General features: G+C 39.7%; 3 protein-coding genes across 4 annotated transcripts; 2 read left to right on the top strand and 1 right to left on the bottom strand.

The window, feature by feature from the left end:
- Positions 1 to 19,562: 19,562 nt before the first annotated feature.
- On the bottom strand, positions 19,563 to 31,058 carry LOC134333336 (isocitrate dehydrogenase [NAD] subunit gamma, mitochondrial-like). The gene is made up of 13 exons (XM_063015288.1): positions 30,904 to 31,058; positions 28,640 to 28,687; positions 26,292 to 26,389; positions 26,100 to 26,215; positions 25,944 to 26,004; positions 25,683 to 25,815; positions 23,804 to 23,937; positions 22,762 to 22,864; positions 22,319 to 22,465; positions 21,441 to 21,535; positions 21,198 to 21,258; positions 20,482 to 20,612; positions 19,563 to 19,733 (listed from the first exon to the last, which is right to left on the bottom strand). Exons 1-12 carry the CDS (start codon positions 30,979 to 30,981, stop codon positions 20,508 to 20,510), a joined length of 1,179 nt encoding a protein of 392 aa, XP_062871358.1. The 5' UTR covers positions 30,982 to 31,058; the 3' UTR covers positions 19,563 to 19,733; positions 20,482 to 20,507.
- A 2,523-nt stretch (positions 31,059 to 33,581) lies between these two features.
- fam120c (family with sequence similarity 120 member C) lies at positions 33,582 to 45,720 on the top strand. 2 transcript variants are annotated; one of them, XM_063014914.1, is made up of 16 exons: positions 33,582 to 34,957; positions 37,329 to 37,575; positions 37,685 to 37,767; positions 37,855 to 37,983; positions 38,604 to 38,706; positions 39,290 to 39,363; positions 39,450 to 39,721; positions 39,936 to 40,182; positions 42,426 to 42,597; positions 42,794 to 43,043; positions 43,145 to 43,259; positions 43,902 to 44,111; positions 44,229 to 44,445; positions 44,554 to 44,689; positions 44,793 to 44,850; positions 45,342 to 45,720. In XM_063014914.1, exons 1-16 carry the CDS (start codon positions 34,403 to 34,405, stop codon positions 45,621 to 45,623), a joined length of 3,150 nt encoding a protein of 1,049 aa, XP_062870984.1. In that variant the 5' UTR covers positions 33,582 to 34,402; the 3' UTR covers positions 45,624 to 45,720. The 2 variants fall into 2 exon arrangements, with proteins under 2 accessions (XP_062870984.1, XP_062870983.1); XM_063014913.1 differs by having other exon boundaries at positions 33,583 to 34,957; positions 44,790 to 44,850.
- A 15,389-nt stretch (positions 45,721 to 61,109) lies between these two features.
- On the top strand, positions 61,110 to 68,436 carry hsd17b10 (hydroxysteroid (17-beta) dehydrogenase 10). The gene is made up of 6 exons (XM_063015511.1): positions 61,110 to 61,145; positions 62,750 to 62,914; positions 63,073 to 63,237; positions 64,505 to 64,633; positions 64,737 to 64,845; positions 67,817 to 68,436. Exons 1-6 carry the CDS (start codon positions 61,122 to 61,124, stop codon positions 68,005 to 68,007), a joined length of 783 nt encoding a protein of 260 aa, XP_062871581.1. The 5' UTR covers positions 61,110 to 61,121; the 3' UTR covers positions 68,008 to 68,436.
- Positions 68,437 to 72,089: the final 3,653 nt, after the last annotated feature.

The raw sequence follows: 72,089 nt of genomic DNA, 5'->3' as shown, positions 1-72,089 counted from the left end.
CACAGCAGCGCAAAAGCTATTGTGCCACTTATCATGTGAATGCTCCTTACTGAACGGAATACAGTATTCCAAGCTCAAGCATCTCCATGATTAAGAAGCATAAGGAAACAATAAAGAAGTAAGAGTAAAGACCTGGTTTTATTGTTTTTTTATTGATTTTTAACTGTTTTTAATTGTATTTTAGTGTTTTTTATATATTATATTTGTGTTATTTTACATTAGCCTAAAATATATGCAGTTCCTTGCCGCTCAGGTGGCGCAGTGGTAAAATACGCTAGCACACCAGAGCTGGGTTTTCGAATACATCGTATCGAATCTCAGCTCTGCCATTACGATCTCTGCACAGGGCTGAGGAATAGTGCTGATTGGGGTGCGGCTCTCCGTGCACAATGCTGATCGGTATATATGAACTTGACTCATGCGGGTGAAAAATGCAGTCTGTAGTGAGCATGTGTCGGAGGGGGCGTGTGTCAGTTGAGAAGCGTCCTTAGTCAGCGGTGGAGGGTTGAATCAGTGGATGATGCCATCAGGGTAATTGGACACGACTAGATTAGGGGAGAAAATTGGGGGGAAAGGTTGGAAAAAAATATATATGCAGTTCCACGGGACCATGGAACGCATTAACAGGTTTCCCATACATCCTTATGAGAAAAAATAGAACAGATCCCTGATCACAACCCTATTAAATAGCTTTGAGATGCATGGAAATGTTGAATAAGATCCAGGCCCTTTTCTCCTGACCTCACAGACACACTACAAGTTATTTGGAAAGCCACTTTACCTTGTTGGAAGGGGCAATTTGGAGTAGGATAATCTCTACCCTGTGTGTTGGGCAGCAGGCGTGGACACCAAGTGGACACAAGGGGAACATGCAAGACCCTACTGGAGACCCCTGTTCTTCAGAACCCATGTTGCTGCACCGCTGTGCCATCAGCTGTGCCACATGTTCTAAAGGATTCTTCAAAAACTTTCTGCACTTTTTAAACTCTATTTGTTAAGAATTTCAAAAACAAATGACATACCTTTTCTACATAGTCACGTTCCAATGCATTTTTCCCAGCATCGAACCAACTTTTTAATACCATCAGCAAAAATGTGTTTGGTTGAGCGTGTAGCCACTGCTTTCACATCATCATCACATGAAAATCGTCTTCCCCTTAAAGCTTCTTTGGGCGTCCAAAAAGGTGGAAATCAGATGGTGCTAAATCTGGACTATAAGCTCTCTCTCAGTCTCTCAGACACGACCAATTACTGCTCCTCCCGCCCTCACTGTTTCCAACCAAAATACTGTATAAAAGTGCAGAAACTTTTTGTTTTTGTTGAGTGTTGTGTGTGCTAGTATGTCAGGTTCCTGGTGAGTCTGCCAAACTGGACAGGTTGCCAATTAACTGACCAGATCGGCATGCCAGAAATATTTGGAGTAAAGTTGAAGCAGATGATTCACGGTTTTACCTCGACTTTAATGATGCGGTAATGTGCTGACAGGTCCACCAAGAGCCTCTTGAAGTATTCTATCCAATGTATAGGGAGCACTTTGGGCAAGAGGTGGGTGCAAGGTAGGGGGCAAGGGGATTGGGTTAGTGTCATCGGCTTTAAATCAACATGCCCGGAGGACACTTTTGCATGACCTCGTGTTGCATCATGTCTGAGCAGAACTCTGACTTCAAAGTTGCAGGATGGCAACCTTAGGATGCTGAATATGTGAGGGACTGGATGGCACAATGGGACACAGTGACTGGACAGAAACTATCCCATATTAAACATATTTTTTGGAATCGTCACTGGAGATTCATTTATTCAGTCACAGATTTCTTCAGATTAGGGAAGCACCAATCCATTACAATGATTGACTGTATGAGGAATCTTCAAAAAGTTTCAGCACTTTTATATTTCAATTGAATACAGTAAGGGCGGGAGGAGTTCTAATTGGTTATGTCTGAGAGACTGAGAGCGAGCCTATAGTCTGAATTTAGCGCCATCGGATTTCCACCTTTTTGGACCACTCAAAGAAGCTTTAAGGGGAAGAAGATTTTCATGCGATGAGGATGTAAAAGCAGCGCTGCATCAGTGGCTATGCGCTCAACCAAAAACACTTTTTGCTGATGGCATTAAAAAGTTGGTACGACGCTGAGACAAATGCATGGGAACGTGACTATATAGAAAAGTGATAAGATTTGTTTTTGAAATTTTTAATAAATAGAGTTTAAAAAGTGCGGAAACTTTTTGAAGAACCCTCATACATTGCAACCATGGCAAACTCATCATTGTAGTGCAAAAACAAACTAAAGGTAGTTTAGATATAATCACTCATCACTCATACCTAAAGACAATCTAAACACTGGACACACAGACACTAAACACCCCCCCCCCACACACACACACACACAGACATTAACCAGATGTAAGATGTAAACCAAGTCCTCAGGACCATTGTTGCACCCAGTCTACCAGTTTTACCACCATACCACACTATTTATTTATTTCTTTTTTTTTCTTCTTTTTTTTTACCCCTTTTTCTCCCCTTTTAGCGCATCCAATTGTTTAATTAGCATCGTGCTTCCTCTCTGTCTATGCCGAACCCTGCCCTGACGGAGGTGATTGAAGCTAACCCGTATCCCCTCCGAAACACGAGCAGCAGCCAGATGCATCTTTGCCACCCACACATTGACGAGTTTGGCGCCACCTAGCGTTGCATGCGGAGAGACACACCCTAAGGGCACCCTCTCCCATCTCTGTGTAAGCGCTTCCAATCAGCCGGCAGAGAACGCAATCGCATTCTGACAGAGAGAGACCCACATCCGGTTCTTTGTCCCACCCCCCACATGAGCAACCGGCCAATCGTTGCTCATATAGCCACTCAGCTTCGAACCGGTAAAGCAAGGCTGGATTCGATACCACGCTCTTAGAATCCAGCCCTGGTTGCAGCGCGTTTCTTTTTACCGCTGCGCCACCTGAGCGGCTTTCACTATTTATTTCTTAATGTGTTTTACAGTGCCTTGCAAAAGTATTCAGCCCCCTTGAACTTTTCAACCTTTTGCCACATTTCAGGCTTCAAACATAACGATATGAAATTGTAATTTTTTGTGAAGAATCAACAACAAGTGGGACACAATCGTGAAGTGGAACGAAATTTATTGGATATTTTAAACTTTTTTTAGAAATAAAAAACTAAAAAGTGGGGCGTGCAATATTATTCAGCCCCTTTACTTTCAGTGCAGCAAACTCACTCCAGAAGTTCAGTGAGGATCTCTGAATGATCCAATGTTGACCTAAATGACTGATGGTGATAAATAGAATCCACCTGTGTGTAATCAAGTCTCCGTATAAATGCACCTGCTCTGTGATAGTCTCAGAGTTCTGTTTAAAGCGCAGAGAGCATCATGAAGACCAAGGAACACACCAGGCAGGTCCGAGATACTGTTGTGGAGAAGTTTAAAGCCGGATTTGGATACAAAAAGATTTCCCAAGCTTTAAACATCTCAAGGAGCACTGTGCAAGCGATCATATTGAAATGGAAGGAGTATCAGACCACTGCAAATCTACCAAGACCCGGCCGTCCCTCTAAACTTTCAGCTCAAACAAGGAGAAGACTGATCAGAGATGCAGCCAAGAGGCCCATGATCACTCTGAATGAACTGCAGAGATCTACAGCTGAGGTGGGAGACTCTGTCCATAGGACACAATCAGTCGTACACTGCACAAATCTGGCCTTTATGGAAGAGTGGCAAGAAGAAAGCCATTTCTCAAAGATATCTATAAAAAGTCACCTGGGAGACACACCAAACATGTGGAAGAAGGTGCTCTGGTCAGATGAAACCAAAATCGAACTTTTTGGCCACAATGCAAAACGTTATGTTTGGCGTAAAAGCAACACAGCTCATCACCCTGAACACACCATCCCCACTGTCAAACATGGTGGTGGCAGCATCATGGTTTGGGCCTGCTTTTCTTCAGCAGGGACAGGGAAGATGGTTAAAATTGATGGGAAGATGGATGGAGCCAAATACAGGACCATTCTGGAAGAAAACCTGTTGCAGTCTGCAAAAGACCTGAGACTGGGACGGAGATTTATCTTCCAACAAGACAATGATCCAAAACATAAAGCAAAATCTTTAATGGAATGGTTCACAAATAAACATATCCAGGTGTTAGAATGGCCAAGTCAAAGTCCAGACCTGAATCCCATCGAGAATCTGTGGAAAGAGCTGAAAACTGCTGTTCACAAACGCTCTCCATCCAACCTCACTGAGCTCGAGCTGTTTTGCAAGGAAGAATGGACAAAAATTTCTGTCTCTCGATGTGCAAAACTGATAGAGACATACCCCAAGCGACTTGCAGCTGTAATCGCAGCAAAAGGTGGCGCTACAAAGTATTAACGCAAGGGGGCTGAATAATATTGCACGCCCCACTTTTCAGTTTTTTATTTCTAAAAAAAGTTTAAAATATCCAATAAATTTCGTTCCACTTCACGATTGTGTCGCACTTGTTGTTGATTCTTCACAAAAAATTACAATTTCATATCGTTATGTTTGAAGCCTGAAATGTGGCAAAAGGTTGAAAAGTTCAAGGGGGCTGAATACTTTTGCAAGGCACTGTAATTACCTCTTTGTTCTGGTCTGGTGAGGCAGTAATGCATCCTAAACATGGCTGCAATTTACTGCAAGGCAACAAGCAATCAGTCATTCACTCACTCACGTACACAGTGGGACAAAAGCCAGTCCACCTTCTGTATGTTTCTGGAGGTACTATTTGGAATGTTCACTGGGGGTATATTTATTTAGTTACAGATTCCTTCAGATTAGGGAAGCACCAATCCATTATAATGATTGACTGTACGAGGGATCTTCAAAAAGTTTCCTCACTTTTATACTTTGGTTGGAAACGGTGAGGGCGGGAGTAGTAGTAATTGGTCGTGTCTAAGAGACTGAGAGAGAGCCTATAGTCTGGATTTAGCGCCATCTGATTTCCACCTTTTTGGACCACTCAAAGGAGCTTTAAGGGGAAGAAGATTTTTATGTGATGATGATGATGTGAAAGCAGTGGTGCATCAAAGGCTACGTGCTCAACCAACCCCCCCCAAACAAACACAGAAATTAACCAGATATAAGGATCAAAACCAAGTCCTCAGGACCCTTGTTGCACCCAGTTTACCTGTTGTACCGCCATGCCACACTATTTTTTTTAATGTGTTTTAATTACCTCTTTGTTCTGGTCTGGTGAGGCGGTAATGGATCCTAAACATGCCTGCAATCTATTGCAGGGCAACAAGCAATCAGTCATTCACTCACTCACGTACACAGTGAGACAGGGGAGTAACTACCGGGGGGGATGGGGGGGGATGCATATGCGTTTGGACGTTCTGCAGTTAGTTAGTTTTGTATATGAGACTCGCCAATTTATATTTTTGGAATGGGGCCCATGAGCTCCTAGTTATGCCACTTCGCCAGTTCACCTTCTGTGTGTTTCTGGAGGTTGGAAGAAAACTCAATTAGCCAAGAAAGCCAAGGCATAAGGAGAATTTCTAAACGTCTTAAAATTGAAGACAAGATTTGAAACCAGGACTTCAGGACCCATGTTGCTGCTGTATTGTAGCACCAGGACTAAAAAACCTGGAGTATTTTCCTCACTTTTTTGTTCTTTTTGTTGGTATGTACAAGCATTAAGTAAATGTGTGGCAAGAAGAGAAAAAATGAAATAATAACCTCCTCTTTATGGGCCTCTTTTAGCATGTAGAAAGTGCTGAACGACAAGCTGCAAGTGTTCCTGCTCATGAATCACTCAGACTTTCTTTTAAACATTTCTTTTACTCTCCAAAGGCAGCTGGTGTAGTACTGCTGAAAAAACTGTCCATTTAGATCAGATCCAGTACAGATCTTCAATCAAAGAACAAGAATGTTCATCAACTCCAGCAGACACGGTGGGTGAGAGAAAGCTGGAAAAGACGCCAACGGCTGCAGCGGCTCATCTGGGAGCTCCGGACTCTGATTACATTCGGCTTTTGGAATGTCCGTGAACTAAATGCCTTCATCACCATATTGCACTTGGCACCCAGTACACACACCAAAAACCTTATGTTCAAACGCCTACTGTTCTGGAGAGTCCGTCCGTGATGCTAATACCAGATGTTTAAGGATGAGATTATTACAGACAGCAAAATAGCTTCTGGCATCTGTTGTAATTTACTGTATTTGGGATTGAATTCTGATTCTTTTGCTTTCTGCTCATGTCATTTTTAAGTGGCCTTCCAATGTGTAACTTTGACAGAACAGCCCACCCACCATTATAGGCCCCACAAAAGGGTGGTATTATTTAACTAAAATAAATATTAAATAAAGATTATTTTCCATACAAACGTTTTTAATGCAGAAATTTTTTTTTATTTAAAACAATTAAATTATGGGCGCTCAGGTGGTGCAGCGGTAAAACATGCCAGCACACCAGAGCTGACATTTTGAACTCTTCAGTTCAAAACTCAGCTCCGCCATCCAGGGCTGGGTACCTACATGAACAACGATTGGCTGTTGTTCATACAGGGTGGGAGTCGGATAGGGACCTCATAACTGATGCAATTACGACCTCTGCTGGCTGAGTCGAGGATTAATGCGTTGATCAGGGTGTGGCTCTTCATACACAAAGCTGATCCGCATATGAACTCGCCTCGTGCAGGTGAAAAGATGCAGTCAGCGGGCGTGTGTCAGTCTTGCTCTCCTCAATCAGGGCGGGGATCAGCATCAGTAAAGAGGAAGCGTAATGCAGTTGGGTCAAGAGAAAAAGGGGTGAAAATGCATAAACAAAAATATATTTAAAAAAAACAATTAAATTATTATAATGACTGCTTTGATTTACAGACCTGCCATTATCTTAAATAGTCGCATCTCATCATATAGCTGGTAAAAGGTTGGTAAGAGTTTTACAGCCATATCAAAACCAAACCAAAATGTAATTAAGTAGAAGAAATACCAACAAGTGTAGTAATCATTTCTTGGATTTTACATTTACTGGATTGTACGTTATTGGATAAAAACGTCTAAATACTTGTAAAATACTATATATTAATACAAGTGTGCTGTATTTATGTAATTATTACAATTACTAAGCATGGTATAGCTAATAAAACATGCATACTGCTGTTTGGGATGGATTACTTGCCTTGAAATATTAAAATAAAAAAATAACAACCTGAGGGTCGCAACCTTTTTAGAATAACTATTTTAACATCCACCACTCCTGGTGACAAAAGCAAGTTAATATATACATTAATAAATGTATAAAGATATAACAGTAGGGTGGCACAGTGGCTCACAGCAAGAACGTCCTGGGTTTGATCTCCATGTGGAGCAGTCCGGGTCTTTTCTGTGTGGTTTGCATGTTTTCTAAGTGTTTTTCTTTGGGAGCTCTGGTTTCCTCCCACAGTGCAAAGACATGCAGGAATGTGTGGGTGTGTGTGCCCTGTGATGGACTGGCGACCTGTCTGGGGTGTTTCTGACCTTTCGCCCTGTGAATTGTACCCACTGCTACCCTGCGAGTGAATGAATAAATGAATGAATGAAGATAACAGTAAAATTTGTATCCAAAAAGAATGGTGTGCATGTACAAGGGTTGGAAAAATATTTACCCTTAAATCATTTATTGTATCTGTTGTAATAGGACGTTTTGAGACATTTTGCATTAAAGTAAAAGTACTAATATTTTAATGGGGCAGTTGTAGCCTAACAGGTAAGGTACTGGACAACATTTAAATTTTCGGCATTTAGCAGACGCTTTTATCCAAAGCAAGGTACTGGACTACATTTACATTTTCGGGATTTAGCAGACGCTTTTATCCAAAGCGACTTACAATTATGACTGAACAAAATTTTTGAGCAATGGAGGGTTAAGGGCCTTGCTCAGGGGCCCAACAGTGGCAACTTGGTGGTGGTGAGCCTTGAACCGGCAACCTTTTGATTACTAGTCCAGTACCTTAACCACTGAGCTATCACTGCCCTAGTAATAGTAGGACTAGGAATAATAGGACTAGTAATCGAAAGGTCGCTGGTTCAAGCCCCACCACTGCCAGGTTGCCATTGTTGGGCCCGTAAGCAAGGCCCTTAACCCTCAATTGCTTAGACAATATACTCTCACAGTACTGTAAGTCACTTTGGATAAAAGCGTCTGCTAAATGCCAAAATTTTAATATCTGTAATCTACTATTACTATAGCTAAAGTGCTGTGAAAAAGTATATGGCCCCTTTCTAATTACTTATATTTTTAAATATAATTTTAAATAAATAAGGGACGTTGTAGCCTAGTGGTTAAGGTACTGGACTACCACCACTGCCGGATTGCTGCTGTTGGGCCCTTGAGCAAGGCCCTTAACCCTCAATTGCTCAGACAGTATACTGTCACATTACTGTAAGTCGCTTTGGATAAAAGTGTCTGCTAAAGGCCCAAAAATTTAAAAAATGTGTCTAACTTTTTGTGTTACAGATGTTATGCTTTTTTTCGGTGCCCCTACATACCAAACAAGAATCCTTGAATTTATATCAGACTTAAGTACTAGTGTCGTCATGTGCATCTCTTTATGGTCACAATTTACTCTGCATCATCCAGCATTATAAAGCGCCATGTCACAAAATGTAAATCATCACAATCTGGCAACATAAACATGACAACGGTTCCCTCTGTCACTCGATCTGATTTTAAAAAACGAACGTTTGAAATGTGGCCCAAATAATTCATGCCACAAAGTACTGTGACTGTAAATAAAGTGTCGGCTAAGTGTAGCCAACCGAGTGTAACAGAGAAGGTTTTTCTATTTGCAGACATGCAGACATAAATATTTATTTAATGCAGCCATATTCATTTAACCACATTCCACAATCACAGATTGTTAGCATAGCAATAATTAATTATGTAATTATTTATACAACTGTCTAGTGTTAAAACATGACCGTTTTATGACAGAGTAAATAACTGCCTCGTTTTAGTTCTTCATAATCTTTAATTGCTTTATGAATTTATTTTGTTTTTAAACCAATTAGCCATAACATTAAAACCACCTCCTTGTTTCTACACTCACTGTCCATTTTATCAGCTCCACTTACCATATAGAAGCACTTTGTAGTTCTACAATTACTGACTGTAGTCCGTCTGTTTCTCTACATACTTTTTAAGCCTGCTTTCACCCTGTTCTTCAATGATCAGGACCCCCACAGGACCACCACAGAGCAGGTATTATTTAGGTGCTGGATCATTCTCAGCACTGCCGTGACACTGACATGGTGGTGGTGTGTTAGTGTGTGTTGTGCTGGTATGAGTGACCATGTCCACTCACTGTCCAATCTGTTAGACACTCCGATCTAGTTGGTCCACCTTGTAGATGTAAAGTCAGAGACGATCGCTCATCTATTGCTGCTGTTTGAGTTGGTCATCTTCTAGACCTTCATCAGTGGTCACAGGACGCTGCCCATGGGGAGCTGTTGGCTGGATATTTTTGGTTGGTGGACTATTCTGTTTAAAAACTCCATCAGCGCTGCTGTGTCTGATCCACTCATACCAGCACAACACACACTAACACACCACCACCATGTCAGTGTCACTGCAGTGCTGAGAATGATCCACCACCTAAATAATACCTACTCTGTAGTGGTCCTGGGAGAGTCCTGACCATTGAAGAACAGCATGAAAGGGGACTAACAAATCATGCAGAGAAACAGATGGACTACAGTCAGTAATTGTAGAACTACAAAGTGCTCCTATATGGTAAGTGGAGCTGATAAAATGGACAGTGAGTGTAGAAACAAGGAGGTGGTTTTAATGTTATGGCTGATCGGTGTATTATCTTTAATATTTAAAATTACCAAGGTTTTCAGGATTAATTAACACTTCATTTACATATTTCTTTTACCTCTTTTTTTCTCAGTACTCTTTAATTAAGAACTATTAGACTATGTTAAAGTGAGCACATTAAGGTCTAAGTGTTAATACAAGAGAAAGCTAAAGAATACTTAAAATAACAGAACATTCTACTGGTATTTTCACCTCAGGTACACTTGCCTTTATCGTGTTCACTATTTTTTCTTTGGCGTTCCATCACTTCTTCATGTCTTCTTTCCCCGCTTAATTGCTTTCTTATTAGAAGAAAGCATTTAAATTAGCCTGTTAAACACAGAACATTTTGTTCGTTGGAACACACGTTCTCAGCCTTGTATTGCTTTTTTAGTTAAATATTTAACAACTTTAACACCAGGACTGTCAAAAATCAAGAGATTGAATTGATTCTGTGTTATATTTTTTTTTTCTTAATATTAATTATTGTAATTATATCCAGATAAGTGATTAAAGGTCCTGGGTTTGATTCCCAGGTGGAGCAGTCCTTTCTGTATGGAGTTTGCATGTTCTTCCCGTGTCCGGCAGGAGGTCCGGTTTCCACCCACAGTCCAAAGACATGCAGTCAGGTTAACTGGAGATACTATAAAAATTGCCCTTAGATGTATGTGTGTGTGTGTGTGTGTGTTTGGGTGTGTTATAAGCTCATTGGTGGGTAGCACTGTTGCACCACAGCAAGAAGGTCCTGGGTTTGATTCCCAGGTGGAGCAGTCCGGGTCCTTTCTGTGTTGGAGCTTGCATGTTCTCCCCGTGTCCGGCAGGAGGTCCGGTTTCCACCCACAGTCCAAAGACATGCAGTCAGGTTAACTGGAGATACTATTAAAATTGCCCTTAGATGTATGTGTGTGTGTGTGTGTGTGTGTGTGTGTGTGTGTGTGTGTTTAGGTGTGTTATGAGCTCATTGGAGGGTAGCACTGTCGCATCACAGCAAAAAAGGTCCTGGGTTTGATTCCCAGTTGGAGAAGGTGGGTTCTTTTAGTGTGGAGTTTGCATGTTCTCCCCATGTCCGCGTGGGTTTACTCCGGGAGCTCCAGTTTCCTTCCACAGTCCAAAGACATGCAGTCAGGTTAATACTGAGATACTAACAAATTGCCCTTAGATGTTGTTAGGTGCAACCCAAAGTCACTACACAGACGCACCTTCTAGACTCTGTGAATCCCATACGGGAAAGGTCAGAGTTTGAGATGCCTTCATTCATTCTGAGTTCTACAAGAGCGTATAATTTCGTATAAATTCAATTTAATAAACAAATTCATAATTTCGTATTAATTGCCTATAAATTCAATAATTTCAGAATAAATAAAATATCTATCTATCTATCTATCTATCTATCTATCTATCTATCTATCTATCTATCTATCTATCTATCTATCTATCTATCTATCTATCTATCTATCTATCTGCATAGACACAGATATCTCTGGAATAGGCTTAACGTTTAGTTAGAGGAAGTGAGAAAAGGGCATTAAAAACAGGAACAGAACCAGATCATTACGGCTTTGTGGAGAGCGTTATCTGCAGGAACAGATTGTAAAATGGTACGCTCAGCTTAACAGTCAAAAAGTCCAGCACCATAAGTATATGTACACTTAAAATAGCTAATAGATGTGTGAATGTGTTTGTGTGTATGTCTTCTCTGCAATGGATTGCCACCCTGTCCAGGGTCTATTGAGAGCTGGGATAGGCTCCAGTACCTCTGCGACCCTGATTAGGATAAGCAGTTCAGAAAGTGAGTGAGTTATGAGCCCATATTTTGGCTTTGCATATCTGCAAGTGTCATCTCACCGCTTTGCTAAAAGCATTATAGATGTGCCTGGAAAGCAAATCAAGAGAGATAGACGATTGACATAACAGATGTCAGAGGACTGTCTTTAACCAAAGTACAGTGTTTGTTTGTTTTTTCTTTAGGTGTCAATTTTCACACTATATGACCCCTTGTTTTATTCAAAATGTAAAGAGACCTTGCAACTGAGCACCAGCTGTCTACATTTTCAGAGAATTCGGTCAGTGTGCTGCTGGGAAAACAGCTACACAGGTGGATGATGATCAATAAATCCATGGACAAGTCAAAGCCCAAGCTGCAGTGGGGCCTTACTAGGCTGTACTTCAAAGAAACATGTGAATAAATAATTAGTGTGACGAATAGAAATGGTCAGGGATAGTGATTTATTCATAAGCATTTATTTATGCTTTAAGTCTGGATGTAATTAAGAAAAAAAAAACAAGTGGCGGCCCGAACAAAACAACTTACAGCAAGATCTGTTGGAAAAGCAAAACAAAAATAAATAAATAATAAATAAAGATAACTTTCCCAAATAGGGAGTAGGCTTAAATCCTTGTTTAATGATCTAAAATCATTGAGTGTGACAAATATGCAAAAACCAAGGCAATCAGAAAAGTGGGTAATTACTTTTATTTTTACAGTAGTAGTATGTAGCCTAGTGGGTAGAGCATTGGACGCTTAGACAAGGCCCTCAACCCTCTCGGCTCCAGGGGTCCAAACAAAGGCTGCCCCTGTGCCCTGACCCTAGCTTCGAACGAAGCTGGCATATGCGAAAAAAGACTTTCATTCTACTGTACAGTGGACCATTGAGTTACGAATGGTTTACCATCCAAACATTTCGGATTCCGAACGATCTTTTTCAACTTAACGAACAAACAAATTTCGGATTACGAACCGAAATTGCGAAACACGTGACGTCACGAACAAGTCAGACCGTCTCTCTCTCTCTCTCTCTCTCTCTCTCTCTCTCTCTCTCTCTCTATATATATATATATATATATATATATATATATATATATATACAGTGTATCACAAAAGTGAGTACACCCCTCACATTTCTGCAAATATTTCATTATATCTTTTCATGGGACAACACTATAGAAATAAAACTTGGATATAACTTAGAGTAGTCAGTGTACAGCTTGTATAGCAGTGTAGATTTACTGTCTTCTGAAAATAACTCAACACACAGCCATTAATGTCTAAATGGCTGGCAACATAAGTGAGTACACCCCACAGTGAACATGTCCAAATTGTGCCCAAAGTGTCAATATTTTGTGTGACCACCATTATTATCCAGCACTGCCTTAACCCTCCTGGGCATGGAATTCACCAGAGCTGCACAGGTTGCTACTGGAATCCTCTTCCACTCCTCCATGATGACATCACGGAGCTGGTGGATGTTAGACACCTTGAACTCCTCTACCTTCCACTTGAGGATGCGCCACAGGTGCTCAATTGGGTTTAGTCCATCACCTTTACCTTCAGCTTCCTCAGCAAGGCAGTTGTCATCTTGGAGGTTGTGTTTGGGGTCGTTATCCTGTTGGAAAACTGCCATGAGGCCCAGTTTTCGAAGGGAGGGGATCATGCTCTGTTTCAGAATGTCACAGTACATGTTGGAATTCATGTTTCCCTCAATGAACTGCAGCTCCCCAGTGCCAGCAACACTCATGCAGCCCAAGACCATGATGCTACCACCACCATGCTTGACTGTAGACAAGATACAGTTGTCTTGGTACTTCTCACCAGGGCGCCGCCACACATGCTGGACACCATCTGAGCCAAACAAGTTTATCTTGGTCTCGTCAGACCACAGGGCATTCCAGTAATCCATGTTCTTGGACTGCTTGTCTTCAGCAAACTGTTTGCTGGCTTTCTTGTGCGTCAGCTTCCTTCTGGGATGACGACCATGCAGACCGAGTTGATGCAGTGTGCGGCGTATGGTCTGAGCACTGACAGGCTGACCTCCCACGTCTTCAACCTCTGCAGCAATGCTGGCAGCACTCATGTGTCTATTTTTTAAAGCCAACCTCTGGATATGACGCCGAACACGTGGACTCAACTTCTTTGGTCGACCCTGGCGAAGCCTGTTCCGAGTGGAACCTGTCCTGGAAAACCGCTGTATGACCTTGGCCACCATGCTGTAGCTCAGTTTCAGGGTCTTAGCAATCTTCTTATAGCCCAGGCCATCTTTGTGGAGAGCAACAATTCTATTTCTCACATCCTCAGAGAGTTCTTTGCCATGAGGTGCCATGTTAAATATCCAGTGGCCAGTATGAGAGAATTGTACCCAAAACACCAAATTTAACAGCCCTGCTCCCCATTTACACCTGGGACCTTGACACATGACACCAGGGAGGGACAACGACACATTTGGGCACAATTTGGACATGTTCACTGTGGGGTGTACTCACTTATGTTGCCAGCTATTTAGACATTAATGGCTGTGTGTTGAGTTATTTTCAGAAGACAGTAAATCTACACTGCTATACAAGCTGTACACTGACTACTCTAAGTTATATTCAAGTTTCATGTCTATAGTGTTGTCCCATGAAAAGATATAATGAAATATTTGCAGAAATGTGAGGGGTGTACTCACTTTTGTGATACACTGTATATACAGTGTATCACAAAAGTGAGTACACCCCTCACATTTCTGCAGATATTTAAGTATATCTTTTCATGGGACAACACTGACAAAATGACACTTTGACACAATGAAAAGTAGTCTGTGTGCAGCTTATATAACAGTGTAAATTTATTCTTCCCTCAAAATAACTCAATATACAGCCATTAATGTCTAAACCACCGGCAACAAAAGTGAGCACACCCCTAAGAGACTACACCCCTAAATGTCCAAATTGAGCACTGCTTGTAATTTTCCCTCCAAAATGTCATGTGACTCGTTAGTGTTACTAGGTCTCAGGTGTGCATAGGGAGCAGGTGTGTTCAATTTAGTAGTACAGCTCTCACACTCTCTCATACTGGTCACTGAAAGTTCCAACATGGCACCTCATGGCAAAGAACTCTCTGAGGATCTTAAAAGACGAATTGTTGCGCTACATGAAGATGGCCAAGGCTACAAGAAGATTGCCAACACCCTGAAACTGAGCTGCAGCACAGTGGCCAAGATCATCCAGCGTTTTAAAAGAGCAGGGTCCACTCAGAACAGACCTCGCGTTGGTCGTCCAAAGAAGCTGAGTGCACGTGCTCAGCATCACATCCAACTGCTGTCTTTGAAAGATAGCCGCAGGAGTGCTGTCAGCATTGCTGCAGAGATTGAAAAGGTGGGGGGTCAGCCTGTCAGTGCTCAGACCATACGCCGCACACTACATCAAATTGGTCTGCATGGCTGTCACCCCAGAAGGAAGCCTCTTCTGAAGTCTCTACACAAGAAAGCCCGCAAACAGTTTGCTGAAGACATGTCAACAAAGGACATGGATTACTGGAACCATGTGAGACCAAGATTCATTTGTTTGGTTCAGATGGTCTCAAGCATGTGTGGCGGCAATCAGGTGAGGAGTACAAAGATAAGTGTGTCATGCCTACAGTCAAGCATGGTGGTGGGAATGCCATGGTCTGGGGCTGCATGAGTGCAGCAGGTGTTGGGGAGTTACATTTCATTGAGGGACACATGAACTCCAATATGTACTGTGAAATACTGAAGCAGAGCATGATCCCCTCCCTCCGGAAACTGGGTCGCAGGGCAGTGTTCCAGCATGATAATGACCCCAAACACACCTCTAACACGACCACTGCTTTATTGAAGAGGCTGAGGGTAAAGGTGATGGACTGGCCAAGCATGTCTCCAGACCTAAACCCAATAGAACATCTTTGGGGCATCCTCAAGCGGAAGGTGGAGGAGCGCAAAGTCTCGAATATCCGCCAGCTCCGTGATGTCGTCATGGAGGAGTGGAAAAGCATTCCAGTGGCAACCTGTGAAGCTCTGGTAAACTCCATGCCCAGGAGAGTTAAGGCAGTTCTGGGAAATAATGGTGGCCACACAAAATATTGACACTTCAGGAACTTTCACTAAGGGGTGTACTCACTTTTGTTGCCGGTGGTTTAGACATTAATGGCTGTATATTGAGTTATTTTGAGGGAAGAATAAATTTACACTGTTATATAAGCTGCACACAGACTACTTTTCATTGTGTCAAAGTGTCATTTTGTCAGTGTTGTCCCATGAAAAGATATACTTAAATATCTGCAGAAATGTGAGGGGTGTACTCACTTTTGTGATACACTGTACACAGTGAGCGAACATTCGGACAGCGGATGGTGTTTTTTTCGGTGTTTCCTATATATTTTGTAAAATTCTATATTAGAATGTCCCCAAAGAATGTGCAGAAAAAGCGTAGTGGTGAGAAAATGAACAAATCTATTACTGTTTGTTGTTGTATAATTACTCCTGCCAGTATCTGTCACTGTGTATCAGACAGAGGGGACAGTGAGTGATAGAGAAGAAGGAAATCGTAACCAGTGGCGGCTGCTGGTCTTTCAAAGAGGGGAAGCTCATTGTCGGCTTACATCATAAAATTTGTCAATTTATTCGCACATAAATTCTGCCCTCTGTTCCTTTTACAAGAAAATGGCCTGAAATGGGTTGCAGTTTGTCTTTCGACTTCACTCGCAAAATCCGCGATGGGACTGAAGCTCCCAGTGATTAAGTGACTAATGAAGTGTATTGCTTTGGCAATACGAATGTCCCTATTTGTCATGCCAATAAAGCTTCTTTTGAGTTTGAGTTTGAGAAGTGACGGTGTAGCGCTCAAAATAGCTGTCAATCAAAATGAGATTCAGCCTTTCCACTGATCCTCCAATCATCTTGCAGAAGCTCAGCGTCCACACCCGCCCACAGCTCCATTCACCCCCAGAGACGCTCAGCGTCCGGGGGCGGGACAAAATCGAGGCATTTATCCAATGACCGGCGAGTTTCGGAGCATAAAAAAAAAAACCTCAACGCAGTCCCATAGAAGTGAAGAGACGCTCAGCTTCTGCGGGCAAATGCATTGACGCTACGGGAATGTATGAGTTAAGTTAAGAAAATCGAGTCGATCTGTGATAATTAGCTGATTCTGAACGAACTCGTCTTCGAGATATACGTGTTCTAACGCATTTGTAGTCAATGAAATGTTAACACAACTGTACATATTTGACCATTTAATTTTGGACATTTTAGGGGAAGCTGAGCTTCCCTTGCAGTCTTAGAGAAATCGCCACTGATCGTAACGTATTTCTTTCATGCAGTTACACCCACAAAATACCACACTATTGAAATAAAGAAGGAAATAATAGAGAAATATGAGAGTTATTGTTGTTTCTGTTAGATACATTTTATCTAAAAAGAAGGAAATGTATTATGGTGTATGGTACAGCACACGTACTGTACTGAAATGTGATGTGTTTTTTTTTATGTACAGTACAGTACTACTGTGTATTGTTGTTTATTATTGTTTATTACAGGAATGTCTATTCTATAATTTAAGATTTAAGGGAAAATATACTTGTATTTATAACAAAAAAGAGCATTTAAGACATTAGAAAGTTTAGGTGGGGGGGGTTTGGGAGGTCTGGCACAGATTAATTGTATTTACATTATTTCTTATGGAAAAAATAGGTTTAACTAACGAACATTTTGACTTAAGAACAGCCCTTAGGAACCAATTAAATTCGTAAGTCAAGGGTCTACTGTACATGTGTAGATGTATACAGTATAATAATAAATGGAAGCTACAAGACAGCACAGCCTACCTTAACAGTGGAATGTAAACCTAGAACATGAAGCAATGGTGTGAGGCTCTGTCTGTCTCAAACACGAAAATACTCATCCGTGTTTTGACACCCCCTTTCTATGGCACAGAATTGGTTGGGAGTTTTCCAAACTCAATTACCCGAGTAGTGTTTTTAGCTGCTTTAGACTTCGCCATCCTGGACATTTTGACTAAACGATTGTTGACTTAATTGTCATACGATTGCTAGTGTAACAGACTTTTCTGTGGTGTAGTGTGCTGACAATTAAGTGCATCTTGTCCCTCTGGGGATTCCATAGTCAATGGAAATGTGTGTTTCTCTACACACGTGATCATCTCTCTGTAGTTTATGCTGCACCACTAAAGAACAAGCCAGTCAAGTATTATGCTTCCGATAGTTTGTCTATGTACAGTTTATTTCTTTATTTATAAACTCAGCAAACTCAAAAAATGCTTGCTTACACTAGGACGCCTCATAGTTCAAATTAACCTGTAAGCGTGAGGCACTTGAACGCTACGCAAATAAAAACGTAAAATCGCTAAACACAAATCTTCAATTTAGAATTTCACAGCAAAGTGCATATCACACAGGAAAAGCATCATTTCTCGGCTGTGAATTAGGTAGGGCCTTAATAGTTATATTGTAGTTTGAGACTTTTATTCAAACCCAGGATAAGACTGACAAAATGGGTTCAGGAATAAAATGTGACAAAGATCAGGGTACACTGGTCTTGAGACCAAAACCTGTTTCAAGAACTACAACTGCTAATAAGTCATTTTTTTGCTCATTTGGTCTAAATACTGCATATAAATCATGTTCATAGATGCATGTTTACTCATGTGACTAACATACTAAAGTTCTAACGTTCTTAAAGACTCATCTGTTGTTCTGCTATTCCCTATGGACTCTTCTGCAAACACAATCCGCTAAAATGTGGACTACAGGTGAACGATATGTTTTTATCTCTTACACCATATGCATTAGTAATGTCTGACTTAAGCCCAGGATCTGCACAGACACCTGGTTGACATGCATTACTGAACCACACTTACATAAATCCTGTTTTAAATGGCCTGATCTTCTTTGGAAGACAAATATTGGTTTCATTCACAATTATTTCCAAAATTAAGCAATAAATAGGCATAGTTGTTGAAGCCTGAATATAAGTAGACTGATATGTTAGTTAAATACCTACAATCATGAGGTAGATGTGAGATCATGTTCAACCTTTAAACTTCAGTTAAATTTCCAAAGATATATAGAACATGCATGTTCTGAGTGAGGTGTTTAGAAGCTGGAATAATAGGAATCACTTTTTCCTATTAAATGCCCTTTAGTGTTGCAAGTATGCAACATGCAAGGTTGGAAGCCTGAACATATTTATTACTTAACTTATTATTAATGAGAGTTATTCATTTTATTTTTTACCCAAGGCAGCACATTGAGGAGAATAACAGGGCTGCTTCAGCCAAAAGAAAAGGTTTCAGCTCCATCTGTTGGTAAAATACAATCAGTAAAATAACTGCCTTAGTTTGAATCATTCTGCAATAGCTTTCAAAAGATTAAAACAAAAGAAAAACATAATTGATGTCATCGACTAGGGTTTCTCTGGCATATTTCTTTATGGATGGTTTTGAGAGTAAAAGACAGGCAAAGCCAACTCCCCAGATAACAGCAATGGACCTGGAGGAGTGGTGTTGCATTATTGTACTACAGCACTACATCAGCTACATGTAAAAGTCGTCAGAAAGAAACATTACCTGCAACCTCATTAACAATGTTTACATCTGACATATTCAATACATCAGTCACATAATACAGATGCCATGAACAAAATACTTTACCAGGGCTTCCAAAATGTAAACAACCACAACAACTACAAGCGGGGCAAACTAAATATCGTCCTCTTATTACTACTGCTATTGCTTACCAGTTATTACGGTTATTACAGAGAACACTGTTAGAATCTTCAACAAACTCCTTTCACATTCACAAGCATCCTTGTGCAATTGGAAACAGAAAATAGTACATTAGCCATGGCACAAAGAGTACCGTACTGTAGTGTAGGGTACAATGCAATGGAAAACTATTGGAAGCACTATTATGTACACAGGCAATAAATACATTTTTGGTTTTGAGTAAGAACTTGAGACAGTGCTGAGTGAATTAAGATTTTTAATGCATATTTCCACATTTTCTCATTTAAATAAACATTATGTCACAGTTTAAAGCTGTAAAGCATCATGCACACATGGTTCATATTCATTCAAAACCATAAACATGTATGCTTTACCCACTGTTAAGTCATTTATTGATTGAAGATGTCTTCCTAGAAAACATGAAAATAAGAAAAAAAAGGTTTTATTTTAATGTTTGACCAATCTTGAATGGTTAACTTCTTGATAACTGATTTTGATTCTGGAGATTTGTATTTTCCGATTATGTTCACGATTATATGCATTTAGAACAAACTTATTGACATATCTCTAAAACAGTTTTTAACAAAAGTGTAAGTTTAAAAAAGTCTGAGGCAATTTTCAACAATGTTCATACTATTTAGAGGAAGATGAGGAAGATGAGCAGGTCTGTTAGCTTTTGACTTGGTTGGAACACTATTATCCTCCCAGCACTGACATTAATTAAAGTCTTTCAAATTCCCAACAACACTGCTGCACCTGATACACTCATACCAGTATAACTCACACTGCAATGTTATTACCATGTCTGAGAAGTGCTGAGAATGGTCCACCACCCAAACATCATCTGCTTATTGGGAGTTCAGTGGGGTGACACAATGTACAGAGCAACAGATGAATATATCAGTAATTGTATACCCATCTGTATGGTATGTGTAGCTTATAAAATAATCAATGATATGTGTACTTCATGTGTACTTTGTAACTGTAGGTTTTAGAACTTAGTTCCCAAAATAATTGTGTTTTAATCATGTTTTGTTTATTGGCCTTACATCTTTCAGAGTAACAAATGTGCCCTAATAGGTATTTAAAGAGAATTTTTAAAAAAATGCACTGTGTATTGTGATCAGCTTGTACAGGGCTCTGTAAGTGGGTTCTTACCTGCCAGGGAGGTATTTACAGGTTGATCATATATGTTTGGACGTATGGTGTTTGGTCTTTTGAATCTCCTGCATTATGGCCTGCACCACCTCAGATGTTGTGCCCTGACCTCCCAGATCCACCGTGTGTAACTGCAGAAACAACAAGGAACCAACAAGATCTAAAATTGTTCATGTTTTAAATTTATTTAATAGGTTTGGGCATCTTAGAAATTTCAGTCTCAGAAATAGATTTTTTTATGTGTCATGTGATCTTCAGAAAGTCTTTATAGATCTCTAAGCTCATTTAAAGGAATTTAAAGGACAAAAGGTTTTTTTTTTTTCTTTTAAAAGCAAACTGAATAAAGACATAGAATTAAAATACTTCAAACTACATTTGTCCTACATTGAGATTTTCTTTACAAATAAAGCATTCATCTTGTGTTGTAGTAGGTTATTTAGTTTGCACTAATATGTGATACAATTTATTATACCTAGTGATGAAAATTCACTCTATTAGTTTCCCCTAAATGCAAAATTAAATCATTACATATAAAATGAGTTTGGCATTTTTACATTCATGTTAAATAATCACAGTTCAATGACCTTACCCATGTAAGAGTGTAAAATCAGAGAGATTACAATTACAATTAGTACAAATTAATGTGATTTGACAAAAATGTAAGAATCCTGACAGATTCAATGAGTACCACAGTTCATAAGTAAAATTTGTGTTACCTGAGTCTCAGACAGTGTTTTGAGGACTGCTTTTCGAATGACACTGGCATAATCATGAAGCCTATGACGAAAAAAATAGACAAATGATAATGTTCAGCATTAATTACACTGTTTACCACTGATTACTCACAGAGCCACGAGGAATCTTCTGTATTCTGATCTAAAAATACTCTCTTAGTGAATAAGTAATAAGTGTAGACATATTAAACCAGCAGGCTGCTAAATATAAACCGTATCACACACCTTAAATGATCCAGCATCAGGCAGCTTGCCAGCAGGGTAGCAGTGGGGTTTGCAATGTTCTTGTTAGCAATGCTTTTCCCAGTGTTTCTTGTTGCCTGCAAAACAAAAGCAAAAATGAGCTGCTGCTACACTAAAGTTAAATTTCTTATTCTGTAATAATAATGGCAGCCCAAACATAGTTTGAAGAATAGTTCTTGCACAAAGGTCAAATCTGGCATTATATATTTTTGCTCCAAGTTCACCATTTCTTGCTGACTTCTGGCCCATACAACAAACAGAGGAAGTCTACCCACTTTAGGTAATAATTTACAAAAAAGCCCAGGGTGCACAGCAGTTTAGTTTAGCCTGCACCCTGATTAGTTGGTAGTAATAAACAACTGTCCCAACCGTAAAACATAACTGTTTTAAAATAGATTCAATGATAATATGAGAACATGTCATTCTAACGCAGGAGATAATAAAAATAATAATAGTAATACTGGGTACTTGGGTGGTGCAGCAGAAAATTACTGGCTATGATTATGGCTATGTCTGGGGTTCTATTGGGTGGTCAAGGCCCCACAATGGTTTGGCATCCTGCCTGGGCTGTATTACGGCATTGTGCCCAGTGATTCTTAGAATGCTGGATCTTTCCGACCCTGACCAATAAAAATAAAATAAAAATGAATATTAAATAATAATAATAACTCATGTATTGCCATGTACAAATTAATGACACAAGAATCCACTGAAGCCTAAATACAAGACAATTTAATTGTCAGCTGTTAAGTACATACAATTTCTTTAATAGACTACATATGAGCTTTGAGGACCTGCAGACACTGTAAAATCTATGGCCCAAATAATGTATTATTGTTGTTGTATTATTACTCCCTTACAGTTTCAAAAACAGCATAGTCCTTGCCGTAGTTCGCCCCTGGGACCAAACCCGGGCCACCAACAAGTCCAGCACACACGTTGCTCACGACATTACCGTAGAGGTTCGGCATCACCATCACATCAAACTGCTGAGGATTGGAGACCAGCTGGGAACACAAACAGTCATAATATATGTTTTAAATCAGTGCAGATAAGTGCAGTGTAAGATTAGAAGATTATGTATTTGTAGACATGTATTTACTTGCAGAAAATGATCATGTAAAGCATTCACTTTGTTATTGATTATGTGATTACTGTAAGTGTAGATTGATAGATAAATGGCATTCACAATTACATTTGTGGCGCTTGGAAGTAACAGAGAAATCAGGGAAATAAAGTGCTAATCTGTGGTAGAACAATATTATAGAGAAAAATAATTATCATGAATAAACGTATTAAATACCTGCATGGTAGTGTTATCTACAATCATACTATCGAAAGTAATGTCTGGATATCCTGCTGCCACCTCCTTACAGCACTGCAGAAAAAGTCCATCACCGAGCTTCCTGTGTGGAACATAGAAAAGACAAACAATATCAGTTAAAACTGCTCTCAAGTTTTCAGACCTTTTGGAGGCTTCAGGGCAAGTCAAGCCAAAGCCCAGTCTTAAACCTTAAACATTAGATCCTTAAACATTAGATCCTTAAACATAAACATTAGATCCCTAAACCTTAAACATTAGATCTAAAGATGCTCATCATCAAATCTAAAAGAATTTGAGAAAATCTTCCATAAACAATGGGTTAAACTGCCTAAATCCAAGTGCGCACAGCATGTAAAGGCATTTCCAAGACCTGCAGCTCTTTTTTTTAATCATTATCGATATTGTCTAGTGTGAATGACCTTTGAGACCTCAGTTGGCATCACACGAGAAACTTTCATGCTACTGTGCTAAATATAACAACATGGACTCAAGTACTTCAAAAAAACATTGTCACTTAACACAGTCCGTCCACTATTGCATTAAGTGACAACCTAAAACTCTATTACACAAAAACAGTAATTGAATCTAAGCATAAAAGTCACAGAGTTGGGTTAAGCTCATCTCAGACTGAAAGACAGTGGAAACCTGACTTCTAGTGGAAATGTATGGTGTATCATGAAGAAGAGTATCATACAATTTTGAGTACAGACTATTCAGCTGCTGAAGTCTTGTATTAAGCAAGAATTGGTAAAAATACACTTACAAAACTAGTACACTCAGTTTTAAATAATTAAAATAGTTTAAATAATTGAAAATTACAGAAACTTTTGTGGTGCAGAATTAAATTCCAAATGTGTTCATGTTTACAAAATACAACCAAGTTGGTCGGTGAAAACACCAGAAATCTTTTTGTACTTTTGTCAGTTTGATAAAGGTTCTAGCATTTTTATATTCAGATACATATGAAGCAATTTCCAACAAGGCCATGCACAAAAGAAGTAATAGTTTTATAGTTGCTTACATGATGTTGGCTTTATGTACAGCAGTGACCCTGCGGCGACCTTTCTCTCTGGCCAGTTTGAAGGCATACTCAGCGATCCTCAACGAGTTCATCCGGGTGATGATCTTCAGACACTCCACCACTCCGGGAACATTCTGAATTGATTAAAAATAACTGAATACGTACAATGTAAGTGACATGTAATAATAATTCCTTTTAGTGATTAAGACTGACTACAGCTGTTGATTTTTTTGTGTCCATTTAGGGCTCGTTCTACAGTATAATGTAGGACAGAAGCAAACCGTGACTCTTAAAGCTTGGTTCTCTGACCCCTTCTTCCCTCGTTTGAAAATAGCCTAGCCTAGTTTACTGTGTCCTCTCATAAAGTACTGCACGAGTAAAGGGACTGAAATTAAGATGATATTTCAGCCTTAGAAATGCAACCAGCACACAGAAGCTTATTATGTAAAAAAATAGCTCATTTTTAAGCAAAATGCAAATCCTTCTTACTAATAATTGCTTTATTACACAAGCTTCATGTGCAGGACACTGCACCTGTGTCCCCACAATGGGCAGAACTTTTCATATAATGTTACTATCATTTATCATTGGTTTCTCATCAAACTGCTATAAATTTATAGCTGGACCACCAATCACCAACATTCTTTCCAGCAACAGCAGAGGCGGCAAAATGCTCATAAGTAGACAAAAAGTGTTCTCTAATTCACATTCCAACACAAATTGAATAAGCAAGTATGAATGGTTTATTTAATTAGATGTGTATTTGTTTGGAGGTTGATTGTGAAATCATGAGTACACAAAATCAGCACTGCTCAGGTTTAAAATATTATTTTTTAGAATATTTTAGGCTCTCTCTAAGGGTGTAAAGGGTCATGATGTTTCCCCTCTGCTGCAGAACAGTGTTGTCTTTCCCAAGGTTGGGAATTTGTCACCTTATGCTGGAGGGAATTAGTACAGATGGTCTGCTGTAATCAAACCACAAAAACATGACTGTCATTAATTAAAAGCTGTTGGAACACAGGTTGCTCTGTTAACCTTGGAATCACCATGGCTGCTTTGCAAGAAAATAGTCCCTGTCCCAAGACTGATATATTGAAGCTTGACCAAAGTTTGTTGCAGATCACATGGATAAACAAAAACTAGTAGCAGGGACATCTTTTTAAGCACATGGTGAAGTAAAGCTTGTGCTCCAGCAGTTTCCACTTTATAGCAAACCCATTTTTGTGGATCTTGGATTACATCTGACCATATCTGACCATCCAGAGAATGTCCTTTTAACATAATGTGATATTTTGGGGTTTGGTTTTCATTATAATGCTAATTTTGCATTTTTCTTCCACCACACTCAATTCCACAATTAATTGGATTAAGTAATTTCCTCTGCCATCCTGACATAGGAGAGCTGTTCCACAGCCAACTGTGCCCTCTACTGGTATTTTTCCATTAAATGTTCTAACTCTTTTGTTTAATTATTTATCTTTAGTAACAAGTAAAACTCTATTTACTAAGAATTTCATACACAAATTACATCATTTCTATATAGTCACCTTTCGAGCGTTGTACCTCACCACAACAAACTTTATAAAGCTAGTCTAAACTAAAGTACCAGACTGGGTACTGAATGCTAGACATTTACATTTTCAGCATTTAGCAGACGCCTTTATCCAAAGCGACTTACATTACAGTCTGAGCAACTGAGGGTTAAGGGCCTTGCTCAAGGGCCCAACAGCAGCAACCTAGCAGTGGTGGGGCTTGAACCAGCAACCTTTGGATTACTAGTCCTGTGCCTTAACCACTAGGCTACGGCTTGCCCTAGACTAAAGGAATATAAAATGGTACAGACAGTGTGTATGACAAAAAGAAGAAAAGCAACCCTTACCTCATGCTCTAAGCTGCTGTACTCTCCCTCTGTATTCTCTCTGATAATAATGATGTCTATGTCCTTGTGGCGGGTCAGGACACCAGGGAGAGTCTGACAGTGCATCACATTAGCATACAGATCCAAAGATGTGCTGAAGTTCAAAAAATGGAACAGTTATGACATGTTGGTTATCACATTTGTTCCTTTGCGTTTTTTATATTTCTATTGAGATGCATGTACTTTGATTTGACTTTGAAGAAGAGTCAGACTTTATAATACCGTAATAATTTGTTCCTGGATTTGTGAGAGGGAGGAAGTTTGTGATTGGTCTCTAAGTTACCTGCAGAAAAACAGTACAGTAAATAGTAAGAAGAAATATTTATTAAGTCTGTATAATTTCTGCAGCATATATACAGTATACATACTATACAGTACCCTTCAGTGCAACTCCGTTGCGTCTAATAGCTGTGACGGCATTACTGATGTCCTCCTCTGAAGTAGCAGACGAGTCCACCTTCACCACCTCAAAATCCACAGGGACGCAACAAAACCTGTACAGATCCCAATCAGTCAAACAATTTAAATTCCCAATGACCTCAAATAAGACGTTTAATATTTTTCTCACACCTGAAAAGCTCTCGGACATGGTTCAGAAGTTCAGGTCCGATTCCATCTCCAGGAATCATGGTTACCGTGTGTCGGCCACCATACTTTGCCGGAGGAGGCTGTGATGGGGAAACAAGAGACTGAGACTGAGTTATACAACAATACCAGATCAGATCCACTGCAAGTCAGACACTGCATGTACTATTTGAGTGAGTTGTTCGCATGTTTCAGAATTGCTTTTTAAAATAAGACAATAATAATGGTCACTTATTACTACAGCCGAAAGAAGAAAGGATGAAGCCAAAGCATGATACTCCCTCCATCATGCTTTACAGTTTTGGTTTTGGGATCCATTATCCTTGTTTGTATTTATTGTGTGTTTTACCACCGATCTATCCTATTAAGGTTGCGGTGGGTCCGATTCACTGGCCGAAATGCAGGAAACACCCCAGACTGGTCATCAATACACCAAAGGGCAAACACACAGAAACACATTCATTTAAATACACCTATCCAGGGAGACCTTAGTGTCTCCAGTTATCTCCTGACTGCATGCCTCTGGACTGTGGGAGAAAACCAGAGCTCCCGGAGGAAACCCACACACACAGATAAGAGGAGAACATGCAAACTCCACACAGAAAGGACCTGGACTGCTTCACCTACGAATCAAGCTCAGGATCTTCTTGCTGTGAGGTGACAGTGCTACCCACTGAGCCACCTCATTATCTATTTATACCAAACATAGTGCATTAAGACTTATTTAGTGTGGCCTGAAGGGTAGAAATGTCAATTACATTCACTCAAAATCAAATTCACAACAAATAAAAGTGCACAAAACGTCAAGGGTTCTGAATTACACTGTATTTTATATATTTGTGTAATACAAGCATTGTATTTTATTCTGGTGAAGTTTAGTCCTGGCTGACACAATACATGTTCTGTAGATATAAGTTTCATTGTTTTGTATTTAAAGATATAACTATTACACTGCAATGTATAATTAAGCTCACTCAAATAGACACGCAAATTCATCAATAACATCAATAACCAACCCATAATGTTATCTGCCAATCCAATACTGTAAAAGTGTCTTTCTATAGTAATACAAAGCACTGCATCAACACACAATACTCACAATAACCTGGACTCATATCAATGATTTGGTGGGTAGGTGTGAACGGAAGGAAGAGAACAGGTGTGGTTAGTAATTAAAAGATGATCATTACAATTCTTCAGTCAATTAGTATTTATTAGTCATATATTATACATTTATATGACATCTCATAGATAGATTGTAATTAGAAAGCACATTCAACAGTGGTTTATGGTCTTTCCTCTAGACTGAGATTTCTACAGATTTTCTGAATCATTTCACAATATTATGTACGGTAGATACTGAAAGACTTAAATTATTTGTAATCTTATATTGAAAAATGTTCTTTTTGAACTGACTGTCAATTCTGTCATGAAAGTTGTAGTCTTCGGTGGATCCTCCTTTTATACCCAATCATGATTCCCTCACCTTACCAACTCACCTGCCTATTATGGACTGTTTAAAACAGTGTAACTTGAATATTTTTGACTTTTCACTTTGATTTTGCCTATTCCAACTCTTTTAAATGTGTGCTGCAGACATTAAATGTAAAATTTATATATACAAAATACTAAGTTGGTCAGCCAAAACATTACAAGCAATGGGCAATACGGCAAAAAGTCATAATTCCTGAGGTCCTGATCATAACTATCAGATGTATCTTTTTATTCAATATGCACAAGTTGGAAAAGTGGATATTACATTTATTCTTATATTGATATCCTTAGAGTATAGACATGGCAAAACTCCAAGGTTATTGTCTGTGTGGAATTTGGCATGTTATTACCATAATAACGTGGGTTAATTGAAGGTACACCTTCCTCACACTTTCTACAACATGCAAGTCAGTGGCTGGCTTATTTCAATCACACTAGGTATGAATGATTAAGTAAGAGTAAGTGTATGTTATGGTCTTATACCCTAACCTAAATAATTTAAATAATGCATTCATTTATTTTTACTACTACTTCATTACTTCACCCTGGTTTAAGTCAAGGTGAATCTGGGACCACCCAGCAAAGTCATCAGTTTATTGCAGGGTCACACATAAATACCCATTTATTCAGTTACTAACCACTAATCCACTTGCTAATATTTGGGGGGTGGAGGGAAACAAAAGTATCCAAAGGAAACCCACATGGACACATGGATAACATGCCAAACTCCATGAACATAGTAAAAGGAGCCATGGTTTGCCAATTGGTATGAACTAAAATTGGTGGGGAAAACAAACAGCTTGATCTCATTTGCCTGTGTATATTAGATTGGAACTTACAGTGTATGAGGACTTCTCTCTCCGGGTGCATATAACTGGTCTTATCACCTGTCATTTGAGAAAACACATAAACATTTAACAAGGAATAAAGCAGGTAGCAGGTATAAAAACTCTCAGCATTCACAGTTAATTATTTTATATGGCATATTTAAAATTGTGTTATCTATTGTACATTAATTAAAGTGTTTTTCTAAATTCCATAGTATTTGCTATGGCCTTATTCATAACAGGTTACCAGTGGCTGCATATGTATTAATGTAAACAAGATTCTGATGAGTAAATCCAGTTCCTCAGAGTCATCTTGCCATGTAATTTAACAGAAAGAATATATTTTCTTAAACCTGACTTTTTGTGCAAAGGATCTGTCTTTTCTGTAGTGCCAAACACTGAGCAATTCTGAAATTTATCTATTTTTCATACAGTAAATTTAACTTTTCATTCAAGTTGTTCATTCATTAATTTTGTATGTTTTACAACTGCTTTATTCTGTTCAGGTTTCCACAGAATCAATGGGTGCAATGCAGTAACACATCCTGAACATGAAGTCAATCCGTTGTGGTATCTCGGCCACCCCCGACATAGCCAGTTGTGTCTGTATTTAGATGTCTAATAGGCTGATGGCACTACTGGGGATTTGAACCCTGGATCCCAGAAGTAATGGACTAGTGCAATTTACAGGTGCGCCACTCAAGTGTCCACTTAAGTTGTTTAGGTGATTATATAATTGTAATGAAAATAGTTTATGAACATGCTCAATTACAGCATTTTCGCAAGTTGTCTGAGATATTTGGACCTCGCTCTATGTGTTCTAAATGTTTCAATATTTGCTCATATTTTTAGAAAATCTGGGCAGCACAGTGCCTCACAGCAAGAAGGTCCTGGTTTCGACTCCAGGTGGAGCGGTCCAGGCATTTTCTGTGCATAGTTTGCATGTTCCCACGTGTCTGTGTGGGTTTCCTGACATGCAAGTGGGGTCAACTGGAGATACAAAATTGTCCATGACTGTGTTTGACAATAAACTTGAATTGATGAATCTTGTGTAATAAGTAACTACCTGTCCTGTCATGAATGTAACCAAAGTGTGTAAAACATGACATTAAAATCCTAATAATAAAACGGATAGTTCCGGTCCTAAAATCTGATTGGCTGAGCCGCGTTCGAAGTCGAAGGTTGAACACTATTTTAAGTCATGTACTATACATGGAAATGTCCAGATTAATATAAACAGTAATCCTAATCATTAAGCGGGTGTTTCGTCCAAGAAATAGTGTTTATAAAACGGATAGTTCCGGTCCTAAAATCTGATTGGCTGAGCCGCGTTCAAAGCCGTTGTAAAATCCCCGATAAACGCACACCTATGACCACCTCACATCATTCCATATTAATACACCACTGAAAAGAAAAAGTGAACGTTATGTTCACCCTCATGTTGCCTAGCAACACTGTTAACGGACTATGTGGGGTCGCGGAAGAATGCTTTTTGTAAGTAACGTCTCTCGTGGCTTATTGCTTTAAATAGTGTTTGTGGAGGAATGTTTATTGCGAATGTTATGTTTGCCACTCATGTTGCCTAGCAACACTGTTAATGGACTACCTGATTTCGCGGAAGAATGCTTTTTGTAAGTGTTTTTGTAAATAAAAACATTTATAAATTGAACATTGTTGTATTTTACTATATTTTATGTTGACCGCCGTTTTATAAAAGCAATAAGCCACTCGAGACTGTGCGTTACTGCTATGATTTTATCACGGGGAAGGATGTTTTGGCACGACGTGAAGCAGTAATGCACGGTCTCTCGTGGCTTATTGCTTTATTAAGTACTTAGATTTTTGAAAATTTACAGTAAACTTTGTTGACAAAGTCTCAAACTATTTCAAATACTTAATGTAAAAATATCAATTCAAGTAAATAGTTTAAGTTGTTTCAAAGTCATATAAATTAATCAATCGCATGAATTATTAAAATCTTAATACTGTCATGCCACACTGTAGCAGTTGTAATATTTGCATACAGTTGGTGTGAGTCCAGCTCAGAGGTCAAGTGTAACAGTAGCTGGATAGATAACAGCTTCATGCTTTGGTGATATGATAAAACAGCAGCTCACCACATTGCAATGACCTTGTATGTAAGTGCAATACAGAACTGCCCTGATCTGCGCATGTCACAAATTATACACCGCTACAGTACAATAAAACAAACAATACAAGCAATGTGTGTGGAGTGTCCACATAGTAAAGACGGTAAATCGGTAGAAGAAGCTTACGTTGACCGTGTTGCCCTTTAGTCCTGTCCAGGGCTGGAGCAGCTTGGAAAGCGACAGCACCGATCTAACCGAGGACATTTGGAATCTAAATGAATGAATGAATAAAGATACTGTATAATACAAACAAAAGTATTGGGACGCTAGTCCGACTGATAAAACACAACCCAATTGAATTACAGTACAAGCACCACTTCAGTATCCGGGCAGGGATCCTGGAACGGTTAGTGCTTACACTTTCTGAAAGGAGCTTCACGTTAGAGACATCTGCCGGTTTGTTTTTGCTATTGACGAAGTACTGTAGTCTTCGTTTAACTTCTGTGTCAGCTTTAAATGGGTCAAGGATGCGGTGGTCCTGGTGCACTTAGTTCAATAAAGGAATGCACCCTTGACATGACACCAGTCTACTGCATGGCATCATACACTTACACTTTAATTCATCCTGATTAAGGTCATGATGGGTTCTGAGCTACTCACAAACACTGGGTTCAGGGCAGGTAGGTCCTGGGATACCCAGAAACTCACAATACAATCTGGACAGGGCTAATAGCATCAAGCACTCACCCACTCACCCATCTTTTCTACACACACGATATTTATTTATTAGGATTTTAACATCATGTTTTACACACTTTGGTTACATTCTTGACAGTTTTGGTGACAGGAATGGTAGTTATTCATTACACACGATTCATCAGTTCACAAGGTTACATCAAACACAGTCATGGACAATTTAGTATCTCCAATTCACCTCACTTGCATGTCTTTGGACTGTGGGAGGAAACCGGAGCACCCGGAGTAAACCCACGCAGACACGGGGAGAACATGCAAACTCCACACAGAAAGGACCCACCTGGGGATCGAACCCAGGACCTTCTTGCTGTGAGGCAACAGTGCTACCCACTCAGCCACCGTGCCGCCCCACATTCTTGACAGAACAGGTAGTTACTTGTTACACAAGATTCATCAGTTCACACGTTTAATGCTAAACTCCTAATGGACTATTTTGTATCTCCAATTCACCTCACTTGTACTTCTTTGGACTGTGGGAGGAAACCGGAGCTCCAGAAGGAAACCCACACAGACACGGTGAGAACATGCAAACATTCAGACACTAGTATCTGAGGGACAGCCTGATTAAATTTTGTTGGTATTTGGAAGATTTTGGCCATTGGTGAACATCTTTTTTTAATCCTCTTGGTAGTCATACACGAATGTTTATTTATCTGGATTTTAACGTCATGTTTTACACACTTCGGTTACATTCATGACAGAACAGGTAGCTACTCATCACACAAGATTCATCAGTTCACAAGTTTAATGCTAAACTCCTCATGGAAAAGTTTGTATCTCCAGTTCACCTTACTTGCATGTCTTTGGACTGTGGGAGAAAACCAGAGCTCCCGAAGAAACCCACTCAGACCAGAGATGGGGACTTGAGTCTGTGACTCGAGTCCGAGTCGCACGTAAGTCGTACACACAGTGACTTCAGACTCGACTCGGAAAAAATGACTTGTGGACAGTAAAAAAGCCAGCAACATTAGTTACCTATGACAATTTTATATATATCATCCGACATCATTCTGATCGTAAAACGCTTGATTGGCTTTCTAACGAGTTAATGTTTTATTTCACAACCGGGAAAAGTTTGGAGGTTTTTTATTATAAGCACATTTACAAAATAACGGATTATATTCCTAATGGGACAACATACGCTTATAAATTTAATAGCATCTGGAACAACAGAAGCTAAGACAAGCAGTGGTTGTGGATATTTTGCTGTGTTTTGGATTTTGGCCGCTGTGCCGTAATTTGCAGTGAAAACAAAATGTCAGTTTAAGCTTTTAACTGGTACCTAGGAAAGTAAAGACACTAAATAAAACGGCAAAATACAGTCGCTAATCTTTTTTTTTTTTTTTTATATAAACTTACATATTATTTGTTTATTTCTACGCTACATTTCCAATATATGTTTTGTGTATATTAGATCTGACTCGGCCTCTAGCCTAAAGACTTGTGACTTGACTCGGACTCTAGCCTAAAGACTCGTGACTTGACTCGGACTCTAGCCTAAAGACTCGTGACTTGACTCGGACTCTAGCCTAATGACTCGTCTCAGACTCGTATTTTGTGACTTGTGAACATCTCTGACTCAGACACAGGGAGAACATGCAAACTCCACACAGAAGGACCCGGACCACTCCACCTGGGGATCGAACCCAGGACCTTCTTGCTGTGTGCTATCTAATGAGTCACCTTGCCGCCCTCATACAGGAATAATACGAGCCTTGTAAACAGTGAAGTCTAGTTTAAGAATATAGTTTAGTTTGAGTAAAGGCCCAAAATGTAGGGTGTGGAATGGGTCAGTCACCCCTGCAAGTGGTTCTAAGTGATTTTTTAATTTCTCAGCAATATAAGCACAACGTAAACAAGCTAAACTCCTCTCAAATATTGACCAGAGGAAGGTATTTTTCGAATACAGTATCGCCTGTACATGTAATATGGGTCACTGGACAAGATGTTGGTAGTTGTAGTCTAATTCGAGTTCTTCGTGTAGTCATTATGGAACCAAAAACTACATCTCCCAGCCCTGCACGCAGCTAACTCCTCCCACTTTTCCTCTACGTGCGCTCCGCCTACTAGCTGGACCGCAGGGAAGTCGCAAGATGGCCGACGTTGCTTGAAAGTCCGTTCCTCTCCTCAGTATGAAGTTGTGCATGAACTAGAGAGTGAGGGAGCTAGCGTCGGAGTTTAGTTTTTGTTTTATTTTAGTTCTTTTTACTTTGTTTTTTTGGTTCGTTTACCCGTCCATTTCATCCCGAAGCGTCTGTCTCGAGTTGTTGTAGACCAATTGAGTCGATAGTCAAGACCGGGCTAGTAAGCTAGCTGATGTTAGCTGCGAAGCTGCAGCTTTAGGTTCGGTTTTTTTTTTTTTAGCTCGCTACTTGGACACTTGTGACTCTTTTTAATCCGACCTAATATATATATAATTTTAGAATTGTAATTATAGGTTCGTGAAACTCATTTTAACAATTTAATGGCACTTCTATAGTGTTGAGTTTAGTTCGTGTACGGCTAGTGTATTAGCATGTAGGATTATATACTGGACATTAATATAACCGACACCGATAGTAGCGCGTGCCCGCTGCTACCCGCACTGTTATCATTGGTAATGATTTTACTTTGGGTGACATTTTAATTCAAATTAAACCTTGACCTGCAAATCGGTTTAGTGTTGCGATCGTAACAACGGTGTAAGAATGGATGCACTTTGCACGTAATCGATGAATATAAAATATAGCATCATTCACTAGAGTTGTATCGGTTTAAATAATATATCCACAAGACACGTGATACTGGTTGCACATTATTCTACTGTTCTCCATTAGCCAGGAAAAAAAACAACACCGATTTAATATACCAATTTATAAAATACTAGTGTGCACATCTACCGCACGACACGCCTCGTTGTGAGACATAAACAAGACCGAAGTAGGAAAATATGGGAGTTCAGGGCTTTCAGGAGTACTTGGAAAAGCGCTGCCCGGGCGCCTCGGTTCCAGTCGATCTGCTCAAACTGGGCCGAACCGCGGCCCGAAATGCTCCGCACCACCACCACCACCATCATCATCCTCCTCCTCATCATCACCACCACCACCACCACCACCATCCGAACGCACTGCCCGCGCCTCCGCCTCCACCACCGCCGGCGCGCATCTTGGTGGACGCAGACTCGGGCCTACAGCGCCTCTATGGCGGCTACCAGACCGACTGGGTGTGTGGCGGGGAGTGGAACGCCATGCTCGGCTACCTGGCAGCGCTGTCGCAGGCCTGTCTGTACCAGGGCGGCCTGGAGCTGGTCGTGGCCTTTAACGGCACGCTGGGAAAGGAACGCTGGCCCGAGTGGGCGCGCCGTGCTCAGGCCCACAGGCAGACAGCACAGCTCATCGTCAACCACGTGGGCAGCAAAGGCACACCGCCCCCACGCGCCTGGTTTCTGCCACCCGCCTGCCTCAGCCACTGCGTGCGCCTCGCCATGTTCCGTTTCCGCGTGCGGGTGAGTGCCACTCTTTTGGACTGACACCTGAATGCCATAGTTGCTAGTGTGCCAGTCGTCCTAATATAGTGTTTAACATGGGTCACGTGGGTGGGGTTGGCGTTTGAGTGGCTGTGGGATGAGAAAGTGTGTTTCATGTGTGACTGGGTATATACATGTATACACATACATACATATTAACCCTTCCAGAACTGTGATTTGTTCATTTTATTTAACAGAAGTACACAGAACAACACTGTTTTATTGACCTACATTGAAAAACATTTATTTTTCCCACTGACCAACTTCATTGTATTGTAATATGATCACTTAGAACTTGGTGCATGCAACAGTATCACATCACTTTTCCTATTAATTCAACCTTTAATCATTTGGGAATCTAGGATGCTCCAATTGTTGCAGTTTTGCAAGTTGTATTTTTGTCCATTCCTCATTAATACAAGACTGAAACTGCTCAAAGGTCTGAGTTTGGTGTTGTCTGATGCACCTTGCATTTTCAATATAGAGTCCCAGAGCCATAGTAATTGGCTTGGCAACACTTTTCAGATTTTAAGGTAGATTTCAAAACCTTTGATTTGCATCTGTATTTGAAAATCTTGGCATCATGTGCTGATGTTTGAGACCTAGCCTGACCGCTTCTATTTATGTGATAAGATTCAACAGGTCTGGCAAAACCCAACTTTCAGTTGAGTTTGGTTTACTGCTTGATTAGTTGCAAAGGGGTCAGTTTTTTTCACAATGGGCTGAAGGTAGGGCTGAACATTTGTTTTCATTAAATGAAATAATCAAAAAGTGTGTTCATTTGGCTTATCATTGTGTAATCAAAAGCAGGTTTGACCTAAAACGTATACCTGTGACAGATATGCAAAAATAGAGTGCAAATATAGTTCTACAGCACTGTATTTAGTTATATCTATCAAATATATTCTGTAAACTGTCACAATTAGTGCTGATTGTCTTCAATGATCTGTGCAAAACTGAGCAGAATAGTGTATCTCAGTGTGTGTCTAAATATGGTGTTAAATTGTACTAGTACTGCTTTTAATACTATTAATAATAATAATTTTATGCATGCTATGCTGAAAACCTTACGTTTGTGACTAAGTCTATGTGGTCCTTGTTTTATGTGTTTAGGCGTTTATGTTTATCAGTTCATGTCAGACTGGCTTAAGGGCAACGGCGGGTCCAGAATTGACCTACTAAGAATTTACCTTCTTTAGCGACTAACTAAAGTTCACTCTGCATGTCGAACGAGTTACATTGCCAAAGCCATCGGTCATCCAGTATTTGAAAGGACAGTTAAACTTTAACCCGAGCTGAGATGGCTGTAACAAAGCTTCAGCTGATCCCAAAGGTGTTTAATTTGGCGTAATGTTATACAAATGGTTTTATACAAATGGTAACAGTGGGTTAGGGCAGACATAAAAACCTGAGTGACTTTTATAAGGGCCAAGTTGTTGTGACCAGACAACTGTGTAAAGTTCAGGCCAGTTAAAGTGCCCACACTTAATCTTGTACAATCTGGCAATCTGATCATATATGACCGTGGGAACAGACCTTGTCTGACCTTATCTACCCCAAACATGGTTGTTTGTGTGAATGCTTGGCCAGGTTAGTGGCTCATGCAAGTTCGAACACTTGGCAGTGGTGTGCTAGCATGTTAAGCTGTTAGGCTGTTAATTTTGTTTTAATAGTTATTTGGCATTCTTTTTTAATTAGGTAATTAACTAAGCCATTATTAGTTAACTGTTTCAATGACAGTAATGCTTTTCAATTTATTTTGCATGTTTCCAGTTTTCCCCCCTTTTATATCCCAATCTAGTCAATTCCAATTTCTGAATTAAATTCCTGGCACCTGCATAACCCTCTGACTGATAAAAGCCCTCCTCCTGGTGCTTGTGCAGGTATTTTGACCAGCTAGCAGATATAGTAGAAAAGTTAAAGAAAACAATGCCCATCTATTTAAAGGGAGGATATGATTGGTCACTTTGACTGTCATTTAAAATTGGCCAACGAGTTAGAAGCTAAACATTTGGTATGGTGATAGTAAACTTTTGCTATAGTAATGACATGTTAGTAATGGTTTTCCAGACCTGCACTGATCTTGATTTCAAAATAAAAACCGGAAACTCTATTAAATTTTAGTTATCATTTTAGCATGGTAAAATATCACAGGCTTTAGCTGTTTTTCTTTAAGGGTTTTTTCTGTAACTTTAGAACTTTCTTCTTATTTTATTAGCATTCTGAATTAAAGGTCTTAAACTGTGTGGCTTTCACAAAAATAGGTCTGAAAGTTATAAAGTTGGACTGTGGCTCTGTTCATTCTTGACCACAGAACACAAATATTATTGCTCCAATTCTTTTGCTGTAGGTGGTTCAGACCCTCGAGGACCATCACCAGGAGGTGCTGTCCCTGTACAGAGACTGTGGATTTCAGGGCCTGATTGCACAGGACTCGGAGTTTGCTCTATGCAATGTCCCGGCCTACTTCAGCTCCCACGCTCTCAAACTCTCCTGGAATGGGAAGAACCTGACCACTCACCAGTACCTGCTGCCTGAAGCTGCTCGCCAACTGGGCCTCAAAACCCAGCACCTTCCCATCTTTGCTTCCTTGCTTGGTAAGCGTGGTTTCACCACCCTGCAAGGTTTCACTGAAACATATGTTAGATTAGGGTACACATTTAGCTTGTTCTTAATGATCTTGACTAATCAGTGGATTTTATTTAGGAAACCATATTCTGCCTGATGAAGATCTGGCTGCCTTTCATTGGAGTTTATTGGGTCCAGAACACCCTCTTGCCTCCCTGAAGGTGCTGCTGTTTTTTAATTAAGATTTTGTTTATTGCTAAATTGAATAAACGCCGTTTATAGCCCTTTCTCTTATGTTTTTATTTTAGGTAAGGGCTCACCAGTTAGTCCTCCCACCTTGTGAGGTTGTGATTAAGGCTGTTTCAGAGTACGTTGCATCGATTAAAGACCTGGGAAACCTGGATGCTGTGGCCAGAGATGTGTTTAAACAGTCTCAGGTACATTAGTCTTCATTTTTGTCAATGTTAGAGAGACAAATAGGGTCATATGGTTTGCATGATGCAAATAATGCTACATGAATCTTGGGTTTGCAAATTAAAGCATTTAATTTCATAAAGATAACAATGAAGGCAATTTATTCTTACACTGGCCATGTGCATTTACACATGTTCATTTCTATGCTCTTGTGGACTTGCATAGAAATTAAGCACCTGCATCTTACTATTTATGGATATGAGGAGCTTTTTAATGGCACTGCAATTGTATTGAATTATTTATTTTAATGTTAAATATTTAGTTATGTTAATTATTTATTATAATTTTCACCATCTGCTTGTGTCATTTACATTCTCAATACCATGAAACCACCCAAATCCACGGTATTGTTTGACAAAGTTATCATACTGTGGAACCGTCCCTAGTTGATGCATTATAGTGTGCAGGTTAGCAGATTGGCATGAAATGTACATGACATACTTACATGGCATAAATATAACCCTATTAGCACCCTGTACTTACATTTGGTTTGTATGTTTAAAACTATCAAAGAAATCAAAATAGCAATGACATTTTGGAGCCAAGAAAGTGCATTCAATAAGATTTTGTTTGTTGTTTTTAGTCTCGGACCGAAGACAAAATCGAAAGATTTAAAAAGGCAGTGGAGTATTTTTCAGTGGCCAGTAAACCAAGACCTCTTTCAATGGGACCTTCTCCTTACCTCTGTAAGTATAACTCATGTGGATTACTAGGGTTGGATTAAATAACAGAAACCTGTAAATATGGTCAGGACAGCTTTAATATCTTATAAGGCTCTTATGGTCCTGATTGGTTTTTGATGGCATGTTGTATAGTTAAAAAAAAATAAAGTGGTTGCAAGATTTACTTAGGTTTAAATCTGCTGGTTTGGAAGGCCACTAAAGACATTTGACTATTCTGCTCATTGAATTACTCAGTAATTTACCAGTATAATGTGGGTATTACCATCTGGCACTCACTTTTTGACCTTTCTTGAACTCTTAATTGCCTCATGTTGCTTTAAGATCTCACCGATTGAAGTGCTTATTTTCAAGCTCGTTGACAGCTCATATATGCTCATACATAAAACAACTCCACTAATTGTAATTGTCACTCGACTTATTTATGTTGTTTCTGTTATTTTGTCCAGGAATGTCTTTTTTTCATTGGATGCTTTTCTAGTCCTGGATTTCCAATGTTTGTTGCAGAAGCATTGTCAACTGCAAATGTCAGACCTGCCTGTTATAGCTTCTCCTTTATAATCTGACCTTTCCTTGGCTTTGTTCACAGTGCCAGGTTTTGGGCCTGGACAGTTTGGGCCTCCTCCAGGCCACATGGCAACACTGCAGTCTGGGAAAGCCCAGGTAAATTTTAGTGTATTGTTTTTATATTCTAATTTTCTCTGTGTTGTTTTTGCTTTTTTTATTCTAATGAGATTGTTCCACTCCAGGTATCAGGTGTTAAGGTGCCTTATCCCAGTGGGTCCTACGGCCCTGGTTCAGCCTCTGGTCCTGCCCTTCTATATCAGAACCCGCCTCCTCCATTGCAGGAATGCAGTGATTCTCTTATTGGGAAAATGGGCTTTCCTGATTGGTCCGCTCCGTATGATTCCAATCAAGCTGGCAACCGACTGCCCAATCACCACACAGCTGTGCCGACGGGCACTTCCCCGTCGCCATCGTCTTCTTCAGATGGCGAAGACCAAAATGACACCAGCACTAAGTACGTTTTTTTTTTTTTAATCACCGCACCTATTTTTTTGTCTTAAATGGGCACCCATCAGTCTGTGAATGGTAGCAAAACAGTAAAAAGCATATATGGAACTAGAACATGATCATAACATTGGTGTATGTTTTGCATTTATATAGTAGTAACACCTTGTAATAAGCATTATTTTTATCAAATAAGTATTGACTAATTCATTTTTTTCCCTCAGTCATTTGGCCGATAAGTCCTCTAGATGGGAAGAGCCAGGTGGCCGTGGGGGCGGCGCCTCCGGTGATGGTCACCAAGGCAATGGAAGTGGGTCTTCAATTCCATCACTGCTGTCCATGGCAACACGAAGTCACATGGACATCACAACGCCACCTCTTCCACAGGTCAGCACTGAGGTGCTGCGAGTGGCAGAGCACAGACACAGGAGAGGACTCATGTACCCGCAGATTTATCACATCCTCACCAAGGTACTACAAGTTACCACATGTACCCCTTCAGTTTGTATTTTCTTTTCTTGGTCAGGCAGGTATTCTGGTCTGCTTTACAGTTAAGGGTGATTGCTGTGTTCAGAAACACTACAGTTTTGCACTTTTTAGTGCCAACTAGAGATAGGAAGAGGTATTTAGAGGTATTTTCCTGTCCATTTGTACATCTGAGTCTCGTGCTGTCTTCAAAAGGCGATTCAAGACCCACCTCTTTTCTAAGCACTTAGGCTGAGCGATAACATGCACTTACTAACCTTCAACAGCATCTAATTAAAACAAAAAATCCTCGTTCTAACAGAGTTTTAGCAGATTTGTATCCTTGGACTGTTGTCTATTTAAACTAGAGTATGAAAATGTTTACAGTGGGAGCTCTTCTGTAAGTCGCTCTGGATAGGAGCGTCTGCTAAATGTGAGAAATTGTAAATGTAAATATTTATGGAACCATCTGATACAGTGGCTTGCAAAAGTATTCATACCCCTTGAACTTTTCCATATTTTGTCACATTACAACCACAAACATAAATATATTTCACTGGAATTTAATGTGAAAGACCAACACAAAGTGGTATACAATTGTGAAGTGGAAGGAAAATTATACATGATTCAAAACATTTTTTACAAATAAAAAACTGAAAAGTGCGATGTGCAAAAGTATCCAGCCCCCTTTTCTCTGAGTGCAACCAATTGCATTCAGAAGTTGCCTGATGACTGCTAATGACTAAAAAGAGTCCACCTGTGTGTAATCTAATCTCAGTACAAATACAGCTGCTCCGTGACGGCCTCAGAGGTCGGTTAAGAGAATATTGGGGAGTAAACAGCATTATGAACTCCAAAGAACACACCAGACAGGTCAGGAATAAGGTTGTGGAGAAGTTTAAAGCAGGCTTAGGCTATAAAAAGATTTCCCAAGCTTTGAACATCTCACGGAGCACTGTTCAATCCATTATCCGGAAATGGAAAGAGTATGGCACAACTGTAAACCTACCAAGACAAGGCCGTCCACCTAAACTTACAGGCCGAACAAGGAGAGCACTGATCAGAGATGCAGCCAAGAGGCCCATGGTGACTCTGGACGAAATGCAGAGATCCACAGCTCAGGTGGGGGAATCTGTCCACAGGACAACTATTAGTCGTGCACTGCACAAATGTGGTCTTTATGGAAGAGTGGCAAGAAGAAAGCCATTGTTAAAAGAAAACCATAAAAAGTCCCGTTTGCAGTTTGCCAGAAGCCATGTTTGGGACACAGCAAACATGTGGAACAAGGTGCTTTGGTCAGATGAGACCAAAATTTAACTTTTTGACCTAAATGCAAAACGCTATGTGTGGCGGAGAATTAACACTGCACATCACTCTGAACACACCATCCCCACTGTCAAATATGGTGGTGGCAGCATCATGCTCTGGGGCTGCTTCTCTTCAGCAGGGACAGGGAAGTTGGTCAAAGTTGATGGGAAGATGGATGGAGCCAAATACAGGGCAATCTTGGAAGAAAACCTGTTGGAGTCTGCAAAAGACTTGAGACTGGGGCGGAGGTTCACCTTCCAGCAGGACAACGACCCTAAACATAAAGCCAGGGCTACAATGGAATGGTTTAAAACAAAACATATTCATGTGTTAGAATGGCCCAGTCAAAGTCCAGACCTAAACCCAATCGAGAATTTGTGGCAAGATCTGAAAACTGCTGTTCACAAACGCTCTCCATCTAATCTGACTGAGCTTGAGCTGTTTTGCAAAGAAGAATGGGCAAAAATGTCAGTCACTAGATGTGCAAAGCTGGTGGAGACATACCCTAAAAGACTCGCAGCTGTAATTGCAGCAAAAGGTGGTTCCACAAAGTATTGACTCAGGGGGGCTATATACTTTTGCACACCGCACTTTTCAGTTTTTTATTTGTAAAAAATGTTTTGAATCATGTATAACTTTCGTTCCACTTCACAATTGTATACCACTTTGTGTTGGTCTTTCACATTAAATTCCAGTGAAATATATTTGTTTGTGGTTGTAATGTGACAAAATATGGAAAAGTTCAAGGGGTATGAATACTTTTGCAAGCCACTGTATTTTGCATATCTGTTGTCCTTTGATGTTACTATGTACATCTACTGTGTAAAACCTCCTTAAATTCTTATTTAGATTATACAGATTGTGATTTAACAGTAGCACTTCGGTAAATGATCCGAGTCTGCTAACCTTCCTGCTTCTGTCTCTTGTGTGTCACTTCTCAGGGAGAAATGAAGATGCCAGTGTGTATAGAGGATGAGTGTAATCCTGACCTGCCTCCTGCTTCTTTGCTGTTCCGCTCAGCACGGCAGTATGGCTACGGTGTGCTGTTTAGCCTGGCTGAGACCCAGAGGCGATTGGAGAGACTGGCCATGCGCAAGCGCATTCCACTAGAGGGTGAGTGCATGTATTGAACCAACAAGGCTTAAGAACTATCAGTGATTTATTTTGGTTGGATCATCCCTAATTAATCCCAAAGCCATTTAGTCATTACTACAAAACTACAAAAATGAGCAAAGAAGTGGCCAATGCCTGTTGTGTTTTCATGACCTCATCTCTTTTTTGTGTTGTGTTTTTTATATTGCCTCCATAGTTCCCCCAGTGATTATTAAGGAGTGGTGTGCCAGTAAAGCCAAGTCTGCCCTGACCCCTGAGCTTGTTCCAGCTCTGTGTTTCCGTGAATGGACCTGTCCAAATCTAAGGCGTCTGTGGTTAGGCCGGGCATCCGAAGACCGAAGCCGCCGCACAAGGGCTTTCCTGGCCTGCATGAGATCGGACTGTCCTGCGCTGCTTAACCCAGCCTGTGTGCCATCACACCTGCTGCTCATGTGCTGTGTACTCAGGTATGAAAGTTAGAGAACATAAGGTATACAGCAGAAAAATATTCATATATAGTATATTGATAATACAGGTTGGGCTAAGAGATCTGTGTGCCTGTATACAGGTATATGATGCAGTGGCCAGGTGGTCGTATTCTCCAACGCCACGAGCTTGATGCCTTTTTGGCTCAAGCGGTCTCCAACCAGCTTTATGAGCCTGATCAACTGCAGGAACTTAAGGTAGTCGGCCAGGAATGCAAACATACTGATGCTGTACAGTTACAATAACAGAAGTATGCTGGGTGCCTGACAGTGCTTCCAGCATGAGGCATTTTCTGCTGTATAAGGCTGCACATGGGGTAGAGAATGACTACTGATTCTCACGTACCACACAATGTATTAAGACGTGTACTAAATTCGTTTTCCAGCAATTTCTCCCCTTTTGGCTGCTTATGTATTTAAGGATTGCCACAGCAGATCATTCTGGTCTGTGCAGTTTTACGCCAGATGCCCTTTCTGACACAACCCTAATTTGTCTGGGCTTGGGACCGACACTGAGAGCGCACTGACAATTTCTTCGCAAAGACTAGACTGTTTGGCCAACCCCAAACCCCCCACCGTCCTTAGACGTAGCCAGTCTTGTCTGTGTAGATGCCCAGTCGGCCGATTGATTACATGTCAAGCTCTTTGTAATCATCCACTGCTGGTGATAGCCCCTTGACAAATCAATAAGTTGCATTGTTGCAGTTAGTGCTATAGGCCAGTTGTGCGGCAGAGACATGAACCAGGGTCACTGCAGTGGTTGCTTAGCACCACTGCTATACTTCTTTTCTGTTTGTCCAGCCGTAACCTGCATCTGTCTTCAATCCTGCATGTCATTAGGTGGAGAAAGTGGATAATCGTGGGGTGCAGCTGGCCTCTCTCTTCATGAGCGGTGTGGATACTGCCCTGTTTGTAAATGATGTTTGCGGCCAGCCGCTGCCCTGGGACCACTGCTGCCCATGGGGCTTCTTTGATGGCAAGTTGTTTCAGAGTAAACTGGCCAAGGCTACCAGAGACAGAGCCTCCCTGTTGGAAATGTGTGAAGGCCAGGTAAACATACCACGCTGTTTTTTTAACCTCACGTATACTAAGGGGTAATCCTTTGCAGCTGTTGAATAACATGATTATCACTTAATTTCTTTATGATTACTTTCTCTTGTCTGGCAGGAGGAACTGGTGTCTCGTGTAGAGAAGATGAGGCAGGCTATTCTAGAGGGCATCAACCTGTCCCGGCCACCTCCACCACCTCCACCACTGCCACCCCCAGCCTTCCTGTCTCCTGCCATGGTGCCACCGTTCTACCCTATGCACCCTCTGTACCCACCTCGTCCCCTAGGCGCCATGCCTCCTCCGCATCACCAGCACAGACCAAGAGCCTTCCCAGGTCAGATTTCCTTTACACACTGGTGTCTGTCTGCACAACAATAATTAATGTGAATAGTGCACTGTTCAGTGTTTGTTTTTTTTGACTCTGTACAATTTGCTCACTTAGGCATTCAGTCAATTCCTCCACAAGGTGGCAAGCTGGAGATTGCTGGCATGGTTGTTGGACAGTGGGCTGGAAACAAACCGATGCGTGGCAGAGGAGGGTTTAACATGCAGGTGGTATCAGTGGGAGGTGGAAAAGGGTAAGTCATGTTTAGACCAAACAGTTGTGTTGGTGGATGTCAGTTTGTAGTGGTTCTGTCAAGAAATGGGCTTTTATATATACTTATTCCATGTATCCAGCAGGGTTAGAGAAGTGATATCCAAAGGAAGGGGAGGGAAGAAAACAAACAATCGTTCACAGGTAATTCACATTTGTTTTGTAGTCAGCTTGACAAATGTAACAGCATTAAACGGTCAGCTGTAAACTTCTTAAAATGAAACTTATTGAAACATTTGCTCAGTGCCTTCAGCAAGACTTAGAAAGAAATCACTTACTACATGATGATGTGTGTAATATATACTGGGAATGCTTGGCCCATGTGCATCACTTTTTTTTTTAAATGGTTTTAACCAACGGCTAACAAAAAAGCTAGTAAGTGTCTTTTAAGAGATTTATAATTCAGAGTACTAAAGCTGTAGCTCACTACAAATACACTGTAATACATAATACATGTTTTACTCCTGTATCACAGTAGCAAGTTATCAGAAATCACCATTTTTACTGCTACTCCATAGGTAAATTAGCAATAAATAGCCTGTCTGGTTTCATCTAGCCCTTAAAAGAGTGTTTGTGTGATGTAATAAACTGGAATTTTGTTAAGCTGTATTTTAATCATGCTGTTTTTCCTATAGAATCTCTCTTCCTCGCCCACCTCCTCCAGCCCCCCGAAACTGGCAGAGGAACTCAAAACATTGGGGCATTCCAACGAGAGAGCCGGGGGTGCATCCCAGCAGCTGAACGGCAGCTCATCAGGAAGCGCCGCCGGCCACCCCGTTGACCTACCACCACTGGCCCAGCCAATCCAGTGTGCCTTAGCCAGCAGAGACAGCCAATCAGGAGACGGGGTGGAGGTAGAGGCCCCGTGTTGCCTTGACGATTGCTCGTCAGACGGTGCACTACAGAAAGAGGAGTAATGACATCCTATAGTGTAATGAGAATGATTGAGTTGAGAGGGAATGTTTCGAGTTTGACTGCCTTTTCCTTGCAAAACATGATCATTAGGGCACAGTAGCCACTTTGTGTTGTCATGAGAATAATTTATGATGTTACACTTGCTGGAAACTATAGATGGACAGTGTGGTAGGAGTGCGGTCTGTGTCACCTTAACTGTAGGTTCTGATTTATAACCGAGCAGAATTATAAATCACAACCTCAATTGCACATTGCACTGAATCGTTTTGATTCTGGATCTCAGCCTTTCCACTGCCCCATCAGGGTTGTAGCATTGTGACAAGCTCTCAGTCTTTTCACCTTTCTAACATTTCTTTTTAAACACCTTAGAATTTTGGTATATTTGTATGATTGCCTAAATGGTTACCATAGGCCCTTCTTCAGAGTATATTCACATTTAACCCACATTAACATACAGCCAGTCCCGAGCAGCATATTTACCCAGATATAGTCTCTCAACTTTTTGTAGTTTGTTTTTAGAAGTCAGTCTATTATGCTTATATCATTTTGTGATGATGTTGTGAATCACTCTGGCTTTGCTGGGTTATTCCTTCATGGCTTCTCCTCCTCACTTTGCATATTCAGTTAGAGCTATAAATCAAGTAACATTAACCTGCTAGAAAGTAAAAATATCGTAGTATTAGTAGCTTTTGACATTTTCCATTCATTTGAATTGCATAAGAGTACAGAAATACATTTAGCTTAGTAGAAATGTTAAAGGCATTAGCAACAGTTCAGTCATTTTTTCAGTAGCTACATATCCTATAAGATATTAATTTTAATGTTATGTTTAATATCTAATGAGTTCATTATTATTACTGAAGCAAAAGGCCTGTCTCTAGTTGAGTTATAGTTATTGAAGGGGGGTTCCCTGGTGAACCCGACCTGCCACGATTTATCCCTGACCAGGATAAAGCAGCTGAAAATTTTTTTTAATGAATTATTTTCTCCAGGGTGGAAAAAGAGCTTTTTATATTTTGATTACTAGACTGTCAGATTGCATTAACTTACTGCAAAAGTGTTTAGCAGTATATAAATATTTATTTATTTCTATTCCACCACTTGCATATGATCCAATGTCCTTCTGACATGTTGTACATGTAAATGATCACAATAACTTACTGGGCTTTCATCAAGTTTCTTATCTGTCCTAAACCCTCATGTAGTTTTAATCCCATTTTAATGATAAAGCAATGACTGTTGGCTCAGTATTGATAATCCGATGCTGATTTTCAGTGCTGATTTTCACAGATTAAAAATCTGATAAGCAGCCTTTAGGACCATATTGGCCTTGGTTTGAGAGATTGAATAGTGTAAAATCTACCTGCTATATAGCCCACAGGTTTTAAATCATACCTACTGTAGTTATATGTCCAATGTATCTTCAACACGAAGAAATTAACTCTCATACCTTAAGTGTGACAGAACCACAATTACAGTGCAAGTCTAAAAGCCTTTTGTTTACAGTATGTTGCTTTGATTGATTGGCAAAGTGTAGGATAGGAGGGCATTGGTTCAAACTTGTACTGCATTGCATTTGCGGTAAATTGTTGTAACATGACAGTCTACCTAATTAGAAGTACATATTTTAAAGCTCTGTTTTGATTTGTTCTACCCTGGGTGGGGAACCTACACATTTCTGTGCAATTCATTGTCAATCTTGTTAACGCTGTTTGCCTGAACCAGGCTAATCTGTGGTTTTAAATTTGTGCAGTTATGCAGCACATCATAAGGGTCTATTTAAGACCGAGAAAAAAACCCTGCAGGTCTGCGTGTCTGTGCTAATTGCTTCATTCACATGCAGTCAAAATCCTCCTACTGTAGTACTAAGCTGTACTGTGCTGTGTGACTGCCAGTGTAACAGTCAGGAATAGTTCTGCTTTGCTAGCTCCACACTCAATAGCTCTTTCATTCATCTAGTCTTCTTTTAGACTATCTTTTGTTCTGGTTGCTGTTTTGGGTCTCATGATCTGTATTCAACATATAGCGCTTATGAAAAACCATTACTAGAGCTGCTTAAATGGTTTTAAGTTTCTATTACTTATGAAAGCACCTTAATTACCAGAATTGTAGATATGCAAGCCCCAAAACCAAACCGATACACAAATGCCCTTGGAACTTGATTGTATTCTGTCTAACATAGCACTTATTTATGCTTATGATATGAGCATAGTACTCTGTGGCTACAGTCATACAGTAATTTAGAGATGGAAGAACCATAATTCTTTAGATGGGGAAAAGCTTCTTGTCCTCCATGGTAATGTTACAATGCATGTTGTCATGCCATTGTATGTTTGGTGACTGTCCAAGGAGATTGTGCACTTTTTCCAGAGAGCACTTTTTTTTCAAAAGCAAACTGACGAAGAAAATCCAACTAAAGAGAAAATGACATGCTCTGGATTTTAACCATGATTTGACACTTTTACTTAAGGGAAATAGAAATCCTCACTCCCGTGGATATGTTTGATGATTGAAGTTCTTACATTTGTATTTAAATACTATTTAACCCATGAACTGCCATAAGCCTTATATGGGGATCATGTACTTTAACCCGTTTGGTTACGCCATCTGTCAGTCACTTAGAAAAACAGGACATTCACATGTTCCAACAGAAAAAAAATTGGCAGTTAATGGGTTAAATACACAAAATACACTAGAGAGACTTTATGATCTATAATTCTAATTGAAAATCATTAGGATTCAGTTTTGTTAGTCTGTGCAGATGTCAGTAATGCAACTTGTTTTGTTAGAATATGGATAAACGATAAACCATCACCACAGTATCGGCACAGTTATGTTTCCATTATCACAAGTGCAAAGTATCAAAGAATGAAATATTTCGCTGTGTTATAGAATTACTTCCACTTTTGGAAACGCTGACTTAGACTTTTTACCAGCTTGGATATTTGAATTGTCAGCAGAAACCTTTTCTACATGGGTTTCACCATTGACAATGCTGTTTTGAGAGAATTTATCTGTACTGGACATACTACTACGATTATAGTAAATAATCTAGACCTTAGCATTACGAGCTGTGCACTCGTACAGTACCGTACTATACACATTAAACCAAAGTTCAACCTTTGGTTGCTGCAATCGATGTTGATGTTGAACATTTTAGCAGTGCTCATTCATGAGGGACAGAATTTCCATCATGAGTCACTTGAGCACTTGCTAACACCTACACACACATTCATTCATTTGTACCCACACAAAACACACTTACTTACCGTAGATCAGTTTTCACTTACTTCCCATTTAAGTAGATATAAATAAATGTTTCAGTAAGTTCTCCATGTCATAATATTGTTTGTAGAAAATCGTTAATGTTAAGTTTAGTTTCATTTAGTCTGAGAAATATTAACATAATGCATAGACACTCAAATTGACACACACACACAGATATATACACACACTTATACACATTTTCTTATAAAAATACACCAGTTAGTACATGAGAAAATGTAATGTTATTTAGTTTTTTATTTGTATTCGATATAGTTGATTACTTGTAAGCTTAATTAGTGATTTCAGATGTGTGGTTCCCAAGTTACCCTCTGCAAAGCTTCTTATATCTGGCTTTTGTGTATTCTCTTTTTGACTTTTCTAACCTCTTTCCTACTCGCCATTTTAATCAGACGTACATGAAGAATTCATTAAACACAGAGCAGATAAAATGTACAATATTCTACAGTATTAAGTATTGTTTAAAGCTTTATGTTCCGAGTATAAATTAGATCCGATTTTATCATACATGTTACTCTTTATCCTAATCCATCCTGTTCAGCCGGCGGTAATATAGAACATGAAATGAGTTATTAATGTACTTAACAGTTTGTTGCTGAATTAGGAATCCCCTTGTATACAAATACAGATGTACACTCAGTTTAAATTCTTCATTTTTCATGTATACTAACAAATACTAGTTTTTTAATCTACCTACGATTTCATGTTATAGGGTTGGCACAGTAACTAATACTTCAAAACCACCGGTTATGACAAGCTGTTGGCGAACGTTTTCATAATTGTAGATTTTTTTTTGTGTGTTTTTGTCATCTTTTAAGAACTTGACTTGCAGTAAAACAGAATGACTGTTACGTAACAGCTGTGTCAGACAGGCCAGCACACATACTGCAGCACACATACTTTATTTACAAGAGAAATTCAGTTTCTCAAAATGTATTTGCGATGATCCACTGTTCACTTTTCCAACAGTAATGCAAACAACGTCTCAAACATCTAGCCAGTTGTAGCACATAAGGTGGGCATGTCAGAATATGATTGGGCAGAATTATACAACCATTGTAAAACAATGCCATCCACTAACAAAAGCAAGGAAAGTTCAAAGATACTGCAGTCTTTTTTTAGTTGGCTGTACGGTTACCGTGTTTACCGTAAGGTTTTGAATGTGTCTTTAAATGTGTCTTGAGTTTTTCTGGTCTTTTCTTCGTCCACAGCTCTGTTGTGGACTTTCTTGCTTCTGCCTCAGTGTTGTTTCCTACACCGTTGTACCAACAGTAAGATTATATTAACAGTAATAATCACGCTTATAATCAGTTTGTATGAAATTGTAGCCAGAAGTTGGAAACGTTGAAATGTTTTAACCGTCGAACAAAAGAAAATCTAACCTAACCATCTTCGGTTTAAAATTGTAAAATTGTGTTTTTTCCTGCTATGTTTTAAATATTACTCCTTGATCATCGCAGTTAGTATTAAAATATGCTTAGCACGGCTAGATGTGTTTGAACTGTATTAATTACAGGTTTTCTTGTATGCTTGGATCAGACCACGTCACCATTAGGATCTAATTGTAGTCACCACACTAAATAATTTTAGCTCTTTAAATAATTGGTAAAGATCATTTAAATCCTAATCTATTTAATGTTGCGTGCTTGCACAAACAGAGAGCGTCGTCTCTGTTTATAAAAACCAAAGTGCATATTTCTTTCTAATTCCAATCATCATTAAGTTTCGGAAACCCATTCGTATAGAATTCAGTGATTAAGGTTATAACATATTTTGGATCCACTAAAATATTTAATGAAGGAATCATGATAGTTACATCTTTTTGGTGAAACGTGGCTGAATTGTGCATTGTTTTGCTTTTTTTCTCTCCTTTAATAATTAATAATTAGAATTCTTATAAAGCAGAGCCTTGATATGGTTAAATTCTAGCACCCTATCCAGTATCCCCATACACTTGTATCGTATTTGAGAAATGTAGCTTCAGCAGTAGTCACAGCTAAAGTAAATGTAAGCACGTAACTGTAAACAGGCTAAGACACACACACTAGTGTGAGTTCTGACCTGTTCATTCCTATAGACTTGTGTATGAATTTAGATTTGCTTTAAAACCGTTCCCTTTCTAACCCTTCACGTCACATGACCAGTCGTGTGCTTTCGTTGAACGGTGTTTTACGGCGTCCGCCCCGTTACCGAGAACAGCAGTGTGTTGTGTACAATGAGTCCAGTCTACCCTCCTCTTGCTGGATGAGTGCCCTCGTTTAATGCTTTTAGAGCATGTTTCTTCACCGTGCTTTACAGTTTTAAGTGAACAGCCAGCCCTGTGTGTAGGCAACACATTCTGTCGTCCGGTCCGTTCATCAGGACAAACACGTCGATGCATGCATGAAGGTCTCCAAAAGAACTCGTGTAGTGAAGGGTGAAACTCCATTATTATATTATTATTGCTGTTCTTGTTATGATCGTTATTAACAGTTTCTCATTTTAGTCAAAAAGAAAAGCACCAGGTTGTTTTGGAAAGAAACCTTTTTATTTGTCTTGCTGTTGCAGTCTGATTTCACGATGCATTGAGAAGAAGGCCAAAAGGCTGAGAGAAAGTTGGCAGTCATGTTTGTATGGTTGGAAAATGACTTACAGTGCTGAAATAAAATTTATTCTTTTAGTAAAAAAAAAAGACCTGGTCTGTTTCTTTTAAATTAATGATTTTTTTCTTTAATTTTCTATTTTCCCCCAATTTTCTCCCCAATCTAGTCGTGTCCAATTACCCTGATCGCATCCTCCACTGATTCAACCCTCCACCGCTGACTGAGTACGCTTCTCAACTGACACACGCCCCCTCCGACACCTGCACAAGTCGAGTTCATATATACCGATCAGCACTGTCCATGGAGAGCCACATCCTAATCATCATTATTCCTCAGCCCTGTGCAGGCGCCATCAATCAGCCAGCAGGGGTCATAATTGCACCAGTTATGAGGACCCATGATCCGGGTTGTCCCTAACCCTATGAACAACAGCCAATCGTTGTTCATGCAGCCACCCAGCCAAGTCGAGTGGCAGAGCTGAGTTTCGATACGATGTATTTGAAAGCCCAGCTATTTTTGTCAACAGACCAACAAACCTAAAACCAGATGAATAAGAACTATCAAAAGACCAAAGATTACAACAACTGGGTTATTATAGTAAACGTAAACTCTAACTCTAAAAATGAATATGCTTTTAGTGTATATATTTACTTTAATTATGAATCAGATTCCCCCCACCCCTCTCCCCCTGTGTATTTAGTAATGTAATTCATTTAAAAAAGATTTTTACCTCGTGGTACATATCAAAATAACATCTGTATAAATGCCAGGACACAGCAGAACATTGCCCCAGGTTCAGACATTTTAGTTAGATGTTTGACATTGAACTTGAACTGATAATACATGTTTTAACCTGTAACTACATGTCATGCATGTAACCAAAGAGTAAAACATGACATCAAATTCCTAATAAATAAATACATTTTTCCCAACAGACAACCTAGTGCTATGCCCTCCCCAGCTAAATGATTCAAATACACCTGGCCATTCATACGATGTAAAAGAACGCAGTCTAGACAGTGGGAAACGAACTTGTCTGTGCACTCTCAACGCTGGTCCCAAACAATGGTGACCTTTAGGATACTGGAGCAGCTGGGAAAAAATTCAAATGTTGACTTATTATAATTTAATATTTTTACTCTCAAATATTAGTTAATGTCAAAAAAACACTGACTAATTTGTTAAATATTTAGGCTTTTTATATTAAAGCAATAAACCACTCGAGACCGTGCGTTACTGCGATTTTATCACGGGGAAAGATGTTTTGGCACGACGTGAAACTGAGTGCCTAAAATGTCTTTGTTGTTCAATTTATAAATGTTTTTATTTACAAAAACACTTACAAAAAGCATTCTTCCGTGAAATCGGGTAGTCCGTTAACTAGGCAACATGAGGGTGAACATAACATTCGCAATAAACATTCCTCCACAAACACTATTACACTATTTCTTGGACGAAACACCCGCTTAATGATTAGGATTACTGTTTATATTAATCTGGACATTTCCATGTATAGTACATGACTTAAAATAGTGTTCAACCAAGTTTGTACTTTTTCTTTTCAGTGGCGTATTAATATGGAATGATGTGAGGTGGTCATAGGTGTGCGTATATCGGGGATTATACAACAGGTAGTTCCGACCTTACAATCTGATTGGTTGAGAAGCGTTCTAACAGCACGGCCTTTTCACACCACAACTGTATTACTCCGCTGACGCGTTGCCAGTAACGACAAGCTTCGTGCACACAAACGCGCACGCAGACGACTTTTTTTCCTGATTGCGTTTTAAATCCTTTATCTGATAAACAATCTAGCGCACTGTGTAGGGAACATTAATCAATTGTCTAATATATTGTCTAGTGCACTATGTAGTGAACATGAATGCGTTATCTGATACACAATCTAGTGCACTACGTAGGGAACATTAATGTGTTTGTAACGCGAACAGTTAGCTTAATAGCCCAGTTAACAGCTCCTAAGAGTTCTGTTCTCACCCATATCCTCTGGTGTGTGCAATATGTTTTTTATTTCTTTTTTTTCTCTTCGGAGGTTCTTGCCTTTTTCTTCTTGTTGTTTTTACCTCCCTGAAATGAGTTTTTGCAACTTGGGATGTCTGTTTTGTAGTGTTAAACTTTATATTCGTTGTGGAACTACTTTTTGGCGGAAGGTATTGTCAATATTAAAGCATATTTATTATGAAATTCAGGGCTTCTTTTATTTATTTTCTTTCTTTATTTTGTAAAAACTGTTGTATAAAAGCAATAGAACACTTGAGGTCGTGTGTTATCACGAATAACATCACGGCTGTGATTCGGTCGCAGGCACGAGCCGAAGTTATATTGCTTAATTTTACAACGACTTCGAACGCGGCTCAGCCAATCAGATTTTAGTACCGGAACTATCCGTTTTATAATAAGCTTTTGCCTTTCAAGTTTCTAAATAAGTGAAACCGCCAACTTACAAGTTTGAGAAAGTCAATTGACATTCTGTCGCCTTTTTCTTCTTTAAGTGGCAGAAAAATTCACATTTGGAATATGAAATACACACACACACACACACACACACACACACACATACAGCAAGAAGGTCCTGTGTTCAATTCCCAGGTGGAGCTGTCTGGGTCCCTTCTGTGCGAAGTTTGCATGTTCTCCTCCCACAGTCAAGTGGGACATGCAGGTGAGGTGAATTCGAGATAGAAAATTGTCCATGACTGTGTTTGACATTGAACTTGACCTGAGGAATCTTGTGTAACCAGTAATCACCTGTCCTGTCATGAATGTAACCAAAGTGTGTAAAACATGACGTTAAAATCTCAGTAAATGAATAAATCTGAGGTTATTTTGTGGTATTTTTGAGGTCACTAAACATGGAGTGAACATTAGTAGGTGCTGCGGTTAAATATGATGCGACCGGAGGAGATCTCGTTTAGCAGTGCTAGTCTCGCGATAACACCGGACTGGCTGACCTAGTAAGATGGCGAAGGCATGTTGAAGTCGCTGTGTCAGGTGAGGGACATCAGCCCATTTCCTTCATATAACAGAGATTTCGGTGCTTTACTGCGTTGTTTAGTTTTTTATTCGGTTATTTTGTGTTATGGTAAAGAGGAATGTTTTGTAAATATAGAATTTAAATGAACATATGTTGCGGCTACCCGCCATTTTTCATATTTAGTATTACTCATGCAGTTTAACCCATGGCAGTGATGTAGCAGTTTTTATGAGATATATAATAATGCACTATATGTACTATATCATCTTCTACAGAACATTATTATTACTTATTATTAGGCTATTCTTTGCTAGTGTGGGTGGGTCAAATGGTATCTGATATTTAGTATAGAAGGATAACATGAACTAGTATCACTTTTTATATATATATATATACATACCGATGAGCCATAACATTAAAACCACCTCCTTGTTTCTACACTCACTGTCCATTTTATCAGCTCCACTTACCATATAGAAGCACTTTATAGTTCTACAATTACTGACTGTAGTCCATCTGTTTCTCTACATACTTTTTTAGCCTGCTTTCACCCTGTTCTTCAATGTTCAGGACCCCCACAGAGCAGGTATTATTTGGGTGGTGGATAGGGTGGCCAGCCGTCCGGCTTTAGGTCGGACAGTCCGGTTTTTCAGCTGCCAGTCCTCCTCCCATGCGACGCTAGGACGGACACTTAAAAATCCTCCTTTTGGAGTGAACTGGTTACATTTTTGATCAATATTATATGTCATTGGCTCAGGTACATGTCAAAACGAATGCTCGCCCACCACTGTCCAATCGCAGAAGGTCCGCCCTCTAAATGCAAGTCTGTGATTGGGTGGTTGAATTTCGCCCGCCCGCTCTGTTCTGCATACACCTCTGCTTGAGTCAATTAGTAAACTTTTGGAGGCAGCGAGGAACAGACTTAAATATCAAAAGTAGACACAACATGGTGAGTAAAACAGTAATTTGTTATAGAATTCTTGCTTAAATTGGTCAAAAACTCTGTTATATGGGTTAGGGTTTCATTCTGTGTGTTGCAGTATCATGTCCCCCTGTTCTTGGTATGACGTCCTCCTTTTGGGGTGTAATGTCCTCCTTTTTGTGACTATGAATGTGGCCACCCTAGTGGTGGATCATTCTCAGCACTGCAGTGACACTGACATGGTGATGGTGTGTTAGTGTGTGTTGTGCTGGTATGAGTGGATCAGACACAGCAGTGCTGTTGGAGTTTTTAAATACCGTGTCCACTCACTGTCCACTCTATTAGACACTCATACCTAGTTGGTCCACCTTGTAGATGTAAAGTCAGAGACGATCACTCATCTATTGCTGCTGTTTGAGTTGGTCATCTTCCTGACCTTCATCAGTGGTCACAGTACGCTGCCCACGGGGAGCTGTTGGCTGGTTATTTTTGGTCGGTGGACTTTTCTCAGTCCAGCAGTGACAGTGAGGTGTTTAAAAACTCCATCAGCACTGCTGTGTCTGATCCACTCATACCAGCACAACACTCACTAACACACCAATTGCTCTTGGTAAGTGTCAATCAAATGAGTTGGCAGGTGAAAACAACATTGGCATTCGGTGCATAACGACTGGGTAAACACAGCCTTCTAATATGTTCCAGACAGTGTTGCTGAAAGAGCTTTGTTTAGACTGCATAGATTTATCTGAAACCTATAATGCCTCCCTTTATCAAGGCACTTAAGACTAATAAAGGTACGGTGGCTCGGTGGGTAGCACTGTCACCTCACAGCAAGAAAGTCCTGGGTTTGATCCTCAGGCGGGGCGGTCCGGGTCCTCTCTGTATGGAGTTTGCATGTTCTCCCCGTGTCTGCGTGGGTTTCCTCCGGGAGCTCCGGTTTCCTCCCACAGTCTAAAAACATGCAGTCAGGTTAATTGGAGACACTGAATTGCCCTATAGGTGAATGGATCTGTGTATGTGTGTCTGCCCTGCGATGGACTGGACAGGTGTTACTGTGTTACTTCCGCCCATTGATAAGCTGGGATAGGCTCCAGCACCCCCTGCGACACTAATTGGATAAGCGGTTAAGAGAGTGAGTGAGTGGTTTATACATTTTTTGTGCCTAATAATGTTGTAGAATTGTTATAATGTGCTTAGTAAATGATCTACAACCTGTTCTACAATCACATCATGTGTAAATCTGCCTCCATCCCTCAGTGTCGTGTTCCCTGGACCGTGATGCTGGTGGCTGTGAGTTGAGGTAGTAGTTTGTATAGTTTGGGATCACACCAGATCTAGGAGATAACTATACAGCCTACTGTCTTTCTTACGGCCACCGTGTTACACCGTGCTTCCATCAAGAAGATATGGAGGATTCGACCACAAGCAATAAAGTGTAAAGCATCCATTGTGTGTGTGTGTGACTTTGTTGTGCTGAGGTAGTAAGTTGTGTTGTTGTAGGGACTTGATATGATTTGCCCTTTGTTGGAGATAACTATACATCTTACTGCCTTTCATTCCAGAGTTCCAGTACTACTCTCAGTATCACTGAACCATTGCTAACAGTATTGGTTTTTTTGCACTAGGCCAATCCCCAAAGACTATCTTATGTTCATTATGGACTGTTTGTAATTGTATTGTTGTGAAACACAGATGAATAGGCTGGTTTTGCTGTAGAAAATTGTTAATAAGTAACCTGTTGTCTACTGTACTCCTCAGTAAACAGCTTTTTGTATATTTCTATTTACCTTGTTAGGAGCCCGTTTTTCCTAAAATGTATACAGTTGCACTTAAATGTTTAGTGGAGCACTCGGGTGCTTTAGCCAGCTAATGATCACAACCTCTGAAGATCTCAGGCTCTCAAATTAGAATCCCATGTGGATCTACAGACCTGGCTGGCCTTCCAACAGGCACAATCGGTCAAAAAGTGCTATCTGATTGAGGCACCTGCATTAGTGATGGACGAGTTGCAGAGTGCACAACACAGCTCTCTGTATGACTCCACCAGTGGCAGGTAGAAAGATCCAGCCGGTGATGTGTGTCGTGTTGGCTATGATTACATCTGGAGAAAGGGAGGAGGAGAAGTTCAATGGAAATGGAATCCACTGTCCCCCCCCACTTTATCACTGTATAGTTGTGGACCATTCTCAACACTGCAATGACAGTTACATATTAACGTGTTGTACTGGTATGAGTACAAGTGCAGCAGTGTTGTTGAGAGTTGAAACACCTCTATAGTTCTATAGTGCTTCAGGCAAACACATTCTAAGCAACACACAAATAATTTGGCTAATAAGGATACTTCGAAGGTGCCATTTACATTAATAGAAGAGATGGTGCCCCACCCTTCCACCCCAGACATAGCCGGTCATGTCTGTATAGACCAGCTGATAACACCGCTGAGATCCAGGGTTCATAGTGATCTAGCACAGTTTACCACTGCGCCACCTGACCACCCCAAATATCAATGTAATGTATGTGATTGTGAGAGTGATTTGAAAATGTCATATGTGATATCTGCTGTAATATAAATAAATGTTCTGTGATATAAAGACATGGCTCTAAAGTAGTCTGATGGTTTCCTTAATATAAAGACTGTCAAAACATCTGTCAAAAACATGTTTTTTTTCCCTCAAGTCACAGTGGTACTTTATTGAAGAGAGGTTAAAGAAATTAGAGTGGAAAGAACCTTGTTTCCATCCACATTTCCTTTTACAAAAACATTACTACAAAGTTGCTGATACAGTAGCCAGCATGTTTGCTGCTACAGTAACCAGCGCTCTTTTAAGGATGGCTTTCTACTAGATTTTTAAACATTACAGGCATCTGACAAACCCAGATTCTTCCATTAGATGATAGATTTATCATGTGTTCACTACTCCGGAGTCTCTCTAGTCAAAGCTTTCATTGTACGTGATGGTCTTTGGTGTATGTGCTTGCCCATGTGAAACCCATCCGTGAAGCTTCATCTATGGCGAACACATCTATAGTGAACAGTCCCTGTGCTGATGTTCCATCTAAAGCTGAACTGTTGTTGCTTCTAGACTTTTACACTTTACAGTAACAGCAGTTCAAGTTGACCAGGGCAGCTTTAGAAGATCTGACTTGTTTGCAAGGTGGCATTTTATTATTGTGCCACATAGTATCAGAGCTCTTCGATATACTCAGTTTTTTCCAAGACTGCTTGACTGTATGATTCTATACACGTACACTCATTATTGATGAAAGGGTCATAAAATTAAATGTGAAAATCATGATGGACAACAACATGAAGTTTGTATATTTTAAGTCTAAAACAAGAAGTATCCTGTTTAGTCTAACTAGTTAGTCCAATTTATCTATACAGTCTGCTTCAGTCTAATCAGGTTTACATTTGGCTTTGGGAAACAGGTCCTCAAAGCTGGGATACAACCTGGACAGGGTAACGTTACTAAATGAGTTATCAGCTCGAACAGGGTTTTTTTTTTTAAGTGACCCACATTTTGTCCATGAGTTTTACCGAGACACAGGCAACACAAATAATGCATCAAAAGAAACACAAAACGAAATAAACTTAATAAAAAATGGTGCCAATCTGGTCCCACTGTGTTTTACAAGATGTAACTTAAAGCCTCTACAAGGGGGTGTTTCTGTACACATTTATTTCATTTGTATGTTCCTGATTAAATTAGTTTCTTATTTTTTTTGGCTCGTGACCCACAGTTTGAAAAACACAGGAAGGAGTACACAAGAAGAAATTGCCAAACTATTCAGTCAGCAACCCCAGGTGAGGATTAACCCAGTGGTCTTAAAGCTGTGTGCTACCACCACTATCTGCGTCAGTGATGGAGATGATATGAGTGGCAGACAGCTCACCACTGGTCACATTGTTTACATGTTTAGAATGGGTTTCCTGAACGTACTGCAACTTTTTCCCAAAACGTGCCAGTAGGTGAGTTGTCCAGTGAACTTGTGGCCTTGTCCAGGGTATATTGTATTTGTGCCCACTGTGACCCTGATCAGGACGGAATACGACTATGGATTAAAGTAATTATGGATGAAGATTTAACAAACCAAACAATACATTACTTGGATACCTATTTACGTGGGCAGTTGTAGCTTAGTGGTTAAGGTACTGGACTGGTAATCAAAGCCTCGGTGGCTGGTTTAGCCCCACCACTGCCAGATTGTCACTGTTGGGCCCTTGAGCAAGGCCCTTAACCCTCAATCGCTTAGACAGTTTGACCTACAATGATGACTAAAGGCTTAGGGCCTTGCTGAGGGGCCCAACCAGGGCTCTCATGTCTCACGCATTGAGCGTGAGACACGCATTTCAACAAGCTCACACGCCACACATGGCATTTCTCACGCTGAGAAATTATGAACTTCGCCGCACAGAAATGACTATATCCTATCCTACACACAAGTCAAAGGCAGATTACTCTGCGCTCACACAGCTGTCTTGAATTATCGGCCAATCAGAAAATAGAAATTTCTTGTTGCTGGGTGAGGTCTGAAATAGGTAACCTCTGCTCTGTGCTGGAGGTGGAAGAGAACCTAATCTATGTATTAGGAACATTGTTCAAAGGAATATAATATCTAAACCAGCTGCAGTATTCTTTTGGAATAACTTATACTAAGATATAGATTGGAAAATAACATGGCTTTTACCAAATAATATTTTATCACAAATAAGGTAAGGGAAGTAACTCAGGATTCTGTATATACGTTACCCTATCAATAAAACTATTGCTAAATTAAAAAAAAGATATAAATACTGGATGTTCATTTTGTCACAAATATGAAGAATCCCTTACACACTTATTTTGGGATTGTTAATTTTGCAAAATTTTTTGGACTGATTCAAATAATTGTATTAATAGAAAAATTAACTATAACTTTAAATTGAAAACTGAATTTATTGTATTTGGAATAACTAAAAGTGACATTGAATTCAGATGAGACTTATATTGTCAACCTTCTCTTAATATTATCCAAATATCACATTCATTGTTGTAAATTTATGAATAATAGACCGAACTTCAACACTTTTAAGGCATCCTTTATATCGTACATTAATTCGTTAAAACTGTAAAAATGTGAAGGCAAGACGTACTTTAACACTGTTAGAAAACTTCTCTATCCCTTAAGGTCAGTTTAGAAAATCATTAAATGGAATTACCTATAAATTCCTGCTAGCTAATGTGTTTTATTGTGTATGTTACATCTTGTCTGTGATAGATGTATTCTTTTGTAATATATTTGTTGTTCAATAAAGTTAATACCCCCCCCCATCTCACTCCAAGCAAACTTGAGAGCCCTGGGCCCAACAGTAGCAAATTTGGCAGATTTGGGGCTTGAACCAGCAACCATCTGATTGCAAGTACAGTATCTTAACCACATAGCAACCATAACCCAACAATGGCATAGCAAGGTAGATCTTAAAGTTCTGGGTTCGATCCCCGCATCAGGTCACTGATGGTAACACCGTTAACGAAAATCAATGAATGAAAACTTCGTTTTCTATGCATGACTGTAAGAACGCCTATGGAAATGCTGCTCTACAGTTTGATTGGTTTAAGCGTGTGTCAGTCAAATACATTCCGCCTGATTATAAGGGGGCGGGGCTTAGTCTCAGGTTTGTGATTGGTCTGAAGTTCTTAACGTTGAACTCGTCTGCTCTGACGTCACTGTGGCTGCAAACATGGCGAACATCAGAAGTCTCAAGGTGAGCTAATTATTGAATGAGAATAATGAATAGCTCATGAACAGCGTGCTAAACTCTACAGTGATACATTTAACGTTTTAAAACGCACTTTATACACAGTAGGCGAGAAACAGGAGTCTGTTTAGCCTCAATGCTAAACAATAGCATCAGTCAAACTCGTGGAAATAAGTGTAGATTATGACGTCAGAACTAAACCGATCTATTAATGTGTTACAGATTAGTATTATTAAGTTATGTCCTGTTTTGATTAGGTGGTTTGAATTTCTGAAACCATGTCTACGTGTTACTAGCTCTTGAACATTCTACCCACTTCAATCAGCTTGTTAGGTGGGTTTAGATCTGTTGCACATTCTGTCGTCATAACCTTTCTATTCAGGTTCAATTTGAATTACTTTTGCTAACTGATTTATACCGATCAGGACAGCAAGACAGAGCTGTTACTTATTCCTGGAGATCAATCTCCAACCCAAGACCTAGTCATCTCTATTAATGACTCCCAGATCAGACCATCTGATAATGTAAGGAGCCTTGGTGTCATCCTGGATAACCAGCTGACCTTCTCTCCTTATGTAGCCAACATGACGAGATCGTGCCGGTTCCTCCTCTACAACATCAGGAAGATTCGTCCATTTCTCTCCATGGAAGCCAGTCAGATTCTTGTCCAGTCACTTATAATCTCACGGCTGGACTACTGCAACTCCATCCTGGCAGGTGCTCCTATGTCCGCTATCAAACCCTTACAACAGCTTGCCTGGTTCTCTACCAACCTAAACACTGCCACATCACCCCACTGCTGCGTCCTCTTCCCTGGCTTCCTGTAGCTGCCGACATTCAGTTTAAAACACTGATGCTCGCTTACAAAGCCAAAAATGGACCAGCCCCAAGCTACCTTCGAGGTCTAATCAAACCCCGCTCTGTACCACGCAACCTCCGAGCCACTAGTCTCGCTCGACTTGATCCTCCACCCAGGACTCGAGGAAGACAAGCATCAAGGCTTTTATCTGTACTGGCACCCAAGTGGTGGAACGAACTTCCTCTGTCTGTCTGAACATCTGAGTCTCTCACTGTCTTCATAAGACGATTAAAAACCACCTCTTTGCTAAGTACTTAAGCTGACATGTACTTGAACTAATGCTCTTATTTATTTCTTGCAAAAAAAAAAACCCAAACTTTGGTACTAACAGGGTTTCAGCAGATTTATATTCAAGTGAGGTTAACTGGAGATACTCAATTGTCTGTGACTGTTTGACGTTAAAAAAAGCTTGAACTGATGAATCTTGTGTGATGTAACCAAAGTGTGTAAAACATGACGTTAAAATCCTAATAAATAAATAAATAATATATACTACTGAAGTAGATATGTGCTCAATTGTCAATTTATAGGTGTTACCTCCTATGAAATTATTGGCCATTTTATTAGGTAAATTATGATCAGTATCTGTACACCATTGTGTGCTATCAAGTATCATATTATAATAGTATTGAATTGATTAACTTTCAAACCCCCTTTTTATTCTGCAGGTACCTTAAACTTAAAACAGTAAGCCTAATTCACTGAAGATGAATTAAACTCGACCTGACCTTGTTTTGTTCTCTGCACATAGGGCATGGTGGGTCTGGTCACAGGAGGCGCTTCAGGTTTGGGCAGAGCAACAGTGGAGCGACTGATTAATCATGGAGCGAGTGCTGTCATTCTTGACCTGCCCAGCTCGGATGGCCACAACGTAGCTGCAGCCCTTGGAGAGCGCTGTGCATTTGCTCCTGCCGATGTGAGTCCTCGTTAGTATGAAACTACCATACTGTTCTTTTACTGGAGCTGTAAAGGACCTTGTTTGTACAACTTTACTGTATTGCAACTTGTCAGCAGTATAGTTCTAGATTTACTAGCCTTACTAGCCTTTTCTAACGGGTTTCTTGCTTGATCTAGGTGACATCAGAGACCGACGTACGTTCAGCTGTAGATTTGGCTAAAGAGAAGTTTGGCAAACTGGACTTGGCGGTGAACTGTGCTGGCATTGCTGTAGCTGTAAAGACATACAACTTCAAAAAGGACATCCCTCACAGTTTAGAGGACTTCAGTAGAGTCATCACAGTAAGTTTTCATGTTTTGTGTCAATTCATGTGCCCTAAAAAACAGGTGAAATATTTAAAGTACTATTTCAAAACATTGTAGCCCCTTGTGCTGTGACTGGATATTTGTAACATTCTGTTCTTTACATTTACGAAGTAAGACTATTTCTACACTGTATGAGCAAAACCTTTGTGAACAGGTGTGATTTTTATCAACGAATTAAGGAAGGCCCTTTTCTTGTTTCAGCATGATCATGCCCCTGTGCCCAAACAAGCTCTCTAAACACATGGAAAAAAACGTGGTTTAAAGAAACTCCATTGGATTTCCCATAGACTGACTTTAAAGTCTTGTGGGAAGCCTTAGGGATGCCTTATGACTTCTGTCGGCTGATTGATGGTGCCTGCACAAAGGCGAATATTGGATAATGGAGATTGGTACATGACTCTCTGTGTGCCATACAGATCCCCACATGAACCCACCTCGTGCAGGTGAAAAGAAGTGGTCGGCTACTGCACACGTCATAGGGTGTGTGTTTGTTAGCTATGGCTCTCCTCAGTCAGCAGTGGAGGTCTGTAGCAGTGAAGGTGGAAATACAAATCTGGTAATTGGATATGACTAGATTTGGAGAAAATTGGGGGAAAATGCACTAAATGCATTTTTATTGTGTACAGCAGTTTCTTCTAATACTACAGCGACTGAGCAGATAATACCTGGATCTATAAAGTCTATAAAATTGTATTATATAAGTATAGAATTGTATGCAATTGTTTAAAATCCATGCCAAAATAAGTATCAGAGAAGTACAAAGAGCCTATCATACATGACAAAACTCTTTGTAGAAATCCACAGTTGACCAGTAAAAAGATGCAGTTGGTGGTTTCAAATGTCAGAGATGGAACTGCAGGCGGTAAGATTGGAATTAGCAAATAGCACAACGGCAATACACGCCGAAATGAACGAAGTGAAAAACACTGTTAAAAAAAAAAATGTCAGAGAAAGCATGCGCTAGCCCAGATCTGTTTGGCCAACATGGGCATCGTATGTGTGGCAGAGATCACAAATTTAGTTGAGAAAATGCCAAATAAGATGACAAAATTGGAAGTAAAAGAAAGTTACCTTGTTACCAAAAATTGTTTTGGTAGTAGGATTTGATCCAACAACCACAAGAAGACCAAAACACAGATCTAGCGTGAATTCAAAGCTGCTGGAACATTGGGGCACTGTTAAGTAAATTTAAAAATCAGAACCTTAAAACTTGACTCAAGATTTTAATCTCTGTCATTTTCAGGTGAACATAGCAGGCAGCTTTAACGTTATAAGACTGGCTGCTGGCATGATGGGTAAGAATGAACCAGACGCCGATGGGCACAGAGGCTGCATTATCAACACAGCCAGCGTCGCAGCATTTGACGGGCAGGTAGGTCAAACCCATTCTAGTGCTTCACCTACTGAATTGATTTTCACTTGGCTGCAGCTGTACAGCTTTATTTTTATTTTTTTTATGTACCACTGTCCGTCAGGTGGGCCAGGCTGCATACTCTGCTTCTAAGGGTGGCATTGTGGGAATGACTCTTCCTATCGCCCGAGATCTTGCCCCTATGGGTATCCGCGTTGTCACCATTGCTCCAGGTTGGTACTTGCGTCTTGTTTACTATACTTGTATGGATTGTATCCTGATAACAATGTGCATTCAGCACAAAATCTAACACACAGTATATGACACTTGGCAAGAAATCTCTGCCGTGTTCCATGTTTTAAGTTGTTTCATGTAAAGAAACTGAAAACGGCCTCATTGAAAATCTATATTTCTTTATTATTTTGACTCCACCACAACCACTTCATGTTGGTTGTGCTGTGCTGGGTGCAAGGCAGGAATACACTCTGGAAAAAGCAGCAGTCTGTTACAAAGCAACAGGAATTTATAGTATTCATAGTATTCTTATGGTTGTTTCCAGTCTGATGCATCTGAAATAGGGTGCAAATATCAAAGCATTAGGATAGAACACTTAAACCATTGTACCTTAGAAATAGAAAATGTAGAACAAAAAACCCACATGTAAACCAGATGGGCAGAAACAAGGGCCAGTGTTTGAACTGTAACTGATCCACCACCAACTAAGTAGGCTAAAAAAGCAGTCATGGAGTTTGGATGATTCAAGTTCAGAGTTAATGTGTCACATACAGGTCATACATGGTATAACTAGCAGTGAAATGCTTTAAATTGGATGAAGGTGATATTCAGTGATGAATCATGAATCTTTTGTGTGGGGTCGTTATTATAAAACGCATGAAGACAACTGCCTGAAGGAAATCTACTTTACTCACTCAGTTATGATACTGGTTGTATGTCAGTTATGTCAGTCAAGGTCTAGAGCAGGGGTTTTCAACCTGTGAGGCGCGCCAGTACCTGTCCAGGCAGGCGTGACATTACGAGATTTTTTTAACCTCTAACACTTAAGCAATTTATTTTTTTTAAACCCACAGGAGACATATTTGATTAGTCTTGCTGACCACGCACACATGCACTTTAATGTTATCCAGTTCAGTCTGAAAAAGGACCGTTGGCTTGCAAAACTTAAAAATAGGGCTTAATGGTGAAGATAAATCGGTGCCAAAAGCAAAATTGCATCGTATATATGATGTGCACAACATTAATGATATTATTTTAGCTTGTCAAGAGCTTTCACAGTGATTTCTGTGCGAGGGTTGATGGGGCGGGGGTATTGGGGTGTGGGGGGGTTAAGTTGCGGGGGTTTGGGTAGGGCTGTCGCGCTAACCGCAATTTTGAAATATCGCGGTATAGACCAGCCAACCGCAGGGCATGCCAAGCAACCGCCACACCGCGATATTCACGTTTTTTCTTTCTTCCTTCTCTTTTTTTTTTTTTTTTTTTTTTTTTTTTTTTTTTTTTTTTTTTTTTTTTTTTGCAGGGTCCATTTTGTTTTATACGCTTTACATTCGGGCATAATAAATGTTAAATAAATTCATAATGAAAATGAGCTAACAGCGTCATTTTCCCGCAACCTTTTCTCATCCGTTGCTGCTGAGTGTCAGGCTTTGTGTTTTAAAATGTAAACAATCGCAACAGGAATTATAGGCAAGTTTATTAATGATTAAATTGAGTTCACACTTGTAATTTAGACTTTATTTAAACAGCCTTGGCGTACTAAAACACTTAATGACGGTTAATATGGCATTGCAGCCTGCAAATATTCTCTTGCTGGCTTGCTGGAATGATTTAAATGTATTTTTTCATTGAATAAAAATGTATTGAAACGAATAATAACTTAAAATGTAGTATATATTATGTTAATTATACCTACTAAATAGCTAGTTAATAGTGGCGCGATAACCGGGCTAGATTTGCTCTGCTCTGTGTATTAGTGCAACATCGGTAACGTCGGGAACATCGCTCCCCCACTCAGATCCTCTCTAAACCACATCAGGTGAACTTGTTGGTTCTTCTAGCGAGCATGATAATGCAGGTTTAAGGTCTTACAGACTTTATTCTATTTTTTTTTTTTTTTACCATATTTTGATTAGATGTGCGTTTTTAGCCTAAACACTTTTTTTTTCGTTTCACAGTGTATATCTAGCCTTTCAAAAAAAAATAAAAAATGGCGATATTACCGCATACCGCGATATTGAGACGGGCTGAATATCGCAAGGGGAAATTCTTTCACCGCGACAGCCCTAGGTTTGGGTTGGGAGGGTGCAAGTTCAAGGTCGGCACACAGCATGTCCGAAAAGGTTGAAAACCCCTGGTCTAGAGAAGTTGGCAATCAATACCTCAGCATCCAATAGACAGATCTGCTGTGGGGACCCTGAAATATGGGAGCAGCCAAAAAAGAAAAGTAATAGGATGGTATGGCTACACATTCTGTAGTACATTGGACATGGTTTAGGACACAGTTGGATGAAGTTGTCTGTTGATTAAAACACTGTTGCTGACCACACTGTAGCATTAACAGTAACATTAAACTGTTGTATTTAGACTGGAAACCATTCAATGATTAAAGAAAACTTTGAAATGTATCACATATCTGATTGGTAGCCATTGTAGAGATCAAAGCGTTTAAGTTATTTATTCATGCATTTTATCTTGGTTAGTATTCAGGCAGCAGTGTTCTGAACAAGCTTTAGCTGACTTATACTTAATGCAAAGATTAGTGAGGAGGCTGAATTCATTAAGGCTTTTGGATCATTAGATCTGAGGTAGGCATCACTCCTAAATGTTTTCTATTTGGAGACAAATGCGGTCCCCAAGTCTTGAAAGCTTTCACACATCAGTGTATCGATGTGCTCAGTGCATTAAAGCGTTGAGTCTGTAAAGTGGTAGTTGTTTGGTGAGAATGCTTTGTGGATCTGGGTGTCATTAGCATATCTGAGATCATTAGTTTGGTTGTCCTGCAGGATTCAGTCTAGTGGGAGCGTGTAAAGTTTGAATAGAAAGGGCGAAAGGATCGATATTTGAGAAATCGGACTTGTTTTGGGGTATTTATTGTTCTGCTTTATAGCTGCTGATTTTGACTGAAAAATGAAACTGAAAAACCATTGTTTTTTTTTTTGCCCCATCGTTCCTTCATTTTTTCTGCTTCAGGTTTGTTCTCCACACCGCTGCTGGCTGGCCTACCCGAGAAGGTGCAGAATTTCCTGGCACGCCAGGTACCTTTCCCTTCACGCCTGGGTGACCCTGCTGAGTTTGCACACCTCGTGACCTGCATCGCTGAGAACCCCATGATCAATGGAGAGGTGATTCGTTTGGACGGAGCTATCCGGATGCAGCCCTGAGAAGCAGAGGGAACCAGATCGGGGAAAGAGATGTCCACATAGGCCTTGTGTGTATGTTAAAATAGGTCAATCCAATAGGGCCATGTGCACAGTTTAATTTCAGTGTAGCACTTGTTAAATTAAGGTTCTGCTGCTTGGGGTTTTTAACACTGACATTTAGTAGATTTGCTCTACAATTCAACTTTGTGTTGAATTAAATCTACTTGGGTGTTGCATTGCAAAGTTGAGTGAAGAAATGAGATCAGGAATGGCCTTTATTCAGGTCTGGGATGGGCATGATTACTGGACACTTGTGAAAATGAATGTGTACCTCAATTGATCCAATAAAAAATATAAGCTGTACATGATTGGAAGATATGAAAATGATTTTGCAATTGTATAAAACTTCAGAAAACTTTCTAAAATTGTAAATAAATCACAACGATGGCACTTTGTGTTATTAGTGTGACTTTTAAGTGTTTTTTGTTCAATATATTTGTTGTACTATACCAGTGCGACAATCATGTACACCTAGATGTTTGTTTTGTTTGTTCATTAGGATTTTAACGTCATGTTTTACACTTTGGTTACATTCATGACTCATTACACAAGGTTCATCAGTTCACAAGGTTATATCAAACACAGTCATAGACAATTTTGTATCTCCAATTCACCTCACATGCATGTCTTTGGACTGTGGGAGGAAACCTGAGCTTTCGGAGGAAACCCACACAGACACAGGGAGAACATGCAAACTCCACACAGAAAGGACCCAGACCACTCCCATCTAGGGATCGAACCCAGGACCTTCTTGCTGTGAGGCGACAGTGCTACCCACTGAGCCACTGTGCCGCCCTGTTCACCTAGATAAGGTAAAGATGTATATTGTACAGAACTAAACTGTAGCTTAACTGGTTTACCAGTTAAATAAGGTTAGTTGTCTCACTGAGTAACTAAGGAGGCTGATTTTATATATTATATATACTGTATATTCCACATATGTTTTGCTTGGGCCCGCTCACCGGTGTGGATAAATATGCCTCATAACTTAACCCTCTACAGCACAGCGTTGCCCTTAGGCAACAGAAAGTTTTCTTAAGCTCCATGTCCAGTGCCTGTTTTTTTAAATTATTGCAACCAACCAGAATGGTCAAAAAAATATCAAAAAACAATCTTATAAAGTTTGAGATTCACCATCAAGCATCATTTTAAGGTGGGACTGCCTTTTCTGACACATGGTATCAGAAAAACATGAGATTTTTTGCTTTATTAATCTCATTTAAAATAACTTTGACTGTAAATAAAAAATATGTGCATGTGTGTGAAGGTGTAAAGAAGTCTTCTGTCGGGTTTTATGAAGTTTTTTCTTTTTTTGCATGTTTAGAAATTAGTTTTTTCTTGTCGTTGCCTCAGGGCAACGTTGTGCATTAAGGGGTACTTTTCAAGGATGTTTTTGCTGACTATGTTTTAGGATGTTATCATGTATTATCACATGTATTTGTGTACAGTATAAGCTCCAAATTCAAATGTGTTTTCTTCTCATTTAAATTAACTTTTTTCATGCTTTTTGATAAAAAATGGACATAAACGTGTTTTATGGAAGACAGGATCGCCATGTTAGGCCAATGCCATCTGATAGTGAAGACAGTGAGATAGACAGCAATGACAATGAGGAGGAGTGGAGTGTAGAAAAAGGTTTGAGCAATAATGAAAATATAGGGTTTTAATTTCGTACAGCAGACAACATACAAAAGGAAGTTGAGGAATATTGGAGCAACATCAAGCTGTGGCATTAATTGTTTTATTATTGTGTTTTTGTTGGTATTGGAAATATACTCTAGACACCAGTGAGGAAGAGAACAAAGAAGACAATTTGTCAGAAGATGACAGTAGTTTTTCCTAAATCCCTTGATGGAAAACACACCTTTGCCTCTACAGTACTCCCTGAATGGCTACACATTTCTCCATCAGCCAGTGAAATGTTGGCATGTATACAGATAGAATTGTGCTAACAATGGCATAATAAGAAGTGACCTCATGTATCTTTATGCCTTTAAGTCCCAATTTGCACATAGTTTGTGCAATTACAAATAAGGTGTCAGGAAGAGAGAGCGACCCAGTGGTGGGATTTCCCAACAGTATTAGGAGAAGAGGGAGAAGCAGTGGCCCACAGCACCTATCCCTAACCAACATATCAGACTGGACAATATCTTACACTGGCCAATAATGTGTGACAATAAATAAAGATGCAGGGTTCCTGGGTTCACAAGAATGCCCAAAATGATATGCAAAAAGTGTAACGTACCACATCACAGCAGAGAAGAACTTCACTCTTAGTGCATGACACAACACACTACATAATACAAACCTATAAGATTCCTTTATTGATCCCCATGGGGGAAATTCGAGAAATACCCATGTACAAAAAAATACACGTTTCTAGTGCTTCTTTCTTTCCTTTTTAATTGTTTGTTGAGATTTTTAAAAAGATTTTCTGATTTAGTACTGCACTCTGAGTAGTTAATTATGATCTGTTTATTCATCATTTTCTCTGAGAATCTGTACCATTGTTGCACAACGTTGCCCTTAGGCAACAAAAAAATATTTTTTGATGGGGGGGTCAATAAAATAAAAATATATATTTTATCAATAAAATGTCCCAAAATAAACCTAGAAATAATGTGGAATAATTTTTTTCATGTAGCACCAAAATGCGTGCTGTAGAGGGTTAAATGAGAGAAAAGAAGCATAATTGAAATTTAAAACAGATGGAAAAGATGAAAAAGGCATAAAAAATTGTACATAATATATTAGCATAAAATTCTATATAATGGCTGTACACAAGAGCAAAAGCGAGCTGCTGTGTCCCAAATACCATTTTGTATACTAGAAAGTGTGCAGCATACTAAAACATGGTGCATGTTAACTCGAAGCCTTTGCTTATCTGCCTTTATAACTTAACAGTTTTAAATAATAGCCATTTCGGCGAGGACTTCTGGTCTCCCTAAATTAGGCATACTCTTTATTACTCTGGTGAGTAAATTAGGACACAGCACACAGCCATTAACCTGATTGTATTTAAAAGCAACCAAATTACCTCAGTGATGTTATTTGCGTTAGCACCTTTATTTCTTAAATAGATGCCATAAGAACGGTTATTGTCGACTAATCGTTATTACAGCAAAGTTATAAGAATTAAAACAGTACTAGTAAAAAACAAATATCTTTTCTTTTATGAGGAATGCTAACGTTGCTAGCCGCTAATGTGGCTGAGCTGAGCGGTTGTGTGAGTTGAGCAACAAATTATGCATATCCAGCAAACAAAAGCTTATAGTGCGAATTGATATTTTTATTTATATAATTTACTTATTTTTTGGACATTTAATAATACTAAAAAAAAAAAACATAAAATTGAAATGCATTAAGAATCGTTTGAACATTGTATTGTGGCACACTGAATTGAAACTTTATAAAATTGTGATAAACCCAGTTCTTTTTCCAACAAAGACATGCCAGTAGGAGTATTGGCTGCTTCTACAGTAGTTAAAAATAAGTAAATGTGTGGTGTGTTTTCGTCTGGCACCCAGCGTTTCTGGACAGGTAATGAATGCAACATCTACACCACCAGAGAGCAGCACTGAATCATAAGTAGCTTCCACTGCTAGGATAGCAGTTTCAAGGTAAAACATAAATATATGTTTTTAATGTTATTAAATAACATGTTTTAGGTTTATTTTCAAATGCAGTGTCCATACTTTTCTTTACGATTTTTTTCTATGTGCAAACTTGGACTTGTTTGGAAAAGCATAGAATTGTTTTGCTCAACCACAGTGTTGTTGAGTGGTTTATTAAATCAAATTGTAAAATACAGACCCAATAAAATATTGAAACTCATTACAATTGATTTACACAAATTTGAATTTGTGTGTTGAGTTTCAAGGTATTATTTCCCATAAGGATGTATGGGAAACCTGTTAATGTGTTCCATGGTCCCCTGGACTTGCATATATTTTAGGCTTATGTAAAATAATGGGGATGTTTTTGACACATACACTGAAAATAACACAAATATAATATAAAAACACTGAAATAAAAAGCTGATT

The sequence above is a fragment of the Trichomycterus rosablanca genome, chromosome 19, assembly GCF_030014385.1.
Source record: "Trichomycterus rosablanca isolate fTriRos1 chromosome 19, fTriRos1.hap1, whole genome shotgun sequence".
Taxonomy (NCBI): Eukaryota; Metazoa; Chordata; class Actinopteri; order Siluriformes; family Trichomycteridae; genus Trichomycterus; species Trichomycterus rosablanca.
The sequence above is the reverse complement of the archived record's forward strand: the minus strand, read 5'-3'. Positions and strand labels throughout refer to the sequence as shown.

Bases quoted from the DNA above. Each gene is read 5' to 3' on its own strand.
- LOC134333336 (XM_063015288.1), bottom strand. From the start codon at position 30,981: ATGTCCTCGGTTAGATCGGTGCTGTCGCTTTCCAAGCTGCTCCAGCCC. The intron at 22,865-23,803 runs GTAAGCAACTAT...TGTTCCACACAG, and splicing joins GTACATAAAGCCAACATCAT to GAAGCTCGGTGATGGACTTT. The intron at 22,466-22,761 runs GTATTTAATACG...TTGTGTTCCCAG, and splicing joins TAGATAACACTACCATGCAG to CTGGTCTCCAATCCTCAGCA.
- fam120c (XM_063014913.1), top strand. From the start codon at position 34,403: ATGGGAGTTCAGGGCTTTCAGGAGTACTTGGAAAAGCGCTGCCCGGGC. The intron at 37,984-38,603 runs GTACATTAGTCT...TGTTGTTTTTAG, and splicing joins ATGTGTTTAAACAGTCTCAG to TCTCGGACCGAAGACAAAAT. The intron at 38,707-39,289 runs GTAAGTATAACT...CTTTGTTCACAG, and splicing joins GGGACCTTCTCCTTACCTCT to TGCCAGGTTTTGGGCCTGGA.
- hsd17b10 (XM_063015511.1), top strand. From the start codon at position 61,122: ATGGCGAACATCAGAAGTCTCAAG. The intron at 62,915-63,072 runs GTGAGTCCTCGT...TGCTTGATCTAG, and splicing joins GTGCATTTGCTCCTGCCGAT to GTGACATCAGAGACCGACGT. The intron at 64,846-67,816 runs GTTGGTACTTGC...TTTCTGCTTCAG, and splicing joins CGTTGTCACCATTGCTCCAG to GTTTGTTCTCCACACCGCTG.